Source organism: Canis aureus, chromosome 36 (assembly GCF_053574225.1).
Source record: "Canis aureus isolate CA01 chromosome 36, VMU_Caureus_v.1.0, whole genome shotgun sequence".
NCBI classification, from domain to species: domain Eukaryota; kingdom Metazoa; phylum Chordata; class Mammalia; order Carnivora; family Canidae; genus Canis; species Canis aureus.
The window spans coordinates 2,149,086-2,200,421 of record NC_135646.1 but is presented as its reverse complement, the minus strand read 5'-3'; the positions used below and the strand labels follow the sequence as shown (position 1 = coordinate 2,200,421).

At 44.5% G+C, this 51,336-nt stretch overlaps 1 protein-coding gene and 1 long non-coding RNA gene across 3 annotated transcripts; one reads left to right on the top strand and one right to left on the bottom strand.

Annotated features, from left to right (window-relative positions):
• Positions 1–1,873: 1,873 nt before the first annotated feature.
• On the bottom strand, positions 1,874–9,718 carry LOC144305869 (uncharacterized). Its single transcript, XR_013372894.1, has 2 exons — positions 7,073–9,718; positions 1,874–3,240 (listed from the first exon to the last, which is right to left on the bottom strand). It is a non-coding gene; the product is annotated as an uncharacterized LOC144305869 (long non-coding RNA).
• Positions 9,719–9,908: 190 nt separating this feature from the next.
• MOGAT1 (monoacylglycerol O-acyltransferase 1) lies at positions 9,909–49,085 on the top strand. Of its 2 annotated transcripts, XR_013372821.1 has the most exons (7): positions 9,909–10,090; positions 25,875–26,053; positions 26,481–26,685; positions 32,704–32,878; positions 33,857–34,056; positions 43,540–44,842; positions 48,389–49,085. XR_013372821.1 is itself a non-coding variant. In XM_077884828.1 (6 exons), exons 1-6 carry the CDS (start codon positions 9,997–9,999, stop codon positions 43,692–43,694), a joined length of 1,008 nt encoding a protein of 335 aa, XP_077740954.1. In that variant the 5' UTR covers positions 9,909–9,996; the 3' UTR covers positions 43,695–49,085. The 2 variants fall into 2 exon arrangements, 1 of the variants encoding a protein (XP_077740954.1); XM_077884828.1 differs by having other exon boundaries at positions 43,540–49,085.
• Positions 49,086–51,336: the final 2,251 nt, after the last annotated feature.

The window sequence follows — 51,336 nt, the reverse complement described above, 5'->3', positions numbered from 1 at the left end:
TACAAGGTTTATTTGCATAGCTAAAGTTGACTCCAGGATTTGTCTTCCCTTTATCTATCTTACAAAGGCAAACAGTGTAGTTGGGCTAATATTAACACCAGAAGCAGTAAGTTGAGAGCCGGATTGTATTGCACTTGCTATTCCTTTCCCGACTTCACCTTTGCATTTTGTAGTGCTGCCCCCAGGGCCTTCAGCCACAGCTTTTACAGAGCAAGGGACACGGTGGAGATGAGGTCAGAAGGCAGTTATCTAAAGTGCTGCCATCTGTGCACCAGGGACGCTCTCCTAGTCACCTCGAGTCATCTCCGCCCCCTCCGTCCAGCGGTGCCTCTGCACTTCAGGGAGGATCACGAGCCTTCCTGCATACTTGGCTCACGGCTCATGTCAACTTCCAAGGTGGCTCGAGGGAGGTCATTGGGCGGACATGAACAGAATGAAGGGCCAGAGATGGAGTCAGTGTTGTCAACACCCATTGCTTTCTCTTGCAAAAATTCCTACCTCTCATGTTAATTTTTCTAGATACGCTTCAGAATTTTGTCAGGTTCCAAAAAACTTTTGGGCTATTTTATTAGGAATCAACTGTAATGTATGGATTAATTTAAGGAACTTTTTTTTTTTTAAAGATTTTATGTCTTTATTCATGAGAGACCTAGGCAGAGGGAGAAGCAGGCTCCCCGTGACAAGCCCAATGTGGGACTTGATCCCAGGGCCCTGGGATCACGACCTGAGCCTAAGGCAGACACTCAACCACTGAGCCACCCAGGAGCCCCAGGAACTTTCTATCCAAGAACAGACTGCATGTGTTTTTGAACATGCCAGTGACCCACCTCAGAGCCCCTGATCCAGCATTTCCCTCTGCCAGAATGTCCTTGTCCTCAGCCTCCTACAAGGAGAGCTCCCTCTGTTCATACAAGTCTTCTCAGATCTACCCCTGAATATGCAATTTATTATGCTTATTAGATATAAACATCTCTCCCTGCTAAAACAGAAGTTCCATAGGGCAGAGATGCTCATGTTTTGTTCACTAATATACGCCAGGAGCCTCAAACAGTGACTGGCACAGAGCCGAGACTCAGTAAATATATGAAGTATTTTTTTCTTAAAGATTTTATTTTTAAGTAATCTCTACACCCAACATGGGGTTCAACTCACAGCCCTGAGAGCAAGAGTTGCACGCTCCACCAGCGGAGCCAGCCAGGTGTCCCTGAGGTTTTCTTTTAGTGATAGAAATGCTTGGTGTATTTTGTTTTATGTTTTTATTTAAATTCCAGTTATTAAACAATGTAATATTAGTTTCAGGTGTACAATACAGTGATTCAGCACTTCCCTACCAAAAATATGCTCATCACAAGTTCACTCCTTCATCCCCATTACCTGTTTCACCCATCCCTCCACCCACCTCCCCTCCAGTAACCATCTGTTTTTTTCTCTACGGTTAAGAGTCTGTTTCTTGGTTTGCCTCTTTTTTCCCCTTTGCTCATTTGTTTTTCTTAAATTCTACCTATGAGTGAAATCACATGGTATTTGTCTTTGACATATTTTGCTTACCATCCTCTCTCTAGTTCCATCCACATCGTTACAAAATGGCAAGATTACATTCTTTATGGCTAATATTCCATTCTGTATATGTATGGATATGTGTATGTGTGTATATATATATATATTCCATTGTGCATGTATGTGTAGACTTCCCAATTGCCTATATATATACACATACATATACAATGGAATATTATGTGTATACATTATATACACACACAGATACATATGCCACATCTGCCCTGTCCATTCATCAGCCAACAGATACCTGGGTTGTTTCCTTAAGGCATATTTTTTAAAACAGATACTTCAATAGGAATAAATGGGCAAAGGAAATGAACTACCAATTTATTAATACAAACAAAAACAAAGACAAAGTGTGGGGAGGGAGACAGAAATGCGAATAAAACCATAATGAAGGCAGAGATATTTTCTCCAAAAACCCGGGCAGAGGTTAAAGAGATAAGTGACACCACCTTGTGTTGGCAACAATGTAGGAAGCAGCCACCCTTACACATACCAGTCCGAAATATAAATAGTAGTTTGACAGTCTGAATCAAAATTTTAAATATGCATTCTCTTGGATCCTGAAATTCCACTCTTGGAAGTATTTTAAGGTAAGTAAGCAAATATTCTTCTGCTTGTAATATAAAAAAATCTTGAAATGACCTAAATGTCCAACAATATGGGCTGGATTAAATAAAGTCTGATGCCGCTGTACAATAGAATAGTGTGTAAGCATTAAAAACAGTATTGGAGGGGATCTCTGGGTGGCGCAGCGGTTTGGCGCCTGCCTTTGGCCCAGGGCGCGATCCTGGAGACCCGGGATCGAATCCCACGTCGGGCTCCCGGTGCATGGAGCCTGCTTCTCCCTCTGCCTGTGTCTCTGCCTCTCTGTCTCTCTCTGTGTGACTATCATGAATAAATAAATTAAAAAAATCTTTAAAAAAAAAAAAACAGTATTGGAGAACTACATTTTTTTAACATGGAAAAAAGTCTACATTATCTGAAAACAAGTTATTAAACAATAGACTTAAAGTGATCAATTTATTTTTTTAAATGCACGTCATGTATGTGAGTGTAAAGGAACAAAACAGCTGGCATGATATATACCAAAGTGTTAATGGTGGTTATCTTAGTGCTTCAGAGTTTTTTTTCTTTAAATGTTTTCTTCCTATTAACATTTTTCTTAACAAGGGTTATCTTCAGATGGTGAGATTATTTCCTTTATTGTACCTTTTGTTTTTAACAGAATTGTAATTAGCAAGAATACTTCTGTTATGAGGGGAAAAAAACCAAGTTTATTATAAAACAATCGTGGGCCATTCCCCTGCCTACTCACACACGTGGAGACAATCCAGCTAGTTTAGCACTACGTGAGATGACATCCTGCATCCAGCTGTGCGACCACGATTGTTTTTTCCTGTAAAATGTATTGTACAAAGTGAAAGCTTCTGAAAGGATTGGACCACCTTCCTGGAATGCTTATGAGTCGGGCAGCAATTGGACGAGAGATGTTACGACGTCTGAAATCCTCTCAACATCGATCCTAAAGATGCAGTCCTGGGTCTAGCGACCTTCCACACTCTGGCAGCAGGCAGTGGTACGCCAAAAACAAATATTGTCCATTCTCAGCCTCAGGTTCCTCATCCATAAAATGGAAACAGAACCTCAGCGGATGGCTGAGTGAGGGTAAAGTACCTGGAAACAATTTGAAACCGGCAAATTGTTAGATATTTATACTCAAGGTAACAACCCAGTGATCTGAGACTATAAATTTGCTCTGGTATTAAGCTTAAGTAAGCTTGGTATTAAGTAAAATTTGGGCTGATGATCCTCCAGGAGGATAAGACAGGGCTGTAAGCTCAGGCAATAGACGATACAATTCACCATGACGGCCCTTGTTTTATTTGCAGTATATCCAACACTGGTCCTGTTCTGGCTAAAAACTTGTATGTCTTTCCTATAAATTTCCAGGACACTCGAACTCCTTTGTAGATTACCCTGAAACTTTTAGAAAGTGACCAAAGCCCATCATTCTTCTTGGGTTTCTACTGATGGATCTATCTGGAACCAGGAAGGTCTGCTAGACCTGCCAAGAGTCAGGTTGACCAGTACTGACTTCCCAATTGTCAAACCAATGGTTGTTTTAAATTGTATTTTTAAAATGAACTTGATAGACACTTGATATTATTAGCATCTCCTCATTCTCGAAATTAGTTTTCCTGACTCTGGACTCCTCTATTTAGCTCCCTGGATTTTTCTATCCTTGCTCTGTGAGAGAAAATACACGGTAGTGGTAAGAGTTCTTCTGTAAGTTAGTAACAGATTAAAACCTTGTATTAACTGCTGACTGAGACCTTGGACTAATTACTGATAAGCCTCAGTTCCTTGTAAAATGAAGGTAATAATAACATGTACACCATAGAAATACCATAGAATGTGAATTTTAAGAATAGTTCATGTAAGGTTCTGTCACTTGATAAATATTAACTCCCAAAGCTTCTTCTAACTCTGATACCACCCTTCCCCCACCTTCACTGTAGGATACCCTCTGGAGTGATGTCTGGTGATCTTTTCCCCAGTCTCAGCTTCTGTTACTACCGAAACACAGATGGTGCCCATCCTAACCTCCAGCTCATCTCTTTCTTTTGTGCACATTTCTTACCAACTTCTTTTTTTTTTTAATTTTTATTTATTTATGATAGTCACAGAGAGAGAGAGAGAGAGAGAGAGGCAGAGACATAGGCAGAGGGAGAAGCAGGCTCCATGCACCGGGAGCCCGACGTGGGATTCGATCCCGGGACTCCAGGATCGCGCCCCGGGCCAAAGGCAGGCGCTAAACCGCTGTGCCACCCAGGGATCCCCTTCTTATCAACTTCTGAACATCTGCACCTGGATGTCCAACAGGCTGGCATGTCATACTCAAACACTGAACTTTCTCCTTACCCCTAAACTTACTCTTCCTGGTGTGCTTCCTACCCTTCTCAAAGTCACCACCATCCACCAAGTCACCCAGGTCAGAAACACTTCACTTGACCTAACTCCTCCTTCACTTGTCTCTTCTAACTTGGGATAACCTGCCCAGCATGCACAACTTTTGAGTCACCATGCTACAGCAATGGAACCCTGCATCTCATGCAAGTGTAACAGGGGTAAACACTGATCCAACCTGGACCTGGGACCACTGGGAACTTGAGTTCCATATTATTCGATGGTGGAAACAGTAAGGGACAAATCTGGAGCCGTTGGCGGCTGTGTTTCCCACTACTCAGAGAAACTCATCTGCTGGTGAGATAAAATGCTACTGACACCAAGAGAAGAGATAGTAGAGAGAAACCTAGAAGCATGTAAAGGGCTATTCTTTTTTTTAATTTTTTTAAAATATTTTATTTATTTATTCATGAGAGGCAGAGACACAGGCAGAGGGAGAAGCAGGCTCCATGCAGGGAGCCCAATGTGGGACTTGATCCCAGGTCTCCAGGACCACGCCCTGGACTGAAGGTGGTGCTAAACCACTGAGCCACCAGGGCTGCCCTACAGGGCTATTCTTAAGACCCAGGTGTCGCCCTCCTCTTCCTGAAATTTGGTTGCTCAACTGAATGAAGTTCAGATGGATTAAGTGTGAGACGTGGAGGGTTATACCCAAGACTCAGGAGGTAAGCAGGTGCCCTGCAATGCAGGACCCCAAACTATATTAAAGAGTTTGGACTTTATCTTAAGAACATTGAGAAGAAATTCAAAGATTTTAAGCAGACAAATCACATGACTGATGAATTTTTTGGGAAGATCACTTTGGGTATATTATGGAGAAGGAATTAGGGGTCTTAGTTCAGAAGGCAAAACTCAAGGCAAGGAGCCCAGTTAGGAGGCTGCAATGACCGAAGGAAGCAATGATAGCAAGACTGGGGAAATGGCATGTGTCTAAAGAAAAAATAAATAACAGTAGACTAGAAGAATTAACAGGTCATGTGCCAAGTAGCCATAAGCAACCAGAAAGATACAACCATGAGTGCAAGCCCACCCACTGGGTTGGACCTTCTTGAAACTGGGAGTGGTGGAGCCTACTGTGCTATACCTCCAAGGACACTTCAGTTGGACACTGCTGACTGCCTCTTTCAAGAGCTGGCCCTTGCCCCAGTTGGTAGCAGTAGACCTTTCCAGTATCTTTCTCCTCATTCCTCCCTCACTTGGGTTGCTGGAATCTCAAGTAGGTTTCAAGACCAACTGAAAATAAAAGTGTGGGTGAGGATCACGAGAAGAGAAATCTGGGTGGCTACCAAGTCTCAATATCTTGGGAAGACTCCTGCAGCTCTGCCGTGTCAGATTGATAAAATAGAGAGGAAATAAAACAGAAGGCCAAGTTTCTTGAACTTAGTTCAAAAGAGTGTTAAAAACAGAACTTCTTGAAGGACATTCCATAGAAATGACCATTATGATGGCCTTCTATTGATGTTAGCCAGAGCTGGTCACTCTCAATGAATTACGGTAATCATGATGTTTGAGTTTCATGAATATGAGAGAGAGAGAGAGAGAGAGAATATTTACCTTTATGATGAATGTACCTTATGAAAACTGAAACAGTGACCTTTGTCCTAAACTATCCCCTCTCAGAACTCTCAATCCAGGAAGAATACGATTTCCTTTTCAATTTAAAAACAGGAACATATTAAGCTTAGGCTACAGTAAAATGTCATGTTGTGGCACAATATTCTCTTCCTGTTAGTAGAAATTACCTGTCTCGAAATGCACAGGAAAAAAAAATTAAAACAAGGAAGTGATTTTAAAGTAGTCATTTCCATGGGTAGGTTTTGTAACCTGTGAGGCAATCTCAACCGTCATCCCCTTACTCCTTAACTAGAGCTGAAACCTAGAAAAAGGAACCTTGCCTAGTTGGAAGCCCAGACCTCCAAGCGGGACAATGTTGACTTCCTATCCCCATGGTCTCCTGAGAAGTTGCCACAGCACAATTGTTTGATATATTTTTGTTGAATTTTTGAAAATGTATGTTTTATTAACTCACATATACCCGATGCCAAACCCACAGTATGTGGTTGGTAAATATTTGTTGACTGAATGAATAACTAGACCCCACCCAAACTATGACACATTGGTCCCCTGAATTCTTTTGCTCACTGTTCCATGCTTTCTCCTTTTCAATGCCATTCTCTCCCTTCCTCATTGCTATCATTTAAGAAACAGCACTGGTGCTCAGGCTCTGGAAATCGACAAACCTATTTTCAAAACACAGGCACTTAGTTCTACCACTTACGAGGTGAACCATTCGTTTCACTTGTGGTTTCAAGTCCTTCACCAGTAAAGAAGAATAGTATCTAAACTGGAGAGCTCTTGAGGGGTTGACATCAGACGTAGCATCATAAAGCCTGAGCACAGTGCTTCCGAGGCAGTAAGCACTCAGCAACACTGACATATATGGTTTTTTAGCTGCAACCCCATTCAGACTTTGTACTTCTCCAAATATTAGCATCCCCCACACACACAAAAAAGGGCAAAATAAGCGGTGGCTTCCAACCTGGGTTTTGCCGACCCCTCAGAGCTGCTGGAACTGTTCAATGTCAATTCCATCTTGCTACAAATACAGTCGCTCTGGGAAGGAGGGAGATGCTAGGAAGATGGGGAAACCCCACCTTCTTTTCCAATAAGAGAGGATCCACTTGGATTTCTTTAATCAGTTGGAGTTCTTTGAAGACTGAAAACAATTCGCCTGCTGGAGTAAAAGTTAGGAACCGTTATCGCATACCATGTTGCTTCTCCACATCTGTTTTAGTGTGGCTGCGAAGACAGCTAGTTCCATTTCCAGTAACTGGCTGGGTTTTCTTGGGCAAATCACTTCACTTCTCTGCTCTCAGCTCCCCATCCCTCGAAATGCGGACTTTGGAAAGATAATGTTGACGGTTCGTGTTTTCATGTTAGTTGTAGTTCTGGAAATCCGAGAAGAGTTATTTCGAAAGGCTTAATAAATTAGAGCTCACCATTTAACTCCAGTCATCATTTAGCTGTACTATCCTGGGGCACGATACATATGCAGACACGTGTTGAATATCAAATGAGCGAGTGATTTAATTGTTGCTGGAAACGGTGACAGGCTGTTGCACCGACTGCGCCCTGGTGGGGCTGTGCTAGGGGACAGCAGCTGTCTTCTACCAGCCGAGGGCCTGGGGAAGTGACACGAGCATGACTCAGTAGAGTGGACTCCACAGTTTAGAAGTCTGGATGTCTTGCTTTTCCTATGACCCAAGAAATCGTAAATACAATTATTCAAACAATCCTACTGATTATGTCACCCGTGCACATCCCAAGTCCACCTCTAGCCTCCTCAGCTACCACAGGAGACCACCATCCCCGACTCCCTGCAATGGCCTCCTCAGCGTCTGCCCACTTCCACCCTTACTACTTCCAATCTGTTCTAAAGGGGTGCTCGCTATTCCCTGTGACTGGAACGGGCACGCTTCCCTCAGGCACTGTCACCCATTTCATTCTACATCTATGTGTTATTTTCTGTTTCTCCCGGGAGGCTGTGAACCCCAGGAGGACAGAGACCTTTCTTACTGCTATAGCCCAAACCTGCTTCCCACCTCCTGCCTACACCAAGAAGCCTTTTCAAAAATAATCAACGAATGAATGCTCAAGGCTGAAACCACGTCTTAAATACTTAAATCTCATGTCATCAACACACTGAGGGCAAGGCCGATGCAAAGCAAGCACGCAATAATGGATCGTCCCATGTGAGACTCATTTAAGGAAGGGATGGCTCTCCTCTCTGGGTTTTATTTTTAAAGACTGTGTTTATTTGACAAATCGAGAGAGCCAGAGAGGGAGAGGGAGAAGCAGGCTTCCTGCTGAGTGGGGAGCCCGAGGTGGGGCTTGATCCCAGAACCCCGGGATCAGGAGCTGAGCCGAAGGCAGATGCTTAACCAACTGAGTCCCCCAGGTGCCTCTCCTCTCTGGGTTTTAGACAAAACTAATTGAATCTTTTCCACTCTTCCAGTTGTGTGACTTTGAGCCTGGATTTCATTAACTGTAAAATGAGCTAATGCTTATTTCGCAGGGTTGCTCTAAGATGAGTGAAGGGCTCTGCAGAGCATCTTAGTGTGCCTTCCCGGTAACCCCACTAGCACTGGGGGAAGGTTCAGGGAAGAAGTCTAAAAAGAAGAAAGCAAATACTCAACTAGGAAAAAAAACAAACCTCTAATCAGCAAGTTTTGCGTACAAAAAGTCAGGAACAACTCCCTTGAAGTACCTTGTCTTGGTATAATCCAACTCGCTATTCAAATGTTGATGGAAAAAGGGGCATGGTGGTGGGGGTGGTAGTCAACTTTGTTTTGCCCTATTCCAGATCCCTTCTAGCAATGACTTGACAGCCATCTGCCACTTGGAGTTGTTCAACTATGCGGTAAGTAGTATTTATGAGAGAAAATGCAGCAGGTGCTCACAAGGATTGGGCAACTATTCGGAATCTATTCAGAGCATCATAACTGAAACCTCTCAGTGGCAAGTTTTAGGATAAAGAGTTGAATCCTAAACATGGCCCGCAAGGATCTGGCCTTTGACCACCATTTATGCCTCATTGCAATCCTAATCTCCTCCTTGTTCCTGGAGCTCTCAGTGGGTTAGTTTTCTTTGCATTTCAGCCACAGGATCTTTACACAAGTGCTTCTCCTTGCCTAGACCCTCCCTCAGTTAACTAGATTCCCCTTGATACCTCAAGGTCACTTCTTTAGAGAATGCCCTGATCTCCAGCCTAAGTCCCAGAATCTTCCTTTGATCATAGGGTTTCCCTTTGCAGTGATACGCCGAATCGTGTGGATATTTTTGCCTAAGGCTCCTCTCCGCCCATAATTTGTACTCTAAGAACAGAATCAATGAGTGACTAGGCTCAGGGCCCGGAAAGTTCCCGGCAAGCGGTAGGTATTCAGTCAACAGCTGTTGAATAACCGAATAAATCAAGTTTCCAGGACTCGTGCGGGGATTGAGTACGCAAGCGGGAGGCCAGATCCCTGCTCGCTCTGCGCCCGCGGCAGGGGGCCCCGCGCCTCCTTCCAGCAGGTGGGCGACTCCTCCACCTGCCCCTGCCCCAGCCGCAGAGTGTGCGGAGGAAGGGGTGGGTTTAAGGGCGGATGCTGGAGGCCATCGGTCCGCAGAACGGAGGGCAGGTCCCGGTGGGCGCCCCAGGCCCCCGCGAGGCCGCCCGCCGACCCCTCTCGCCATCCCGCGGCCCAGAGCGGCGCGCCCACCTGCGCCGCGGCCCATGCGCCCAGGGCGCGCGCGATCCGCAGCCCCAGCCCCCGCCCCCGCCCCCGCCCCCGCCGAAGTCCGGCCCCGCCGCCGCCTCCTCCCCGCCTCCCGGGTCTGTCCCGCCCGGGCCCAGGTCCCCGCGCCGCGGAGCCAGCAGGTGCCGGACGCCCGAGAGCGCGCCGTCCCCCCGCGCGCGGGACCATGAAGGTCGAGTTTGCGCCGCTCCACATCCCGCTGGCGCGGCGGCTGCAGACGGCCGCGGTGCTGCAGTGGGTCCTGTCCTTCCTGCTGCTCGGTAAGGACCGCGCTCCGCCGCCCGGGACCCAGCCCCACTCCGCGGGCTCCGTCCCGCCCTCGCCGACGGTCGCCGTGCGAGGACGCGCCCGGGTCCTCCAGCCCTCCCTCGGTGCACGGCGGGGCGGGCAGGTCGCGGGGAGCTCCCGCCCCCTCGGGGCTCCCCTTCTGGTTGCTCCCCCGCGTGCACGAGCTCACTCGGGCCCCCCTTCTGGTTGCTCCCCCCGCGTGCACGAGCTCACTCGGGGCCCCCTTCTGGTTGCTCCCCCCGCGTGCACCAGCTCACTCGGGCCCCCTTTCTGGTTGCTCCCCCGCGTGCACCAGCTCACTCGGGCCCCCCTTCTGGTTGCTCCCCCGCGTGCACGAGCTCACTCGGGGGGCCCTTCTGGTTGCTCCCCCGCGTGCACGAGCTCACTCGGGCCCCCCCTTCTGGTTGCTCCCCCGCGTGCACGAGCTCACTCGGGGCCCCCTTCTGGTTGCTCCCCCGCGTGCACGAGCTCACTCGGGGGGGCCCCCTTCTGGTTGCTCCCCCGCGTGCACGAGCTCACTCGGGCCCCCCTTCTGGTTGCTCCCCCGCGTGCACCAGCTCACTCGGGCCCCCCTTCTGGTTGCTCCCCCGCGTGCACGAGCTCACTCGGGGGGCCCTTCTGGTTGCTCCCCCGCGTGCACCAGCTCACTCGGGCCCCCCTTCTGGTTGCCGCCCCCCTCCGCGTGCACCCGTAGCGCACACTGCGGGCCAGCTGCTCTGCGCTGAGCTGCTGCGGGCCTTACCTACAGCTGCGGGCTCGGCTGGCAGTTACACAGCCTGGTGAGGCCTGGCGCATGGGTGCACCCAGATGTAACCAAGACCCAGGTGAGGCCTGGCGTGTGGGCGCACCCAGATGTAACCAGGACCCAGCCCAGCCACGCAGCGCTGCTCTCTAGCCCCACAGAAGGCAGACACTGTCTATCCGCAACGCAAGTTACTACCGCTAACTTTTGCGTGTTCCGGAGCATCTCGGGGCAAAAAGGTACCTTTGTACAAGGAAGGGCTGCCCCAAATATCAGATGGGGTCGGGTGGCTTCTGTATGTAAAGAGCTGGACTGCAGGCTGTGTTCTAGTGGGTTCCAGAGTCAACTCCATCTAGAAGGAGGCAGTCACTAGATGGAGCTGGTGCTTGACCTGGGTGCTTTGTCCCCTGCATGTTTGTTCAGCTCTTGGAGTAAATGGGGGATGATATGAACGAGGGAGGAATTCTCAGGAACTTGCCCTCTTCTGAAGGCTAACGTCATTTGTGTGCCACAATGAGGTCATGGGTCGTCTGCCGTAGAGGCCACAGGGATAACAGTAATAAACTCATCGCACTGTAGACCTCTGCATTTTTGAAATGGTTTCAAATTTTGTTTTGAAGATTTTATTTATTCCTGAGAGACAGAGAGAAGCAGAGACATGGAGGGAGAAGCAAGCTCGTGACGCAGAGCCCAATGCAGGACTCAATCCTGGGACCAGGATCATGCCCTGAGCCAAAGACAGATGCTCAACCGCTGAACCCCCCCCCCCCGCCCCCCCGGGGGCGTCCCAGGTTTCACATTTTGAATGCCTAAGTCAGTGGCTCTCCACCCTGCATTCACATTAGAATCACTGGAGGAGCTTCTAAAAATTTCAGATGCCTAGGCCCTGTCCGTAGAAGGTCTCGTTCATCTGTTAGAGAATGGAGCCCATGCATAAATGTGGTTTTTTTTAAGATTTTATTTATTTATTTGAGGGGGAGATAGAGAGGGCAGGTGCGCCCACCGGCGAGGGCGCAGGAGCAGGGGAGGGAGTAGCAGACTCCGTGCTGAGCGGGAGCCCCATGCAGGGCCCCATCTCAGGACCCTAGGGTCATGACCTAAGCTGAAGGCAGACACTTGCCTGAGACCCAGGTGTCCCTCAATATTTTGTGTATCTATGTAAATATATAAATATATGTGTGTGCGTAAACACAGGCTCTCCAAGTGACCCTAGTGTACGACTCGGGTTTACTGAAAAAGGAACTTCGAACCGTTAACACATTAAGTCCTCCCAGGCCAGACTGTGGACACAAGTGTGCCAGCATCACACTCCATTTTGAACTAGAGCAGAGGAGCATTGACATAACACACTCACTGCGGGCCTGGTGTGTGCCGGGTCCCTCCGCGCCGTACGCTCTTAACCCTGCAATCTTCACAACCACGCTCTGAGGCAACGGGTGTTGGTTCCTGCCCTCGTCGGACAGATGAGGGGACCGACGGGCGACATGGGCTGTTGGAGGTCACAGGGCTAGTGGGAGGGGGAGGAGCCGGATGCAAACCCAAGTGTTGCACCAGGGGTCCCTGCTTTCACCACTGTGCCACCTACTTGAATGGCTTGGACTCGGAGACTGTCTTCCTCGCTGATCAGTCACAGCTCTGGTGGCCCACTGTCCTTTCTCTCATGGCCTTCATCGTGGCTTGTCATTACCATCCTCTACCGGAGGGAAGCTCTCTACCCCGTGTGTGTCTCGCTGTATTGACCAAGGGACCCTCACAGCCACCTGTAAGGTGGGCGCTACCCCTGTAGACCTTTTACAAGTGAGGACGCTCGAGGTGGAGCGAGTTGCTCAAGGTCACAGGGCTCTAAGGTGGTGAAGCCACAGGTGTCAAACGTGAATGAACTGGTGACTTAGGTTTATAACTAATGATTCTTAATTTGGGTCCGACTGGAGTGGCTTGCAGATCATTTAAGTGCTCTTATTGCATGAATCTGATATTTGTGTTACCAGGAGCATGTTATTTTGTACTATATATTTTGGTCATTGTATTTTTGGAAACTTTCAAACACACGGGGGCGCCTGGGTGGCTCAGTCAGTGAAGTGTCTGCCTTCATCTCAGGTCATGACCTTGGGGTCCTGGGATCAGCCCCATGGGGGGCGTCCTGCCCAGCTGGGAATCTGCTTCTCCCTCTCTCTCTGTCCCTCCCCCTGCTGATGCTCTTTTCTCACTCACTCTCAAATAAATTAATTAATTAAATATTTGATAAAAAACTTTCAAGCATACAAAAAGCAGAGAGAAGTGTATGAAGTGTCCCATGCCCATTACCTGGGTTTATAGTTATTTTAACAATTTGCCATATTAGTTTCAGCTGTGGTTTTTGCAGAACTATCTTAAAACAACTCCTTATATTTTAATCCCAAGTACTTTAGTAGGCGCATGTAAAATTGGCTATTTTTTATGTAATCATATTACACGTGTAGTATAATCACTTAAAATCACTTGAGCTAAGTTCACATTTCCTACAGTATGTCAAAAATATACTTTTATTGGTGATTTATTTGTTTTTTTTTTTTAATTTTTTATTTATTTATGATAGTCACAGAGAGAGAGAGAGGCAGAGACATAGGCAGAGGGAGAAGCAAGCTCCATGCACCTGGAGCCCGACATGGGATTCGATCCCGGGTCTCCAGGATCGCGACCTGGGCCAAAGGCAGGCGCCAAACCGCTGCGCCACCCAGGGATCCCCTGGTGATTTATTTGAACCAGGTTCCAAGCAAGACCCTTTGTGTTGCATTTGGTTTTTACCTGTCTTTTGGTTTGGAACTATGTTCCTGGTTTGTTTTCTTGTCAGTAAAGCACTAGGGAAACCAGGTTGTCCTGCAAGATGTCTCTCCCCTTCAGGGTTTTCCCTGATTGTTTCTTTGTTGTGTTAACCTGTGCCTCAACCTCCTGTTTGTCTTCTATAGTGGAAGTTAGATCTGAGGCTTGATTAGATTTAGGGGAAGACCTTTGTGGCAAGGTCTCTTCCCACACCCTGCCATGTGCTTCATGTCACATTATGTCAGGATGTACATCATGTCTAGTTGTCCCATTAATAGCGTCTAAGAGTAATCAGGGTGCAGGCAGGAAGTGATCTGAGGGCTGGTAACTGGCATGTGCAAACAAATTCTCCATTGGCTGTTGCCCTTTCACCTTGTGGTTTGAGTTTCCATCAGTGATCCTCGCTATTGGGACTCCAAAATTCATCCTATCCTTCATTCTTCACATACTAGCTAGAATTTATGCAAAGAATAATCCCCCCCCCCAAATCATCTAGGGCCATTTGACTATACCCTACAATTCAATTCTTACTGGGAAGGTAGGATAAGAACTTACTTACTTCCATTTAATTATCAATTTCAGAGGAAGGAGTCGATGTAGTAGCTACTTCCAATGGTGACAAGAGTTTTTATTAACGACGTTATTTTAAGATCTCTAAATCAGAACCTTGGCATGCATTTTCTTTCCAGGAAATGACTTTAAGCTCTTAGACATTGAAATACATTTTTGAAATCCCAAAATGTTTCATTTAGTCATGAAACCAAACACTCTTTCCTTGAGATAAATGTTAAATACCTGTCATCCAGCATTATAACATTGTATTCGTTTCAGGTGGATGACATAGGGATTTGATACGTGTGTGTATTATGAACTGATGGCCACAATAAGTTAAGTCTATCACCACACATAGTTATATTTTTCCTTGTAATAAGAGCTATTAAGACTCACTCTCTTAGCTTTCAAATACAATACAGTATTGTCTCCTGTAGTGACCATGCTGTGTGTTACACCCCCAGGACTTATTTATCTTATAAATGGGAGTTGGTACCTTTTGACCACCTTCAGCCATTTTGCCCACCCCTCTGCCCCCTGCTTCAGGCAACCACCTCTCTGTTCTCTGTATTTATGAATTAGTTTGTTTCTGTGTTTGTGTTTTTACAGAGGGAGGGGGAGGGGAGCCTGATGTGGGGCTTGACCTCACCACCCTGAAATCATGCCCTGAGCTGAAGCCAAGTCTGATGCTTCACCAACTGAGCCACCCAGACACCACTATGGATAAGTTTTTTTGTTGTCTTTTTAACATTTCACACACAAGTGATATCATACAGTGTTCTCGGTCTCATCTATTCCACTTAGCATAACATCCTCAAGGTCTCTCCAGTGGTATCACAAATGTCAGGATTTCCTTTTTTTTTTTTAATGACTGAATTATATATATATATATATATATATATATATATATATTTATTATTATTATTATTTATTATAGAAAATCACATTTTCTTAATCTATGGACACTTAAGTTGTTTCCGTGGCTTGGCCACAGTAGGCAATGCTGCAGTGAACACAGGGGGTGCAGATGTCTTTTTGAGATAGTGATTTTATTTCCTTTGGATAAATACCCAGAAGTGGGATTTCTAGATCAGCTGTCATCCAATCTTAATATTCAAGAACTGAAATGGTATATACTAGCTTGTGTGCTACCAGCCTGCTAGCTGAAAAGTGGGAAGCTACAAAAGAGGGAGCCAACATTTATTGACTATCTTCTACCTATACCAGGTTGTGGCAAAGATCACTAGGTTTCCTATTTATTTATTCATTTATGAAGATTTTATTTATTTATTCATGAGAGACAGAGAGAGAGAGAGAGAGAGAGAGAGAGAGAGAGAGAGGCAGGCAGAGATACAGGCAGAGGGAGGTGCAAGCTCCCCTCTGAGCAGGGAGCCCGATGCAGGACTCGATCCCAGGATCACACCCTGAGCCAGAGGCAGATGCTCAACCACTGAGCCCCCCAGACACCCCAGGTTTAACTTTTTAAGAAAGTGCCAGACTTTCTTCCCAAGTAGTTGTCTATTTATATTCCCACCAGCAGCACATGAAGGTACCACTCTTCCAGATCCTAGCCATCACTTGATATAGCCATTTATTAAAAACTTTGTGAATAAGCACGCAGTAATGTTTCATCGTGGTTTTAGTTTGCATTTCCCTAATGGCTAATGATGATGAGCATCTTAGGCTTATTTGCTATCTGTATATCTTATCTTTGGAAGTGCCTGTTTAAATCTTTTGTCCATTTTTAATTGAGTTGCTTGTCTATTGGGTTTAGAGATTTGGCTGTGTTCTTCTGGATCCGAGTCTTTTATCAGGTATATACTTTGTGTAGAATTTTCTTCCACTCTAGGGATTCTCCTTTCATTGTATAAACAGTGTCATTAGAAGAACAGAAGTTTTTAATTTTGATGGAGTTCAATTTACCCATATTTTTTTTGTGGATGATAGTTTTGGTGTTTTATCTAGGAATTTTTGCTTCATCCAAATCAGAAAGATTTTTTTAATATTTTCTTCTACGTGTTTTATAGTTTTAGGTTTTATATATAGGTTTGTGGTTCATTTGGAGTTAATTTTTACATATGCTACAAGGCCTAAGTGCATTTTTTTGCATATATATAATCCAGTTGTTCCAGCTCCATATGTTAAAAAACAAACAAACAAAATATGTTCCTTCTCTGCTGTCACGCCCTTGTGTCTTTGACAAAAGTTAGTTATGCATACGTAGGTGGGTTTATTTCTGGACTCTCTGTTCTGTTCCATTCATCTGTCTGCCTATCTTGATGGCAGTACAATGCTGATGTGATTACTGTAGATTTATCATAACTTGTGGAATCAGTTCTCGTTAGCCCTCAAACCTTGACGCTTTTTTTTTTCCAGAGCTATTTCGATTATCCTATAGATTCTTTATGTTTCCATTTGCACTTTAGAATCAACTTGTCAATGTCCACACACGAGAAAATCTGCGATTTTCATTGGGATTGATTTTTGATTGAGATTAGCCTATAGATTAATTTGGAGAGAATTGAGATCTCAAAAATACTGAGTCTTCGCTGTGTGATTTTATTTATAGCAGAGCATATTTAAGAATCACTTGGGGATTTTTGTTGAAATGCAAATTCCCCCAGAGACTTTGATTCTGCAGGTCTCAGGGCCATTACATTTTCTTAAACTTTATTTTGAAATAATTTCAGAAATACTCATTGTAGAAAATTAAAATTCTGGAAAATTACAAAAACCCTAATATTCCTTCATCAAATTCCCCAAATGTTAACATTTTACCATGTTTTCTTTTCTTTCTCCTTGCCTCTCTCTCCACAAACACTCACAATTATTATTTTTTTAACTCTTTAAGGATAAGCCACAGACATGGTTTCTCTTTATCGTTAAGTACTTTATATTTCCTAAAACCAAGGGTACTCTCTTACATAACCACAGTATAAGTATCCAAATGAGAAAAATAACAGTGATACTGTTTAACAGTCTAATTCGTACATAGACCCTATTCACATTTCAGTAACTGCCCCACAAATGTCCTTTATAGCAAAGGAACCCACATGTTGTATTTAGTTGTCTTTTTTTTTTAATTTTTTAATTTTTTTATTTATTTATGATAGTCACACAGAGAGAAAGAGAGAGGCAGAGACACAGGCAGAGGGAAAGCAGGCTCCATGCAGGGAGCCCGACGTGGGATTCGATCCCGGATCTCCAGGATCGCGCCCTGGGCCAAAGGCAGGCGCCAAACCGCTGCGCCACCCAGGGATCCCTAGTTGTCTCTTTTATTATAGTTTTCAGTTTGTAGCTATTCAAAGTAGTTGTGCTTTTTTCAGATTGTAAACATTTCAGAAATAGCAAGAGCATGGAACTAGTTTCAGCAGGATCCTGTTAATTTATTTGCATTCATTAGGTGAAGAAGTAGGTCCAGTAATGGATTTGCTTTTAAACAAGAAAAATGTAGTTCTGTCTCCCTAAAACTTTTTAAAAAGCGTGTGGAACAGACCCACATGTGAGGAATACTGAGCTGCTCAGAGAGGTCTGAGGTTTCTCTTTTAGCGCCATCCTAAGAAACTCTGGGAGGTAAGTTCCCTTCAAGCAGGAATTTTAAAAATCAGAAGAATGTTACCCATACATTCTTATAATCGACAGATGGCCCTGATTGTGTTTTGAAATATAATGCCTCAGGAACAGGTAAGAAAAGAGTGTGATGTGCTAAACTCTTGAGTTCCATTTTCTTCCTCCATCCCGTTACATGGTTAAAATATGTATAAGAACAACAACAACAACAAAATATGTATAGGAACAATTTTTCATAGAGGAAAAGTGAAAACCTCTTGGAAAAAAAAAAAAAAACAACCTCTTGGATACAAGTGGGAAGGATACACATACGAATTACATGTTTTCAATTATGTAATTATTTAAATATTTAATTATTTCTTAATATTTAATCCAAGTAAATAAAACTTAAGTAGCTTTTGCAATATTTTTCTGATGCTGTTTGCTCATGGAAATTTAATAGAATCATGTTCAAGATGAAAATATTCTTACATAAGTAGATTTGTTCTACAGTTTTTTCTTTCTAGTGGAGCCATTTCTTTTTTAAAAAGTAATCTTTTGAGTATAAGATAATTTGGACTAATTATTAGAAAAATTGAAAAGTGTAGAAGAGCTTTTAAAGACCCTAGGAAAATTCCATATTCCCATTCAGAAGTAATTATTATTAATATTTTGGCATATTTTCCCCTCCTGTTTATTTTTTTAAAATTATTTTTTAATGGGAAGCCCAGGTGGCTCAGCGGTTTAGCGCTGTCTTCAGCCCAGGGCGTGATCCTCGAGACCCGATATTGAGTCCCACGTTGGGCTCCCTGCGTGGAGCCTGCTTCTCCCTCTGCCTGTGTCTCTGCCTCTCTCTCTCTGTATCTCTTGTGAATAAATAAATAAAATCTTTTTAAAAATTAATTAATTTTTACTGAAGTTATCTACATACTGGAGAATAAAACAAATAACGTTTTGGATTGAAGTGTGTGCCATTGGTGTTTTTGTTTTTTAAGATTTTATTTATTTATTCATGAGAGGCTCACAGAGGGAGGCAGAGACACAGGCAGAGACACAGGCAGGCTCCATGCAGGGCCCCGATGCGGGACTCAATTTCAGGTCACAACCTGAGCTGAAGGCTGATGCTCAACCACTGGGCCACCCAGGTGCCCCACCATTGGTGTTTTTGAAGGTCTCAGGCAGTCAGGGCTAATAACATTTATTGAGAGTTTCCCATATACCGTCACTATTCTATCTATCTATCTATCTATCTATCTATCTATTTATTTATTTATTTTTAAGATTTTATTTATTTATTCATAGAGACACAGGCAGAGGGAGAAGCAGGCTCCATGCAGGGAGCCCGACGTGGGACTCGATCCCGGGTCTCCAGGATCACACCCTGGGCTGCAGGTGGCACCAAACCGCTGCACCACCGGGGCTGCCCTACCATCACTATTCTAGAAGCTTTCTGTGAATTATCTAAGTTTCTTTAACCAATTATTTTTCCATGGTATAAATATCACTGTCTTAAATTTTGAAAAACCGATAGTTAAGCCTAGAACTTATAGGGACTTAACCAATTTATCTACATCAGGTCTTTGAAGAAGTGCCTATAAGGCAAAACACGTTATTAAGGATTCATCGACTTTTCAAATTCTGCCGACACTGACGAGCATCTGCGCCGGCTTAGACACCATACGGTGCCCTTGCACGCGTACTTTCTGGCTCAGCGCCCTTGCACTGATTGTCGGCATCCAGGTGCGTGCCCCGGGTCAGAATGGGTGGGAGCCGCAGGGGCAGAGCGGTAGTGCCTGCAGCAGAGGCGGCTCGTGGCCACCACCTGAGCCCCGAGGGGCCTTCCCCCGCCCCAAAGTGTAGACCCTGCCATGACTCCTTGCCAGAAGCCTTCAGTTCATGGAAAGAATATAATCTTCATCCCTGGTTGTGCTAGAACCCTTCTTTTCTATAAAGCTGGGGAAACCCCCAGGCAGCTTTGAAGCCAGAAGTGAGTGTTGAATCCATCATCCCGTCTGCACGTGAGAGTTTGAAAGTCAAGACTGTTTCGGGCTGTGGTGCAGGCTCCGTGAGGCTCCCACGCGGTCCCAGCCACGCAGCGGCGCTTCACTTGCTGTGATCACTTACATGTGTGGTTCATGCATTTCCTCCCATCTTTTAATTATGGAAAGTTTCAAACCTCCAGAAGAACTGAAAGAATAGTTCAGTAAGCATTTTTTTAAACCTGGATTCACCAGCTCTTAGAGTTTTTCTACATTTGCCACCGTCACGTTCTGTCCCTCTCCACACACACTTTGTTATTGCTGCTGTTGAACCATTTGGAAGTGAGAAATTAAGCTGTAAACATCATGGTACTTCATGCTAAATACTATAGAATGCGCCTCTTGAAAACAAGGATTTTTTTTTTCCTTTTTTAAAAAGATTTTTTATTTATTCATTCAAGAGAGAACAGAGAGAGGCAGAGACTCAGGCTCTCCGCAGGGGCCTGATGGGGGACTCGATCCCAGGCCTCAGGATCACGCCCTGAGTCAAAGGCAGGCGCTGAACTGCTGAGCCAGCCAGGCGTCCTGAAAAGGATTTTCTACATAATCACAATCCAGATATCGTACCCAAGAAGTTTGTCAGTGATATAATAATCTTATTTAAAAAAAATAAAAATAAAAAAAAATAATCTTATTTAATATATGGTTCATATTCAGATTTCCTTGACGGTCTTCAAATTTTCCTTTAAAGCTAGACCAGCTCCTACACCTTTGGGTATTTATTTATTTATTTATTTATTTTTAAGATTTTATTTGAGAGAATGAGCAAGGGGGACAAGCAGACTCCCCACTGAGCAGGGAGCCTGACAGGACACAGGCTCGATCCCAGCATCCTGGGATCAGGACCGGAGTTGAAGGCAGATGCTTAACAGATGGAGCCACCCAGGTGTCCCACCTTTTGTTTTTTAATCTCTTGTAACACCGGTATTTTTCTGAAGAGCCCCAGCTGATTATCTTATAGAATGTCCCAGAGTCTGGACTTGCCTAATTGTTGTCATGATTCGAGTCAGGTTGACCATTTTTGCAAAAAGATCACAAAGGTGAAGAGGCGTATTTCCCGTTAGGTCATATCAAGAGGCATCATGTCATTTTGTCCCTTTATTGGTGATGTTACATTTAACGACAATGCCCTGCATTTTGGCCGAGCCTCATTTCTGACGTTTAGTACTGTTGAGGCAGGTGGGGCATGCGGCATTATTCACAGGAGCCAGAAGGTAGGAACCGCCCAAATGTTGAACGATGACTGTTGAACAGATGAATGGGTAAACGAATCGTCATATGGCCCATACAGGGGGACATCATTCAGCCCTAAAGGAGAACGAATACATATTCGTACGATAGGTGCGTACTGATACATACTTCAAGATGGATGAGCCTCAAAAACCTGATGTTAAGTGAAAGTCTACACAAGCTTACATATTGGGTCATTCCGTTTCTATGAAATACCTAGAGCAGGTAAATCCATAGAAACATAATGCATAATTACGTTGGTGGTCGCTGGGGCATAAAAGAAGGGAATTGGAATAACTGCCTGACGGGTTCAGGGTTATATTGTTGAGTGATCTGAGTATTTGCAACCAGGTACATGTGGTAGTTGTACAGCATTGTGAATGTATTAAGTGTCACCAGATTGATTTCTTGAAAATTGTTAATTTATGGGAGTTTCACCTCAATAAAAACTGAGGGGGAAGCAGCTTCCTGATGATGTAGAGGAAGTAGAATGTACGGGTGTGAGGTTATAATGGAGGCTGAAAGATAGAGGCTGGCGAGGGGCTTTCCATTCAACATTAGCCTCAGTTGAAGCAACTGAAATGTCAAGCCTTCCATGCAGCCTGGTTGGTGGATCAGGGCCATTTTCGAAGGTATCAACCTCAGTTTTGAAAACTCCACATTGTGCTGGAGTAGACTTTTGTATCTTTTTGACCTCCAATTCAGGAGAGTCGTGTTACCTGGGATTGCTTAATGACCTAAGAATAGAAAAGAGAGATGATCTGGTCACCTGGTTTTTTTGGTGTTTTCTTCTTTCCATCCGACTTAGGATCATGGGATTTCAAAAGCTATTTTGGTGCAGCTCATGATACGGAATATTAAAGAATGTATGCAATGTGTGGAGTGGGAGTTAAAATTAGAACAGCTCCTTTGGACTGCGAAGGATCAAAGTGTATCAAGTGACAGGTGTTGATGCTTGGTGTTCCAGGGTTTTACTGACTGACTGTCCACTAGAAATAAATTGAAATGTGGGGAAATGTTAGGCGAGATTATGTTTAGAGAGAAAATTTGTTAGAAGCCCATGTTTTCAAAAAGAAAAGAATGGTTGAATTGGTATTCCCAGTCAATGGAATGTCCATCAGCCATCAAAAAATACCATTTATGAAGAGGTTTTAATACCAGATTTATGATATGAAACAGTGTGAGGTCATCACGAGAGATACAATATGGAAATTTTTTTAAAAGATTTTATTTATTCACGAGAGACCCACAGAGAGAGGCAGAGACACAGGCAGAGGGAGAAGCAGGCTCCACGCAGGGAGCCTGACGTGGGATTCGATCCCAGGTCTCCAGTATCACACTCTGGGCTGCAGACGGCACTAAACCCCTGCGCCACTGGGGCTGCCCCAGAAAAAATTTTTTTTAAGATTTTATATATTTATTCATGAGAGACACACAGAGGCAGAGACACAGGCAGAGGGAGAACCAGGCTCCCTGTGGGGAACCCATTAGGGACTCGATCCTGGGACCCCAGGGTCATGACCTGAGCCAAAGGCAGATGCTCAACCACTGAGCCACCAAGGTGTCCCTGCAATATGGAAAATTTTTTTCAAAATGTGATCAACCATGTTAAGGAAACAACCTGTTCATAGGAAAAAAAAAAAAAGACCGCAAGGAAAATTTTAACGATACATTTTTTGTTGAGTGACAAGAAGGTGGGTGATATTTTACCTGCTTTTACTTTTTGCACTCTCTGCAGGTGTAATGGTGTAAAGGTGAACACAGTTGCTATAATGCTGGCGCCCGTTGGTCAGGTGCTTGCTGCGGGCCAGGCCCATGGCGTCTCTATTTCCCTGCAGTCCTGGAGGCAGGTGATGTGCTGGGCTCAGGTCACAGGTGCAGGGATTAAGGTTCAAGGAGTAAAAGAACCCGCCGCAGGCCGGGCAGCTGGTCGTGGCAGGCTCCAGCACGAGCAGTCCGACTCCGGATCCTCGGCTTAACCGCCATCCGGGTGGCACGTTTAGTGGCTGAAGAGACACGCGTTCAAGTAGTGCGTGTGGGGTTGGGTTCAGGGGAGCGCTGACCCGGCAGCCGGCGGACTCTGTTTCTGGATCTGCTCTTGCCTCTTCTTGGTTCAAATTAAGTTCGTATGCTTTTGGTCTCAGTTTCTCTATCATAGTGAGGAAAACAGAAACCTCTCGTTTGCCTGATTTTTTTTTTTTTTTTTTTTTTTTTTATGCCTTCAAGCCTGCTGCTGCGCTTGTGATAACGACTTGTTAGTTTATGGTGCTGTTGCCATGAGCTAAGACTAGTTTGGTTTTGTTTGAAAAAAAAAAAAAAAAGCGTATGGGTTTAAGAATTCAGCAGATCCAGGTTCAAGCCCTTTGGATCCTTAAAAAAAAAAATCGCTGAGCCTCAGTTTCCACATCTGCAGAATGGGAACAGGACTGTGCGCCGTGAGGGTTGTGGAGAGAGAAATAGACGCTGCTCGAGGGAGGTGGTCGCCGCCAGGAACTGTCCCCTTCGGTCCCTCCTCCATCAAGCCTCCCCTGATATAGCGTAGAGCCCGGGGTGATGAGACCTTTCTGAGTTTCTTACGCATTTTTTTTTTTTTTTTTTACACATTTTAGTAAAATTAAGGGAACATTAACCAACAGTGGCAAATTCTCAGCCCTGGGCCCTGGGCCGAGGGAAGCAGGTGAAGCAAAATGAAATGATCCTGGTAGGAATGAGGGCAGAGGACACCGCGTTCGGCTGTGCTTCTGGGGCCGTGGAAACTTCGCCGGCTGTTCCAGAATGCAACAGGACACCGGGGAGGGGAGAGGGCGCATCCTCCCTTAACCTAGCACGCGGCCAAAGTTCACGAACCTTGACCTACCTTAGGCAGAGCAGCCCGGTCCTCTCATGGGGGTCCACTCTGTATTTAGGTTAAACCGATACTGGGCTCTTTATTGATTTCTGTGTCTCCAGAAATATATGTGGGGTTATTTTTGGCAAAAAAATAAAAAAATAAAAATAAATTTCCCAAACTGCAATAGGTCAGGGTGCTGTTAATCAGGTACCTTGATGGTTTGGAACAAAACTCTCTGTCACACAGTTGACAGGCAGTAGGCAGGAGTTTGGGGGACGGAAGTCAGCTCCAAAACCAAGACTACAGCATGTAACGGAGGAGGAAGAGCCAAGGATACTCTTTACAGTAGCAGGTGGCATTTATTGAGAGCATGCTGTGTGCCAAGCTTTATGACTTTATGCTCCCCTTTCTCTCTCATTAATATAATTCTCTCTCCCTCTTTTTTTTTTTTTTTAAAGATTTATATATTCATGAGAGACACAGGCAGAGGGAGAAGTAGGTTCCCTACGGGGAGCCCGATATGGGACTCGATCCCGGATCCTGGGATCACACCCTGAGCCAAAGGCAGATGCTCAACCGCTGAGCCACCACGGCGTCCCTCTCTCTCTTTTTCAAAGATTTATTTATTTATTTAAGAGACAGCATGCAAGTGGGGGTGGGTGGGGGAGAGGGAGAGGATGTTGAGCAGGCTCCTGGCTGAGTGTGGAGCCAGAGACCTGGGGTTCAATCTCAGGATCCTGACATCATGACCTGAGCCGAAATTAAGAGTCAGACGCTTCACTGACTAAGCCACCCTGGCTCCTCGTATCTTTCTTTCTAGAAGTACTTTTCAGTCTCTCATAGCACAGACATAAGAGGAAAATGTCTAGCTTGGCTTACTGCATGCAGTACCTTGAGGCAAACATTCTTGTGACGACTACCCAGGGCAGGTTTTGTCAATTCTTGCTTCATGTATTTGAAGTTATGTCAGTAGGTGCATAAACAATTTGGGTTTTGCTTTGTCATAATGAAATGTTGCAAGTCGTGATAGATGAGCTATGATATAAAGAGTTCCTCCTGGGGCAGCCCAGGTGGCTCAGCGGTTTAGTGCCGCCTTCAGCCCAGGGCCTGATCCTGGAGACCTGGGATCAAGTCCCACATCGGGCTCCCTGCATGGAGCTCTGCTTCTCCCTCTGCCTGTGTCTGCCTCTGTCTCTCTGTCTCTCATGAATAAATAAATAAAATCTTAAAAAAAAAAAAAAAAAGAGTTCCTCCTATGCTATTTCTGTCTCTGGCAATAGAGTTCCCGAAAACAGAGGTTTGTTGCTAGAATGTTCCCTCTGGGGGCACCTGGGTCGCTCAGTTATTGAGCATCTGCCTTCGGCTCAGGGTGTGACCCCAGGGTCCTGGGATCGGGTCCCACACTGGGTTCCCTGCAGGGACCCTGCTTCTCCCTCTGCCTGTGTCTTTGCCTCTCTCTGTGTGTCTCTCAGAATAAATAAATAAAATCTTTGGGGGAGAAAAAAAAGAATGTTCCCTCTTTGTGGGCACACAATTAACGGCTGCCCAGCAAGGTGAATACTTGTAGCAGAGACTCCTTTGCGTTCCTTGTTCAGCAATGATTCCTCCAAAAATTATGTCAGGGAGGTGGTGTAGACCATGGGCTTGGAGAGTGGACTGTGGATTTAGAACAACCACTTCCTTTCCCTGGGGCTTGGGCAATTCATTCAACCTCTCTCTGCCATTTTTAATTCTTTGGAAAGGACTGTGGCTGCTCCATTGATACTGCAGCTGCATAAGGATTAGATGAAACTATTTCAGCAGAGCACACAGTCCAATACTTGGCATGTAGTAAATATCCAATAAATGTTAAATGACCTGATATCATTGCTGTCTTGTTGTATTACCTCCCTCGAACTGAGGCTCAGTTTAACACACTTTGTGAATTAAGTCCCCCTGCCGTGGACCCCTGATTATATAGTCCAGTGAGCAGATGCTAACTGACCTGACCCCTGAGGTCTTCCCGGTTCCTACAGCGCAGGTGTGCATCGGAATCATCGTGGTACTGATCGTGCACAACTATTGGTTCCTCTACGTCCCTTATCTGACATGGCTTTGCCTTGACTGGCGGACCCCAGAGCAGGGAGGCAGGAGATCCAACTGGGTCAGAAGCTGGACCGTTTGGAGGTATTTTAAGGACTATTTTCCAATTCACGTGAGTACATTTGTTTTCTGTAGTATTATTTGGAGCGGGGAGAAGAATGGAAATTTGTTTTCATCACAGATAGGTCAGGCTTTTCTCCTTCCAGAGGGAGAAAACCTTTTTCTTTGGCCCAAGTGACTCAATGGGACCTAAGCTAAATTGACACCATTTCGAAGGCTTTGTGGAGAGAGAGAACTTTCCAAGGTCTTCCAGGTTTTCTATTTATTTCTATTAATTTCTCAAGTCTCTGGGCTCAGGAAACAGTTTGTAAATTTGGAAACAGCTCTAACCCAGAGAACAACACAAGTTGTATTTCCCATTTCCTTTTGACATAAAAACTAATCATGAGATTGTTTTGTTTTGCTTTGTTTCTTACTGGAAACTAATCTGGGACTGTGTGTTTTTTTTTTTTTTTTTTTTAACTCATTATATACTGTAGCTCATCAAAACTTGGGATTTGGATCCAAGTCACAACTATATATTTGGGTTTCACCCCCACGGAGTGCTTGTTGCTGGAGCCTTTGGAAATTTTTGTACGAATCATTCAGACTTCGAGGAGCTGTTTCCTGGCTTCACTGCGTATCTTCACGTGCTCCCATTTTGGTTCCGGTGTCCTCTCTTTCGAGAATATCTGATGACTAGCGGTAAGTGAAGGCAGGTCACTGTTCCTACAGTGTTGTCGGGCGGCAGGACTACGCAGGGTGTTCCCTCCCAAACACAGGTTTACAGTTCCTTTGTCAAACCCTGCGTCTGCAGCCCTGTCTGGTGCCTCATATGCTGCTCAGATGATTCTAGGCTCCCCCGCTGGACTGGAAGCTCCAGGAGGACATAGACTGTGTCTTTCTTTTCCACCCCAGGTGTCTAGCATAGTGCCTGGACTCCACGAATGTCCAGTAGATGTTAATTCAATGAAAGCATATAAATTGATGAATGCATTTTGTGCATCCAGATGTGGGGAAAAAAAGGATCCTGGGTCAAACAAGCGAGAGATTACACCTTTGGAGAGGCACTTTGCATGTGTTTATGAGCCTCAGAGGTGGGAAATGTCCTCCACATGCCTTGAAGCAATGGCTGTGTATAAACTAAGCAAACTTAACCTGTCTTTTTCTTCCCAGATTAACTATAACTTGGCTCAGAAATGAGTTCATTCTACTCTGCCCTCTCTGAACTAGTGGAAGACTCTTGATTAATGAAACCAGGACTCTACCAATTCCAGGAATAAAATTTAGCTGGGATGCTAAGAAGACACTCTGAGTGTCCCCAGAGGCTAAGCTTGAGTTAAGGGCTCTCACTTCAATTTGAGGGGTTCAGATTTATTTGGTTTTCCAACCTGACCACCTTCCTGACCCAACGTGACCTGCAATACCTTACAGACCGCTTTATGTGTATGGTCATTGCGCGTGTTAATTATCATGGCCTCGCATTTCCAGAGTATAAAGAAAAGTTGATAGCCTCTTTTGGAAAATTTGTAATTTCAGGATGGCAAATTCAGAGATATTTCAGTGGCATATTCAGAGATAGAATTTTCCAGGGTCTTCCAGGTTTTCTGTTTCTTTCTATTTCTCAAGCCTCTGTTGTCATAACACACCTGATAGGAAATCACTAAGCCCCGGCAGACCGGGATCCCTGGCTGGGTTCTGTGGATGGACCTTCACCCGTGTATGGCCCTGGGCTCTCTGTCCAGCCTGGCCGTCACTGCATCTGGCCTCTAGAGGGTGCACCGAACCTCCAAACTACCATACGCGCCAAAAAAAAAAAAATTCCCTTCCGTGGTTTGTGGTCCTTGATTCGGTTATTTTTATAAAAGGAAAAAAAAAATTAAAGGGGAAGTTTTTTTAATTTCAAAAAAGCACAGAAATCTATCTACAGTATCCTGTTTGCGGATTCCAAGCCACAGATGATCTGGGGGTAGTGGTAACGGAGAGCAGGTGTGGCCAATTTATGGCCCAAGAGATGTGGGTATGTGGGTACCCCCTCCCCGTGGCCATGTCACATGCATATAATCAGCCTTAAGAGTCTGCCTCCGTTTGGGGCCCCCACAGTCCCTGCCATTTGCCTCAGCTGCCATTTGAGATGAAACGTGCCCGTTCCCTCTGGCCTGTGACAGCGTGCCGTCGTCTCCTTTTTGCCATACTTGAGATACCCGAAGAGCTAAATGAAAACGCGCAGCCTTGTGGCTGGTAGAGCTTTAGGGAGGTCCTTATCTCAGCGTGTGCGGAGTCCTCCTTTATTTCCCCGGAGCCAGGCTGCTGGGACAGCCTGGGCCACGGCGGCCCTCCGACCCCTGCCCGGCTCGGCTGTCGCCACGGCCCGAGAGCCCCGCGTGTGCCGAGCCTGTGTGGCAAGGAGCCAGCGGAGTCGCAGAGGTCCCTTGCGAGCAGCGCCTGCTTCGCTCTTACCCAAGAGATCTCTGCCCCTTGTAAGTCACGACCGTTCCTCTTGGTCCGTTTCGGTGACTCCGTCCTCGTCGGGGTCCACCAGGGCGTGCCGCGTGCCTCGGGGGTCGGCAGGGAGCAGAGCTCGGGCCCCACAGCCAAGCACGGCCCGGAGGGGCCGGTGTGAGCAACAGCTGGTAGATGTGACGAGCCTCGTGCTGGATGCGTCCTCGGGAGGGTGGCAGCTGTCTGTGTCACGTCATCACACCTGACACGGCGTCCGGCCTGTAGCAGGTGCTCAGTGAGTGTGTAGAACCAAGGAACGAGTGATGGGTTGACGTGGTTGCCGCAAGGGGGGACGTCTATAGGGAAGGAGCTGCACTTCCGACCTGGATGACAAGATAGGTGATGGTCCCGGTTTCTCCAAGAGGTGATGTTGCGAGAATGACATGGAGAAAGAGTGCAGGGCACCAGGTTTAGGAACATGGAGTTTGAGGTGTCTTTGAGTTACCAAGGTAGAAATGACCTTGGAAGTATGGGAAGTGTGGAGGGGCGCCTGGGGGGCTCGGTGGTTGAGCGTCTGCCTTTGGCTTGGGTCATGATCCAGGGTCCTGGGATCGAGTCCCGCATCGGGCTCCCTACAGGGAGCCTGCTCCTCCCTCTGCCTGTGTCTCTGCCTCTCCCTGTGACTCTCATGAATAAATAAAATCTTTTTAAAAACTAAAAAATTTTTTTAATTTTTTAAAAAAAGGAAGTATGGGAGGAAGACATCCCAGGAGATAGATTTAGGAGAGCTCGGCACACCTAAGTGTTAGTTGAGTCCACGTGTGTAGATAGCATTAGAAGGATCACGGACCAAGAAGGAGCCTGTCTTAGTTCGGCCTGCTGTAACGCAGAACTGTAGACTGGGCGACGGGATATCCAAGATCAAGGCCCTGGCAGATCCAGGGTCCAGTTCGAGACCCTCTCTGGCTGAAGGGCAGCCATCCTGTTACATCCTCACATGACGGAGAGACAGCACCCTACCTCCCTCCCTCTTTTTATAAGAACACAGATCCCATTTGGGGGGCTATGTTCTCATGACCCCATTACTTCCTAAAGGCCCTATTTCTTAATACCATCCTACGGGGGATGAGGGTTTCAACATAGAGATTTTAGAGGAATGAACATATGCAGTTCTTAGAGCCCTAAGACCGAGCAGCATTTAAGGATGGCCTATCAGCAGAGCCTAGAGAGGGACCGGAGGCATGGCCAGAGGAGAGCCGGGGTCTGATAGCCCCAAAGGCCCTCTTTCCAATGGAAGTAATGCCTCCAGCTCCCGCTCAGCACATGCAGGGCAGATGGTGATGCCTTGAACTCAGGGGAAGTTCAAACCCATTGAGACTCAGCTTCTCTTTTTTTTTATTTTTATTTTTTATTTATTTATTTATTTTTTATTGGTGTTCAATTTACTAACATACAGAATAACACCCAGTGCCCGTCACCCATTCACTCCCACCCCCCGCCCTCCTCCCCTTCTACCACCCCTAGTTCGTTTCCCAGAGTTAGCAGTCTTTACGTTCTGTCTCCCTTTCTGATATTTCCCACACATTTCTTCTCCCTTCCCTTATTTTCCCTTTCACTATTATTTATATTCCCCAAATGAATGAGAACATATAATGTTTGTCCTTCTCCGACTGACTTACTCCACTCAGCATAATACCCTCCAGTTCCATCCACGTTGAAGCAAATGGTGGGTATTTGTCATTTCTAATAGCTGAGTAATATTCCACTGTATACATAAACCACATCTTCTTTATCCACTCATCTTTCGATGGACACCGAGGCTCCTTCCACAGTTTGGCTATCGTGGCCATTGCTGCTATAAACATCGGGGTGCAGGTGTCCCGGCGTTTCATTGCATCTGCATCTTTGGGGTAAATCCCCAGCAGTGCAATTGCTGGGTCATAGGGCAGGTCTATTTTTAACTCTTTGAGGAACCTCCACACAGTTTTCCAGAGTGGCTGCACCAGTTCACATTCCCACCAACAGTGTAAGAGGGTTCCCTTTTCTCCGCATCCTCTCCAACATTTGTTGTTTCCTGCCTTGTTAATTTTCCCCATTCTCACTGGTGTGAGGTGGTATCTCATTGTAGTTTTGATTTGTATTTCCCTGATGGCAAGTGATGCAGAGCATTTTCTCATATGCATGTTGGCCATGTCTATGTCTTCCTCTGTGAGATTTCTGTTCATGTCTTTTGCCCATTTCATGATTGGATTGTTTGTTTCTTTGGTGTTGAATTTAATAAGTTCTTTATAGATCTTGGAAACTAGCCCTTTATCTGATATGTCATTTGCAAATATCTTCTCCCATTCTGTAGGTTGTCTTTGAGTTTTGTTGACTGTATCCTTTGCTGTGCAAAAGCTTCTTATCTTGATGAAGTCCCAATAGTTCATTTTTGCTTTTGTTTCTTTTGCCTTCGTGGATGTATCTTGCAAGAAGTTACTGTGGCCGAGTTCAAAAAGGGTGTTGCCTGTGTTCTTCTCTAGGATTTTGATGCAATCTTGTCTCACATTTAGATCTTTCATCCATTTTGAGTTTATCTTTGTGTCTGGTGCAAGAGAGTGGTCTAGTTTCATTCTTCTGCATGTGGATGTCCAATTTTCCCAGCACCATTTATTGAAGAGACTGTCTTTCTTCCAATGGATAGTCTTTCCTCCTTTATCGAATATTAGTTGCCCATAAAGTTCAGGGTCCACTTCTGGGTTCTCTATTCTGTTCCACTGATCTATGTGTCTGTTTTTGTGCCAGTACCACACTGTCTTGATGACCACAGCTTTGTAGTACAACCTGAAATCTGGCATTGTGATGCCCCCAGCTATGGTTTTCTTTTTTAAAATTCCCCTGGCTATTCGGGGTCTCTTCTGATTCCACACAAATCTTAAAATAATTTGTTCTAACTCTCTGAAGAAAGTCCATGGTATTTTGATAGGGATTGCATTAAACGTGTATATTGCCCTGGGTAACATTGACATTTTCACAATATTAATTCTGCCAATCCATGAGCATGGAATATTTTTCCATCTCTTTGTGTCTTCCTCAATTTCTTTCAGAAGTGTTCTATAGTTTTGAGGGTATAGACCCTTTACATCTTTGGTGAGGTTTATTCCTAGGTATCTTATGCTTTTGGGTGCAATTGTGAATGGGATTGACTCCTTAATTTCTCTTTCTTCAGTCTCATTGTTAGTGTATAGAAATGCCACTGACTTCGAGACTCAGCTTCTCTATCCTCACCCCCGCCACCCTCTGCCTCCTTAGTAAGTGGTTGGTCACTCGGAATCCTGAATTATTTTCTATTCCCCCAGTAATAGGATCTCACAGTAAAATGAGCATATAGTCCTTTGAGAAGTGAAGTGTGTTGTGTCTTAATAAAGCCTGTCTGACGCATTCTTGTATGACTCAAAGAAAACGGTTAAAGCCAAGAATGGAAGAAAATGATAAGACTTTAAAAAGCAATTATCTCTGAAATACAGGTCATTGAGTGGCTTGTGCTTTCATTTTTTCTCTTTTCCTTTAAGACTTCATGGTATTTTCCTCCAAGAGTACATAGTATGTTCAAAGTCTGAAAAGGAGTTTTTAAAAGTTATTTTTCTGTGGGAAAAAGCCTGGTACAAAGACTGAACAATTATATGACTGTCTTCAATAAACAATTTACTAAAATCAGACTAGACATTTTGAAACCATGTAAAGATCTGGTTATTTGTCAAATGTCTGAATTTTTAAACACCATTTACACTATAAATCTAAGTTTGGGAAACAACCCATATAGGATATCTGAAAACAGGCCCTTTTGTGTTCAGAAGATCCAGTGTAACCTCTTGGAAAGGATATGCTTTTTGATCCTGAGCCAAGATTCACCAGGGTGGTAGTGGTCAAGGCCACCATGTACAGCTATGCAGGTTGTGCACTGAACAACTGCACAAGGCACCTTTTACTTATCATACAATATGAATAGAGTCCACAGAGTTGAGCAAGTGTACAGCCCACCCAAATAAGTGGTGAATCTAATAACAAGTGACATTTTAATGACCTAACCCATCACCTGCCGAAATGTTAGATCTTATTAATGGAATATGTTACCAAAGATCTATCTGGCTGTGACAAAATTATAAATAGAAGCTGTTCCAAATGTAAGCAGGGCCGGGAATTTTGTTAAATGTTCACTGACGTCATAGAACATTATGGTGAAGAATATTTTCATTTTTAAGACACGCTAAATACTTAAGCCCTTTTGTTTTCTTCATTAAGGGTCAGTCTCAGTTTCTAAGAGAAGTGTGTCCTATGTGCTGAGCAAGGAGGGAGGTGGAAACATTTCAGTCATTGTTCTTGGGGGTGCAGAAGAATCACTGGATGCCCATCCTGGAAAATTCACTCTGTTCATCCGCCAGCGGAAAGGATTTGTTAAAGTGGCTTTGACCCATGGGTAAGTCGCTTCTCGTTTCCAGTACCTGGGGTAGAGAAGTTAAGGCATCATTAAATGAACACAACAAATAAGGTAATTTTTCTCGTCCTTAAAGCAGACTTCCTCTTAGCTGACCTTACGGTAAAAGCAGATGTGGATGTTCATGGAAAATGGGTACAACCTTCCCACTGAGGGAGTTCAGCCCCGTGGGAGCCAGAAGTTAAACTTACCTTTAAAGGCAAAGCAAGGAGGGGGCGCCCAGGTGGCTCAGTCAGTTGGGCCTATACCTTTGGCTCCGGTCATGATCCCAGGTCCTGGGATCGAGCCCCACATGAGTCCCCGCTCCACAGGGAGGCTGCTTCTCCCTTTCCCAGGGCTGCTCCCTGCCTCTCATTCATGTTTATTCTCTCTCTCTCTCTCTCTCTCTCTCTGTCAAATAAATAAATAGATCCGGACAGCCCGGGTGGCTTAGTGGTTTAACGCCACCTTCAGCCCAGGGTGTGATCCTGGAGTCCCGGGATCGAGTCCTGCGTCAGGCTCCTTGCATGGAGCTTGCTTCTCCCTCTGCCTGTGTCTCTGCCCCCCCCCCTTCTCTCTCATGAATAAATAAATAAAATCTTTAAAATAATAAGTTAATAGAATCCTTTTTTAAAAAACAAGCAAAAATACAAAATTTTATATATACAGAGTATAAACGTCCAGCCCAATGAACAAACGAATCATGGCCCCAACGATAGGTAGAAAAGAAGCCTCCTGGGGCCTTGATTTTTCTATGGAATAAAATCCCACGAGTCATTGACCTGCTAAAGTACGTCCCCAAAGGGTTTCAAACGGAAGTCGGTTTCACTGTGTGGGATGTGAACTTAGTGATACAGGGAGATGTGGGGACTTTGGAAAGTGGTTGGGATATGTTGCAGAAGTCCTCTGAACAGAAGAAAATACTTAAATCTTTTTCCTTAAAAAAAAAATGCATATTCTTCCCCCCTTTGTTATTTGTAGTGCCTCCTTGGTCCCGGTGTTTTCTTTTGGAGAAAATGAACTATTTAAGCAAGTTAACAACCCTGAAGGCTCATGGCTTCGAACTGTGCAGGAGAAGCTACAGAAGATCATGGGGTTTGCTTTGCCTCTGTTCCATGCCAGAGGGATTTTTCAATACAATTTTGGCCTGATGCCCTATAGGAAACCTATCCACACTGTGGGTATGTACATCGAAGACTAAAGGCTTGCTAGGATGAGTAGACGCATCACCTTAACCTTGAGCATTGTTATTGCTGCTGATTGCAGTGCTTAGGCGAGAAAAATGGCTTTGAGTAAAGAACTTCCTAAAATAAGAATCCTGTAGATGGTAGTTGAGCCTCATTTACGGTATGCCTTTTAGCCAAGAAATGACTGCATTTTCCATTTGGGAATTGATCACTTTTAGGAATACTACTATTGAACTGCAGGGAGAATCCAATTTCAACATCGAGTTTCTAGTACTCTCCACGAGTCTGTTTCTCTGCCAGCAGATTGTAACATAGCAATTCTGTGATGAACACATTTACATCAGTCTATGAGTATCGGCAGATTTCTGTGTAACAGGTGTCGTCGTCGTCTTTGTGTTCGGTTCACATGGGCACTGGCTTCTGTAGCAAGAGCACGTTGGGGATCCACACGCTATTTTTATATGTATTTTCATATGAGCTGATTTTATTTTAAAACGTGGTACATTGGGAAGGAATTGAGATGGAGGAGGAGGGTGATGGACTCTTGGTTAGGGCCGAGGGGCAGAGTCCTGAGCCCTTCCCATTGCAAGTGACCTGGGGTGCGGAACAGGAGAAAGTGCTGAGCCAGGGGCTACGAGCACAGTTACCCGAGCTGTGTGCTTCATCTGAAGCTGGAAGGAATAGTTTCACCACAGATGGGCCATTAAATGACATCCCAAAATTTTGTTTTTAGATCTGTTTCATTAGAATGGGATTTGACTCCTACCGTCAGGTTCTGAGAGCTTTGCATGGCACGTGTGGTCATGTGACACCATTTAAAAATGCCGTTATTTAACTCAAATGGAATGTTACCAGACTGATCAGTTTGTGTAGTGGGAACACAGAGATAAGTTTGCGATTGTGTTTTTCCAAGATAAGCTAGTTACGTTTCTTTGGCGTAATATGTACTAACAAGGTAATCGACGTGGGTTAGGCCCTGATTTCTCTTTGCCGTAATATTAAATCGTCATTTCTGGTTCCTTATCTGCAAAGTCCCAGAGTTGACATTTTGGGAGATATAGGGGAAATTGAAAGACACAATTTTTGGGAACTATAAGTTCAATCAAGTGGAGCTCATGCACAGGCAATACGTTGCAGGGTTGAAAGCCAAATATATTTTGTGGATTTAAATGATGACAGTTATCCCCCTGGTGGGGTTAAAGTTTAGTTTTAAGTTAAGTGGTTACCGTAGGATACAGCCTGGTTATAACTCTACAGACAGATAATGAGCTGGTCGGGGAGTCAAATGGAAATGACTGAATCTGAATTCGTTGTTGAGACTAGAAAACCTAGAGCTCTGGTTTTTGTTCTTGCCTAACGTGCTTCTCTTCAAGATTTAGAATAAGGGAAAATTGGGACACCACCTGGGGGGCTCAGTGGTTGAGCATCTGCCTTTGGCCCAGCGCATGATCCCTGGGTCCTGGGATTGAGTCCCACATCGAGCTCCCTTCAGGGAGCCTGCTTCTCCCTCTGACTTAGTCTCTGCCTCTCTCTGTGTGTCTCTCATGAATAAATAAATAAAATATAAAAAAAAAAAAAAAGAATAAGGGAAAATGACTTCAACGTGCCCTTCCACTTAGCTCCCAAATTACTTCATTGGAAATGCCATATCTAGTCTCTAGCATCCTCAGTCTCCTGCTATTATTTGAAGCCTTTTAAAAACGAAGCTGAGAATATGAATGTTTACATAAAATCTTAGCTGGCGTGCATGTGATCTCCTGGTGGTGAGTGGAAGTCAGATGCTTGAGGGCAGCGTGATGTGGGCCCCCCGCGCACCGTCACACCCTGTGTGCATTTAAAGGCTTTTACTTGTGGGGAGCCTGGCTGGCTTAGTCAGTAGAGCACACGATGCTCCACCTCCGGGTTGTGAGTTCAAGCCCTACAGTGGGCTTGGAGCCGACTTAAAAAAAATAAAATGAAGACTTTTATTTGAAATAACACAGAGGAAAAAAAAAATAAAAAAAAAAAAAAGAAAAGAAATAACACAGAGGAGTATAGAGTATTGACAGTTCCATAAACAGAAACAAAGCTGGGATGCCTGGGTGGCTCAGCAGTTGAGCACCTGCCTTCAGCATAGGGCATGATCCCAGGGTCCTGGGATTGAGTCCCGTGTCGGGCTTCCTTCTCTGTGGGGAGCCTACTTTTCCCTCTGCCTGCTACTCCCCTTGCTTGTGCGCTCTCGTTCTCTCCCTCTCTTCCTCTCTCTCTCTCTCTTTTTTTCTCTCTCTTTAATAAATAAAGTCTTAAAAAAAAAAAAAAAAAGGGCAGAAGACATGAACAGAGGTTTCTCCAAAGAGGAAATACAGGTGGCCAACAGATACGTGAAAAGATGCTCCACATCCCTCAGCATCAAGGAGATGCAAACCAAAACCACAATGAGATGTCACCTCACACCTGTCTGAGTGACTAAACTAGAAAACACAAGAAACAACACGTGTTGGTGAGGATGTGGAGAAATGGGAACCCTCCCCTCGTGCTCTGTTGGTAGGAGTGTAAACAGTACAGCCACCGTAGAAGACAGTATAGAGGTTCCACAAAAAGTTGAAAATGGACCTGCCCCGTGATCCAGTAATTGCACAATTGGGTATTAAACCAAGAAAATATGAAGACACAAATTGAAAGAGATACATGCACCCCTATGATTACTGCAGCATTATTTACAACCGCCAAGTTACCGAAGCAGCCCAGGCATCCATGGATTGATGAATTAAGAAGATGTGGCGTATATATTCAGTGAAGTATTATTCAGCTGTGAAAAAAGAGTGAAATCTTGCCATTTGCAACAACATGGATGGAGGACAGTATAATGCTCAGCATAAGCCAGAGAGAGAAAAGTGCCATATGATCTCACTCGTATGTGGAATTTAAGAAAAAAAAAAAAAAACAAGCAAAGGAAAAAAAAGAGAAACCAAGAAATAGACGCTTAACTGTAGAGAACAAACAGGTCACCAGAGGGGAGATCGGTGGGGGGGGATGAGGGGAATAGGTGGTGGGGATGAAGAGAACGCTTATCATGATGAGCACTGAGCAATGCATAGAATTGCTGACTCACTATGCTGTACACCTGGAACTAATATAATACTATGTATTAGCTATACTGGAATTAAAGTAAAAGCCTAAGTAAAAAAGTAAAAAAAAAAAAAAAAAAGAAGAAGAAGATACCATATATTTGGTTTACACATTATGCAAATAGCATTAATTTACATATTTTGTTATTGTCAGTTTATCAAAAGCTAGTAAGATGTTCCCATACCTTGTGTTTCATTACATAAATGATGGAAAGAAGCGGATTTAAATATCACATCCATCGTGATAACCAGGAGGGATAACTGAAAGAAGTTTAGACTGTAAGAACCGCGTGTAAAGAATTGCAGTTCCTTGGAATTGCTCTGTGTGTTTCTACAATATCGAGCTCCGGGAAAGCAGGGACTCTGCTTCATTCCTGGCACCCACAGGATAGAGGCTCAAGGCACATATGTAAACAAATCATTCTTCTCTTCGGTTTCCAGGTCTCCAACAAGTACGCGTTAAACATTCTAAGGCAAGCTACCGTTAAATTCGCAGTGTAGAGCCAGTATGGGTGTGAGGATGCGAAGTTGCCTGTTTGGGGAAGAAAGTAAGAGAGGCAAGGAAACTTGCCATTTAAAGGGAGAAGATTTCATACATCCTGGTGTGTGTCAATTTTAATTTTTGAAAGTTCATGTTGGAAAATCTCAAGGGTCCAGAAAAGTCTCATGAGTAGAAAAATGAACCCTCCCCCACTCACCAGCTGGTAACATTTACTACAGTTTTTCTCTCTCCAACGGTATAATAAATACCCTCTACTGTTGTTATTGCTCAACTGAGTATGCAGACATCATGGCGTTTGCTGCTGTGTATCTCCCCTAAGAGCAAGAGGATTCTCTCCTATAATGTCAGTGCAATTCAGGAAATCAGGCGTTGATAGATAGCTGTTAGCCTGTGTAGAGTGTGTATTCAAATTCCACCAACTGCCACAATAATTTCCTTCTTAGCTTTTGGGGGTTAGTGGGCAGGGAGGGTCAAGTGCTTCTTTTCCTAAACAGGATCATATGTTGCATCCAGTTTTTACACCTCTTCAACCTGCTTCCAGCTGGATTAGTCGTTCAACTTCCTTTGGTCTTCATGACACGAGCAGTGGGGAGGAGTATATAAGTCAGTGGTTTGTAGAACGTTCCCCAACTTGAGTTGGCGTGTTTCAGTCATGATGACGCCCCACTTCTGTATACGTGGCAGGAATTCCACAGAAGTGGTGTTGTGTCTTCCTCAGTGCATCATATCAAGAGGCCCTTGGTGTCACTTTGTGCCATTGTTGGGGATATTCATTTTGATCACTTGAGTGGAGTGCTTGCCAGGTTTCTCTACTATAAAGTTAAATCATAAAGATTTATCTACAGACATCTTTATATGTTTATATATGTGAATATATAATCTGTATCATATATGTATTTATTGAGACTTTTTGCTTTTCATTAATGAGTAACCTGGGGATAGTGTTACTTAGATACTGTGTAACTATTCTGCTCATCAGCCTTTACTTGATGGCTTTAATATCCATTGATAATTCCTGCCTGAATCAATTAAGGCAGTTACGGTTGCAAACTGGTGGTGGTCTAACTCTTGCATTCCTTCCCTATTAATCAATCGGCTCTCCCTCCTCCCAGTGTTAGATTATTTGAACTCTGGATACTCAGAGAGGCTTGTCGGCTGGGTTGACAAGGAAGGGTCTCCATCCTGTCCAGTCTCACAACTTCCACTGGCTTCATAACTCCTTAGTCTGCCTTTTAATTATGGATGTGATGGGCGTGTTTGTTTCATTTTTAAACTTACGGCAAAACGGAAAAATATAACCACTGCCATTAAGAAATTGGTTCTTTCTATTGTAGGCCCAACATGGTGGTAGTGGCTGACGCTCAGACACCAGCCACACAAAGACCTCAATGTTGACATTAAGGAGCTGTTTATCGTGCATTAGCCAGGTGTACAAAAGAAAGCGATGTGGGTTTGGGATCTGATTCAGGGTGACTTAGGCGGCTTCATTTCTCCTCCCCGAGCCTCGGACTTTCCAACTCTGGAGAAGAGACTGTTATAATTTTCCTGTCTTTGCCCAGGGTTATTCTGGGCATCAAATGACATGGTAGGTAGGAAAGCACTCCGTACACCCCAGGTGCTAGGAGATTATGGGGTGGTATATACTGCAGGAAGCTTCCTGGCCTGATTGTTGAGAGCTCTTAAATGTGTTTCCATCTTTGTAAGTATTCTTGCCTTAGTGTTTGTCTGAATCAAATCATGGGGAAATAGACAAATTCAGATCGTGAGACATTGTGTTGAACAACCGGTCTGGATTCTTCCAAAATATTGAGGTCATGAAAGACCAAAAGGAGAGAGCACCCAAAGACACAACAGCTGGCATGGGGAAAACGACTCTAAGGATATCATTGAGATCATTCATCGAGTTTGAATGTGGATTTAGTACAAAATAATATGTAGAAGTGTGATGATGGTGGTATTAGAAAGGACAGTGTTCTTGTTCTTAGGTGCTTCATGCCGCAATATTTGGGGACGATAACACGATTGAACCATTAATGTCTACAAGCTATTTTCAAATGGGTCGACAAAATAAAAATAACGCATATGTACATATGTGCATGCATGTGCACACAAACTATTCAAAACTCCAGAGTTTAGAGGAAGAGTATGCAAGTGCTTACTTCATTATTCTTTCTATAATTTTGAATTTTTTAGCATAAAGGCAGGAAAAGGAATGTGCTTTAATAGAATACAACTGGTTTGAAACCACTTGAGGACAAAAGTAGTCCATTATATTTCAAGTCATTATTGTTTCCTGATGGGAAGAAAAGAGCAGGCTAAGGGATTCTCTGAAATGCAAAGAAAGGAAGGGGTGCCTAATTTAAATTTGAATGTAAAGTAGGGATTTAAGGAGATAAAAATGTTCCGGGAGATTAGCATGATGCCCAGTACAACCCATTAAGTATTTAATAAATGTTTTTGAGTGAGTGTGTGAGTGCTTACACACACTCACACACACACACACCTCTTACATTGAGCATATTTGAGCCTCTGCTGTAAGTCAGGGGTTCAGTGAGCCCAGGTCTCATGGGCACCCACACGTTGACTCTTCCTGACCCTGGACCAGTAGCCTCGCTTTCTCTAGTGTACAGCTGTGCAGCATCCAGAGAAGGTCTGATTCCTGTGTGAGACCGTCAGAGCCATAAACTTGGTGGCATTTTCATGCTTAAAGAAAAATAGAGCAAAGATTCCTTATTGCAGAGGATCTACTCTTTGCCTCGATGAGAAGAAAATAATGCCCATTTCCAAACTCCTCTCCAGCTGTGTGTACACTGGCTATGAAGCTGCTCATTCTTCTTCTCAGGTAAACACGACACAGCACCCTAGAGATGGGGGTGAGGCTGCTCTGCGAGGCCGTAAGTGCATAACTAATCTTGAATTGCTGGATGGAGTTGGAAAATGGAACAAACGCTCCCGCCAGCTATAAAAAGCACCGAAACATAAACAGGGCCGCTATGATTCCTGACTGCCACAAGGAGATGTTGGCTGATTTTTCCAGGGCAGGAGTTCATTTCCAAGAGCAGGCTGAGGCAACTGGGTTTTTCCCTTTGTGTTGTAAAAAGAGAGTTACAGGGCAATTTGCAGCTAACTTAGTCTTTAGGTTTGTTTTCTTTTCCTTGGCAGTAAAAAATGTCCTTTTTGTAGAGAGAGAATTCTGGTCTCCTACGGCTCTGGAGACCCTTCATAGATTTGCAAGTCTTTGCTTTGTTACCTCTGTCTTTAACCCTAAAAAGTAATTGAGAAATATTTCTTAATTTCTAATCCAGTTTTAGGGTTAGTGGGGGGGGGGGGGGCAGGAGTACTGGCTTTACCTCCTGAATTCTGTGTGTGTGTGTATGTGTCTGTAGTTTGGGAATTTCCAGCATCTCAGCTTCTCTACGTGTAAATGAGAGAGGCAAGGATGAAGCAGTCCATCTCACACTTTAAAAGGAAAGGTCTTATGATAAATTGAGTATATATGGGCATGTTTGAGCTCTCTGGAAGAACCATCTAATATATAGTGAACCCATTAAAAAGAAAAGAACAGGATTGAGATTAGCTGTAGGAGGGACGCCTGGGTGGCTTGGTGGTTGAGCATCTGCCTTTTTGGCTCAGGGCGTGATCCCAGGGTCCTGGAATCGAGTCTCACATGGGGCTCCCAGCATGGAGCCTGCTTCTTCCTCTGCCCGTGTCTCTCATGAATAAATAAATAAAATCTTTTTTAAAAAGCTGTAGTAGAGCTCAGAGGAAGTAAGACTTAATAATTCACAAGTCGTAATTAAACTAAGCTGGGAACAACATGCTTCACCTTCTCAGATCGCCATGTCTCTCTTTCTAAGCCCCCTCCCAACTCCCGCCAGGAATAGTTGCCCTTCACCTTGAAGCTATTTTTCTATACAACTGCAAATTTGCTGGTAGAGTGGCATTGGCTGGTAGATTCTCAATTCACATGTAGATTTCTGAGTGCTTTTCTTGAAACAAAAAGATCAGAGTTGGAAAGAGGCTTCAAGATCATTGAGTTCTACTTGTGTATCCTAGACATGTAGAGATTAAGGCCAAAGAGGAGTTCCTAGCTTAGTAATGCATTTGTTGGTGAGGGACTAGACCTTGTCTCCAGTCTCGCGCCTGCACCAGCTCCCGTTCCACCCCGTCACCGCGTTAGCCTCTCTTCCTCTGTATTTCCAACCACAACTGACAGCAAGACGTTTCCAGTTCATTATGTTGAGTGACAAAAGACTGATGCACACTCTTTGTAAATTTGACATCCAGGCTATCAAAGAGAACTGTCTGTGAGAATCTTGAGGCTTTATCTGGTTAAAGACTTAGCAATTTGAGAATACTAATACTGCAGTAAGGTGATATTTATTATGTGTATCTATATATATCTCTCCTTACTGCGTTAGATGGATGGATAGGTGGTTGGATGGATGGATGGAGATATCTTCTTAATAATGCATTTTGTTATGTATGTGTGTGTGTGTATCACTCCCTTCTCTGTGCCCCCTTACCTCCCATACTGATGTCATTTATCACTTTCTCCTTTCTCCGTGACTTAACATTTGTTTGGTTTTCTCTTTAACTCTCCACTTTCTGTTACTGACATGGATGTGGACCTCGCATGGAGCACAGGACAACCTAGGCTAGGCCAAAGGAAGCCACCTCTCACCCTCAGAGTTCTATTTCCTATAGCCCTACTTGACCTATTACCCAAGTTAATAGAGGGAAGTAAGGAGCTGTTTGCTGCACAGCAAGTTGCTAAAACCTGTCACAGGTTTTCAACTCTTGGCATCAGTAAGCAGCAGAGGGCGCAGTGAACAGCAGGGAGGACCCAGGAGAGCAGATGCCAAAGCCACGTGTGTCTTGTAGTTCCGAAAAATCTGAGACACCTCTAAACACCTTTTTAAATATGTAAAGAAGTTGCCAGATTAAATAATAATTAGTTGATTTTTAATGACAGGCAAATCACAAATGCATCCTCATTGTAAAAAATTCCTGCAATACAGATAGAGGGAAAACTTCCCTGTCTCTACATTCCTTCCTTCCTAGAAGTAATGGTTATCCGTCTATTTCTAGACTTTGTAAACACACTAAAGCTTATAATGCACCTAAGAATATAAATATTTTTTCATAAATCATACCATATTATTTTACAACCCTTTTTCCTACTTCATATGTTCTAGACCTCGATATATGTGTGTGTGTGTGTGTGTGTGTGTGTGTGTATGTATGCATATAATTTCATTAAAAAAAAAAAACTGCTGCCTAAGATTCTGTTGAGTGAATGTTCTGTGGTTTATTTAGTAAATTTTCTACTGGGACTTCTGCTTGGTTTGTTTTCTACTCTTAGCAACAGTAGGATTCTTGTGATTGTGTGTGTTTTCTAATGCAGATTCTTAGCTATGAAGATATACATTCTTTAAATTTTTTTAAATGACATGAAAAAGAGAGCAGAGGGCCAGTGCCTCATGACTCAAAGAGTTTGCAGTTGGCGACAATAGGGCACTGTGGCCTGGACACCAGCTGTACCAGAGGGACAGTACCAGTGACATGCCCACACAGCTATGTCCTCTTACTCACAGCTGTGGTCAGCCCAGTAGTTCATTTGACTCGAAGTCAAAACCACCAGGGTACTTCCACTGCAGCAACTGCTGAGGAAAGTTCTTTATTTGTTATCAAATGGGATGGCGTGATAGTTGGAGACAGCCAGGGAGATGAACAAGGGATTGGAGCAAGCAGGCCTGACAGATTCTGATTGGCAGATCTTTCCAGGGCCATCCAGTAGAGGCAGTAGTTTGTGGTGGATGGAGTGATTTTGTCTTCTTACGTCTGATGTATTCTGTATTTTTGCAGTTGGTCGCCCAATCCCTGTTCATCGGACTCCGCACCCAAGCCCGGGACAGATTGAGGAGTTGCATCAGACCTATATGGAGGAGCTAAGGAAATTATTTGAAGCACACAAAAGGAAGTACGGTATTCCCGAGCATGAAACTCTCATTTTTAAATAACCGTACTCTTAGAAGACATATAAGAGGATGAGAGAACATCCCATTGCAGGATACGTGTTTTAAATAAGGTGGTTTTTTTTTTCTTTGACTCTGGAATCAAATTTGCAACTCAATGCAACTGAAAAGTATTGTTTATGGTGATGGATGTTGATGTGCACCAGGTGTAAATAAATAAAAATATAGTGGGTCAACTGGAGGAGAAGGTTGGAGATGGCTATAATAACCCTTCTAATAAGACTCCTCATTTGGGAAAGTGCAATCATTTCACAGGTTAAGAAAAGGGTTAGAATTATTCATGTGCTCAAAAAAAATGACAGCTTCAAAAAAATAATTAGACCCTTTTACCAGAATCACAATAATTTAAGGTGGTGTTTCCACAAAGCATGACAGCTCTTGCTTAGCACAGCTGGAACAGTTAGGAGACAGTGTGTAGACTAATTTTCCATACAGAGCTAGAGGAGATCGTTTCTCTCTCTCTCTCTCTGTCTCTCTCTTTTCTGCTTGAACAGGCCATTTTTTGGTGAATAATGTTACTTTGCACAGTTAGATAATATGATCCTTCAGGTCATGTCAACCACCACGTTTTTATACAACGGTGCAGAATTTCTATGCAGTTTTTGAAATAGGATGAATCTACCATCTGGAAACCCATGTGGATGAGAGCATGTCTCCTCATTTCTATTCGTGCTTAGAAATATTCATGCTTGTCATTTGCTTAGAAGTATGTTCGTTTGCTACAGACAAGGAGGTCTTTCGGGAGACCTGCTTCAGAACATTAAAATTCCGAAAGGTTTTCACGGTACTAGAAATGGTTTTAATTTTCTTCCCAAATGGCCTCTTTGAGTAAGAGCAGCGATGAAAGAAAGTGCTCTCTGATTGTGATGGGTCCAGTTACAGCGGGCTGGTCCGCGAGAGTGGGAACACTGCTCCTTCTGTTCACTGACCTCTCCCTGGGCCCTGGGCTGGGCACGAGAGAAGTACTTGTTTCCTGAAGTATTTAGAGGTGAACCCACAAACAAACTTTGCCTTAAGGTGAAGAATTTTTGAAACTATACCAAAGGATGAACCTTGTATAAGAAAAGACACGCTTCCAGAAGGAGAAATTGTACTGTCCTGTTGTCTTATGACCGTGATGGATAAGACCACAGGTGAGTCGCTGAGGCCTAAGTCAGAAGGTTTCTGATCATCAGGTACTAAGTGTTAAGTCATTTATTATCCAGTAAGGAGGAAGAATGTCTAGTTTCCAGATGATCTCCCCTGCTACTTCTCACTTCTCTACCTCCTCCACTCTAGGTCTTTGGGGGCCACTTCTCTGAGTGGTTCTGACTTCCTAGTAATAGATCTTCAGGCCTCTGATTTTTAAAACCTCAAGCCCTGGACCAGAGCGTGGACTGAGTTCAGCATCAGCCAAACAAAATCACGCTGGGTAATGTCTTGAGTAGGAAAGCATTTCACATGGGAAAAAGTGAACCTCCTCGATTGTTCTAGTCAAGGTCATCTTGGCCGGCATCACTTTGGCTTCACACTGGTTGAGCAATCCAGGAGTCCACTGACCCGTGGCCTTAAAATGACATTGATTTTTTAATTGAAGCAGGGAATAGGACACAACCTATTTTTTAATAGATGCAGAAAAATTGACTGTAAATCTTTTTCTGTATTATTCAACCCAGATGAAGTGTAAAGGAACATGATTTACAGAAAATGTCACCTCAGCTGGTCAGGGGTCAGTCTTTCAAAATAGAGCTGTGAGAGCCAGGATAACCACAGCAACGAAAGACCTTCAAGTCATTATAAAACCCATGAATTTCATTGCTTTGGAGATGTTTATTAAGAGCTCACGACACATAGTCTCTTGTGATTGCGTGAAGGTCTGACTTTTAATCTCATACTTGGTAGTGGGGGCCAAGCTGAGCGCCCCCCCCCCCGCCCAAAATCAGCCGGATCACCTAGGAAGCAGTTGAAGCCTGTATGTAGTAACACAGAAGCCCTGAAAATAGAGAAAAGTTTTGCTCTGATGAATTTATCTAGAATTTTGCCATTTTGAAAATCTAGACATCAGCAACTTTAATTTCGGCATCCCTAAATATGACTTTGGGGTACATATTAGAGATGTTATCTCTTTCTTTCTTTGGGTCTCCTGCAGTCTTTTTTTTTTTTTTAAGATTTTATTAATTTATTCATGAGAGACACAGAGAGAGAGGCAGAGACACAGGCAAAGGGAGAAGCAGGCTCCCTGCGGGGAGCCTGATGTGGGACTCAATCCTGGGACTCGATCCTGGGACTCTGGGATCACATCCTGAGCCGAAGGCAGATGCTCAACTGCTGAGCCATCCAGGCGTCCCAGGTCCCCAGAGGTCTTAATCCAGCCAGAAGCCCTTTCATAAACTTGAAGCATAGTAGGAAGTTCCTTATAGTCCTACAGATTGCAGGTGAAGTTTTTGTCATGAATTTTTGCTATAGCGCAAAATGTGGGCCATATATTGTATTCGCTAATATAGTGTGACCAAGATCGCCTCTGTTAAAGATTCTCATTGACTCTGCAATTGCACATAAAATTTAAACAGCAAAGCAAAACAATAATGACAACAAAAGGAACCCGAGGGCACAGTAAGAGAAACTCCGCTAATTGCCTTGAGAAAATATGCATTTATGCCACTTGATCAGGACATTTCTCTCTCCTGTTTCTCTTGCATACTGGGCACAGCCTGAGTCATTTCCTTTGTCTTGCAGCTGGAAGTATTGAAATTATCCATATCCAGCTTAAGTCTATTATGTTCACACTGAAGGTTGCAGCTTCAGTGCCTATGAAGGCCAGCCAGTTGTGCTCTGTCCCAGGGCTACCATGGCAGGGGATGCTGCATGATTTATGAAAATCTTTCATGGGGACTATGGAAACAATCACAGTCCAAATACTTCAGGGATGATGGCTAAGCCTTTATATGTATAGCATTAAAAGTAAAAATCCCGGGACACCTGGGTGGCTCAGGGGTTAAGCATCTGCCTTTGGCTCAGGTCATGACCCCGGGATCCTGGGATCCAGTCCCACGTCGGGCTCCCTGAAGGGAGCCTGCTTCTCCCTCTGCCTGTGTCTCTGCCTCTCTCTGTGTCTCTCATGAATAAATAAATAAAATCTTGGGGAAAAAAAAGTAAAATCCCTACCTTCAATAGAAGGGATGCTTTGGTCATGGAAAGCACAGGAGGCAGCATCTAGATGCAGTGTCCCTCCCTCTGTAACTTCACATCTCTTCCAAACTGCCTCGCCCACAATGCAAATTACCAAGGTTTGTGTTAAATATGAAAATGAGTTTTGGGTGCATTTACTCTGTTTTCTTTTCCTCTGACCAGAAACAGTGTTGATGGGATTTGTTGATTCGTTGATTGGTTTGGTCAGTTAGTTGTTTTTTTCCCCCCACTAGCCCAAGGCTGCTCAAGTTCTGATACTGTATTTGTGTTTTTAAACTAAGTGATAAAATGTCTATTTCTGGGGCTGGAAGAGTTACTCCAAATAGGATTTGTATATCTTTTTAAAGGAAAATTTTAAAAAGCAGCTTTTATATAACCAACTAATTGTGCCAGTTTCTCTGCGATGGCAAGTACAGAAGTGATTTTTTTATGTTTAAAGCCAAGGGATTTATCTAATATCCTATATCTGTTATTTTAATTAATCCTTCACAAACACCCACAGCCTTGTGCCTTTTTTTTTTTTTTTTTAAGATTTTATTTATTTATTCCTGAGAGACACAGAGAGAGAGAGGCAGAGACACAGGCAGAGGGAGAAGCAGGCTCTGTCGGGGGAACCCGATGCGGGACTCAATCCAAGGACCCCGGGGTCACGCCCTGAACTGAAGGCAGATGCTCAACCACTGAGCCCTGCAAGGGCCCCTCCTTGAGCCTTAATATCTTATATGGGAAGGCGAAGGTCTATCTCAATCCATAGGTTGCTGGTGGGGTGATGGGCTCCTCGGTGGCGGGATCTGGGGGTGTGCGCGTTTGCTTGTGGCCCCCAGGGCCGGGCCGTGAGATGCTTACGGCACCAACCTGGCAGTGGGACGATTGTGTGTGGGAGCCAGGCTTTAGAGCTAGAGTCCGGCGGTTGGTCCTTCTGCAGCCGAAGCAGCTGGGCCCCCCGGCGGAGCAGGGTGGCTGCTCCCCACACTTGTTGATTAACCTGTGATCAGGTTTGTTGCCCTGACCTTGCATAAAACACGAGGGTCAGAACGCAGAGTGTGACTAAGGACGCTCCTAAAGCGAGGGATTCAGCACGTCCGGCGCCAGCTCTGTCTCGCTGGGACCTGGAACAGCTCTTCCGAGACCAGTACAGCGCCTGTTGCTCCTCCCTTCCACGGGGGGGTTTGGCGTGTGTGCCTGGGTGACGTCCAGGACTCCAGCGGCAGGCGGCCCCCCGCACGGGCAGGGGGCAGGCGAGGGGCTCCAGGCCAGGCGGTGACAGCCCGCCAAGGGTCCTCCCCCTAATACGGGGCAGAGCAATCCCATTACACAGGCAAGTGGCAGCAGGGCCCCTGCCCCTGTGCCGACGGCCCCAAGCCTGTTCTGGCTCGAGCTTCCTCCAGCTGGTTGCACAGCTGCCTTTTTTTTTTTTTTTTTTTTTTTTTTATAGCTCTTAGATTCTGGTTAAGAATTCTCGTAGCCTCTCTTGAGCATAAAGATAAATCTGACCTCCTTGTGTTCCCAAGGGCCGTATATTCCTCCCCTACTCCATTTCCAGACCAACTTGGAGCCTTCAGCCTTTCTGGTTGGATTCCAGCTGCCCAGAGTGGGGGACAGTCACACGGAGACACCCAGAAAACACAACAACCGTGCTTTCTTTTTTACCTGTTGGGCTCCTGTTTCAAATAACCCTTTAGCCTCTGGTCCTCCACTGGCTGCTGAGGAGGCTCACTCCTTCCTCTTGGGAGCGGATGATCTCTGAAGTCCCCTCTGGTGCGTCTCTGGGGTCTCTAGCCTGGCCTTTGTACTGTCGTGGTCATACCATCCAGTGGGAGATGGACGTTCATCCGTGGACTACTTTTGCCTCCACCATCCTCACTTGGATTCCTCTGGCCGTGCAAATAGTTCAAAGGACCATCTCCCCTTTCGTAGTATATGGAGAACAGAAACTGCTACGGAGATTTCTCCAGCATCACGGCGACCTTTAGTCACGGTGTTTCTAAGAAACGATTGAATTCTCTAAATAAAAATTGGAGACATGTATGGAAGAGGTTTCCTTCTTTATATCGCTCAAAACTGTGAAGTAACAGTTTATTTCTTGTTAAAGTCTTTATAGGAGATGGTGAATGTTTATATTTTCTACATTGTGCGTGTTGCTGTACGCTTTCTAAAAGTTCTTGGTTTGTAAAGTTTTGACCAATAAATGGGTTTTAACATGCCCCAGTTGTAGATGTGTGTGCGTGGTGTTTTCTCTGAGTGGAATGGTTTTCCTTTCCAGGCCTTTGTCAAGGCTGAAGCCACTTGGACTTGGGGACCAATGCAGGCGAGGGGTGTCGTGAGTGTTGCAGATCTCCCTGAAGAGCCAGGCCTGTAGATGCTCTGGATGGGAGAAATGCAAAACCCAGCAGGGGCAGGGTAGCGGGGAAGTGCAGGTGTGCCGGGTGGAACAGGCGGGGCCATGGTCGAGATGAGTGGAACTTACCAGATACAGAAATGTTCAAAAACTGGTAGAAAAACTGACACAGTCCAAATCAAGGGAATCACTGCTGAGAGGGTTCGGGGTTCCTTTTGGGTGATGAAAGTGCCCTAAAACCGGATTGTGGTGACGGCACGCACACTCTGTGAATATACTACAACCTCCCAAATTCCTCTCTTCAAATGGGTGAATTTACACTACATGAATTATACCTCAATAAAGCCATTTTGTTTTTTTGGGTTCTTTTAAAGATTTTATTTACTTATTCATGAGAGACACAGGCAGAGGGAGAAGCAGGCTCCCTGTGCAGAGCCCGATGCGGAACTCGATCCCGGGACCTGGGGTCACGACCTGAGCCGAAGGCAGACGTTCGACCACTGAGCTCCCAAGTGCCCCTCAATAAAGCCGTTTTATACACTCGAGGCACTCAGGCACCTGGCAAAATAATGGAAGAAGCTAAAAACTAAATTTTTCTCTTGATGTGTCAAGAGTGCAGTCGTCTCCTTTGGATGCGTGCATGTTGGACGACAAAGTTTATGCTTTGATTTTTTAGGCCTGTTGGCATTTCTGCTGTTTGTTATCAAAATAGGTGTTTTTGATACTCTTTTAAAATATTTTATTGGGGGATCCCTGGGTGGCGCAGCGGTTTGGCGCCTGCCTTTGGCCCAGGGCGCGATCCTGGAGACCCGGGATCGAATCCCACGTCGGGCTCCCGGTGCATGGAGTCTGCTTCTTCCTCTGCCTGTGTCTCTGCCTCTCTCTCTCACTCTCTGTGACTATCATAAATAAATAAAAAAATTAAAAAAAAATATTTTATTGGCTAGAAAACATGTTGAATTGTTATGGTATAAAACTGCTTGACTTTAATTTTTCCCAGTATTTTATTAATACTGTAGTTAGAATAAATACGTAATTACATAAATAAATACATGCATAAGTAAGACTGTGGTTAATACTAAGTAAATATTATCCTATAGAAACCATTAATATTTATCGACCACCTACAGTGTGCCAGGCACAGGACTAGGGACTTTACGTACATAATGACATTTGGCTCTTAAAATAGCCCAGTGAGGTCAGTACTCTTCTGACCCCATAGAAAATTGGGGTTCAGAGAGGCTAAGAACTTTGCTCAAAGCAACCCTCATGGCGGTGGTGGAGCTCAGATATGATGCTGGGTCCTCCGGCCGGAGCCCACGTTTTTGGACATAAGGCTCAGGAGCCCTGGGGTATCCACCATCTCTGTCACTAACTTGGGTAAGTGACCTTGACCTGTGGAATGAGAAGGTGGGACATGGCTGCAGAGGTTCTTTATGGGTCCATCTCCTGGTGATTCTGCTCTAACGCCATTTACGTTTCTGCACACTGCTCCCCTGCCGCCACCACTACATGGACCCAGTAGGCAAAGGAGCCATCCTGAACAACCCTGAGGGCTGGTCGCGAGATGGCAGGGTGTTGTGGCTGCTCTTAGGACAGAGTAAGAAAGTTCCATAAGTGGGCTAATACTTGTCAAAGTTAAACATTTATTTTTTTTAAGATTTTATCTATTAGAGGGAGAGGGAGAAGCTGACTCCCCACTGAGCAGGGAGCCCCATGTGGGACTCGATTCCAGGACTCCGGGATCATGACCTGAGCTGAAGGCTGACCCCTAACCAACTGAGCCACCCAGGCGGCCCCCAAAGTTGAACATTTAAAGTGTTAGATTAAGAACACTGTTTAGCTAAAAGTTTTGACTTTTGATATATATGTGTATGTATATTTTTTTGGTAGCTGTTACTGCATGAAGCATCTGCTGGAGAAACATGGTTTCTCCAAACCATATTTTTTAATTCATTTTCTTTCTTACACGTGTACATGTATGTGCATGTTCCCACGTACCTCTTAAAAGTCGTCTTTATGAAACAATCACCGCATAATCTTCCAAATTTAGGAAGCACCGTCTTCGGTTTGACATCTCCTTGCCGGCCTTCTCCAGTTCATCAACATCTTTAAAACCTC

Coding starts and splice junctions, on each gene's coding strand:
- MOGAT1 (XM_077884828.1), top strand. CDS start 9,997: ATGAAGGTCGAGTTTGCGCCGCTCCACATCCCGCTGGCGCGGCGGCTG. Junction 26,054..26,480: donor AGGACTATTTTCCAATTCAC/GTGAGTACATTT, acceptor TATATACTGTAG/CTCATCAAAACTTGGGATTT. Junction 32,879..33,856: donor AAAGTGGCTTTGACCCATGG/GTAAGTCGCTTC, acceptor TGTTATTTGTAG/TGCCTCCTTGGTCCCGGTGT.